General features: G+C 52.5%; 2 protein-coding genes across 5 annotated transcripts; one reads left to right on the top strand and one right to left on the bottom strand.

Annotated features, from left to right (window-relative positions):
• The first annotated feature begins 1,018 nt into the window (after positions 1 to 1,018).
• On the top strand, positions 1,019 to 51,390 carry KCNH2 (potassium voltage-gated channel subfamily H member 2). 4 transcript variants are annotated; one of them, XM_058179297.1, is made up of 15 exons: positions 1,019 to 1,267; positions 2,704 to 2,934; positions 27,927 to 28,091; positions 30,802 to 31,254; positions 31,966 to 32,183; positions 42,437 to 42,868; positions 44,729 to 45,116; positions 45,511 to 45,710; positions 46,217 to 46,469; positions 47,073 to 47,266; positions 47,376 to 47,475; positions 48,332 to 48,598; positions 48,871 to 49,072; positions 49,512 to 49,701; positions 49,970 to 51,390. In XM_058179297.1, exons 1-15 carry the CDS (start codon positions 1,192 to 1,194, stop codon positions 50,147 to 50,149), a joined length of 3,549 nt encoding a protein of 1,182 aa, XP_058035280.1. In that variant the 5' UTR covers positions 1,019 to 1,191; the 3' UTR covers positions 50,150 to 51,390. The 4 variants fall into 4 exon arrangements, with proteins under 4 accessions (XP_058035280.1, XP_058035281.1, XP_058035284.1 ...); XM_058179298.1 differs by having other exon boundaries at positions 31,969 to 32,183; XM_058179299.1 differs by lacking the exon at positions 1,019 to 1,267 and adding an exon at positions 1,333 to 1,434.
• Positions 51,391 to 54,489: 3,099 nt separating this feature from the next.
• AOC1 (amine oxidase copper containing 1) lies at positions 54,490 to 62,208 on the bottom strand. The gene is made up of 5 exons (XM_058179324.1): positions 62,187 to 62,208; positions 59,019 to 60,565; positions 56,530 to 56,818; positions 55,260 to 55,392; positions 54,490 to 55,178 (listed from the first exon to the last, which is right to left on the bottom strand). The coding sequence occupies exons 2-5, from the start codon at positions 60,553 to 60,555 to the stop codon at positions 54,900 to 54,902; spliced, it is 2,238 nt and encodes a 745-aa protein (XP_058035307.1). The 5' UTR covers positions 60,556 to 60,565; positions 62,187 to 62,208; the 3' UTR covers positions 54,490 to 54,899.
• Positions 62,209 to 69,645: the final 7,437 nt, after the last annotated feature.

Consider the following 69,645-nt stretch of genomic DNA (forward strand, 5'->3'; position numbering starts at 1 on the left):
TTCCCCTCTGTCTCCCCCGCCCAAGCTGGCAGTTTTTTCCAGCTGGCAAGAACAGCTTTGGCAAAATTTGGGGAGGGGGCCGCTTGGACCCAGACTCCTGGATGGAAAGCTGGAGGCGCTGTCGGTGCTCCCCCCATCCCCAGTAAGGGGGGAGGATCCGGGGAGGGGGCTCACCTTTACGAGTAGCCAGACCCCTTTGGGCAAAGAGCCTCCCCCCTTCCGAGCTGCTCCCAATGAGACCCCTTCCCCCCCCACCGAGGTGGGGGGGAACCAGAAGAGGCACTCTACCCCGGCTCAGGCATCGTCCATCTTCACCCTTGCCAGAAAGCCAAGACCCGCCTAGCAGCTGCCGACAGGTTCCGGGGCTCGGCTGAGCCAACAGCTGACGGACGCCCCCCACATACACTCCGCCCTCCCCCACGTTAAGGCTCGGGTGGCGGGGCGCTGCCATTGGCTGAGAGGTGTCCAGGCTCCGCCCCCGGTTCAGTTCATCACCCCCCCTTCCCCAACCGCCCCCCCCCACCGTCCCTTCCTTGCTCGCCAGCACCGCCGCCGTTCTGGACCGCCGGAGCTGCTGCTATCGGGGCCGTTCGAGACCCCGTACGGCGGGCGAGTCCCCGCTCGCAGCTAGGGAAGCCCAAGAAGAAGCGAACAACTGCGTACACCGCACCCCCGCCGCCGCCTCCCTTCATCCCTCCCTCCCTCTGCCTGGCTGCCCCTCCTCCCACCCTCCTTCCCTTCTCCATCCCTCCCCCTCCCTTCTCAAGCCCCATCGCTCCATCTCCTTTTCCTAAATAAGGTTCGGCTTCGCAGCCCGTCCCATCGCGGCAAGAGACCCCGGCTTGGGGGGGCTCCAGGGACTCCGGAGACCACCCTCCCAACTGGTCCGGCCCGGATTCCCACCGAGAAGAGCCAAGGGTGCCCCAGAGAGGCCCTGAGAAGCGGGAGAGGGAGGGGGCGCAGGGGAGGGGGCGCAGGGCCGGGCTGGAAGGGGGAAGGGAGTCTTGCCTTCCTTGCCTCGAAGTCCCTCGCCCGCCCCCCCACCCGAGAGGACGCCGCCTTGAGACTCCGGGGTCGCGAACTCCGTGAAGAGCCCCAGCGCTGGGCCGTCCGGGGGTCGCTGTTGTCGGGGGTCCTGGAGGCGCGGGGGGGCGGCGGGGGGCGGGCGACCCTCTCCCATGGGCTTACAGCATGCCGGTCCGGCGGGGGCACGTGGCCCCCCAGAACACCTTCCTGGACACCATCATCCGCAAATTTGAGGGCCAAAGTAAGTGGGGCCGGGCGAAGGAGTCGGTCTTGCCACGTAGGGTTGAGGAAGGGTCCCGGGAGCGGTGACGGCCCATGCCCCTCTCTCCGTCTTTTCCCCGTGGGGCCGCGGTCCACGGAGCCCGGGAGAAGGAGAAGAAGACGGAGGCCGAGCCGTCACCTGGGCAGGTGGGACCCTCTCAGGGCGCCGCCGGGTTCCGTCTTCCCGGCCGGCGCGAAACGGGGCGAGGGCGGCGGAGACCCAACCGGACCCGTTGAACGGCGGGGAGTCGGACCGGGGCTCCCGGGAAAGTCCGCACCAGCTCTTTTTCAAGGGGAGGGTGGGAAAGCGGTGGGGCGGGGATCCCGTCAGAGGCCGGGTTGGGTGGGTGCCTGACAGGTGAAGGCCGAGGGGGCGCCGGAGAGGAACGCCGGGCGTAGAGCAAGGGGGTTCGACTAGAAGACCTCCAAGGCCCCTTCTGTCATTCTCCTTCGAGGCGGGAGGGAGAATTGCGCCCCCCCCGAAGGCACTGCCAGCCTGGCGGAGGGTCACGGGCACTATTCCTTCCTCCCTCGGTGCCCCCTCCCCTCAGCTTCTGCGGTGATCCCTGGGATTCCCTCCGAGGGCGGGGGCGGGGGGGGAGGGGGTCTCAGGTCAGGCCGCTGCGGAGAGGGAGGGAGGGAGAAGGGTCAAGCAAGGAGGGGGGGAGACGACCACCAACACACACACACACACACACACACACACACACACACACGTGTATCTTCTCCCCACACATCTGGGAGTGGAAGGATCACAAGGGAAGGGGAAGGCTGAGCTCACCCTTAGACCCACTTTCATGGGAGGGACAGAACCAGACCAGCTTCCCTGCCCTTCCGGATTTGGGGGAGGGGGTTCAGTGCAGAACCCAGCCTAGCCCCCTCCGGGGACAGCCCCCCCACGCCCCACGGAGGGCTCAATCAGGACCGTGCAAAGGCCCTTATTGTGCCCAGCGGCCGGAGAGGAAACTTCCCAAAAGGGGCCTGGGGTCAGGATTTGAATCCAAGACCACGGCCCAGGCTTTAGCCTCAGCGAGACTCCTTGCTATCCCTCTATTGCTGCTCTGAGCAGAACAGCTGGTGACCCTCTGCCTCAGAGGTCATCTAGCCTAACCCCCTGCTCAACGAAGAGACCCCCCCCCCGTACGGAATCATCGAGTCACAGAGTTGGAAGGGACTTCAGAGGTCATCCAGTCCAACCCCCTGCTCGAGCGGGAGACCCTTACAAAATTACTGAACTAGAGAGTTATTTTGTAATGGTCTCCTGTGTGAGCATGGGGTTGGACTGGATGACCTCCAACGTCCCTTCCGACTCTTATTCTGTCGGGTCTTCTGTTCAAGGAAGAGGTTGAGAGAAAGGGGCCGCAGGGCTGAGGGTCCCACTGACCCCCACCCCTCCCCTCTTTTTTCCCCTGGCAGGCCGGAAGTTCATCATCGCCAACGCCCGTGTAGAGAACTGTGCCATCATCTACTGCAACGATGGGTTTTGTGATCTCTGTGGCTACACCCGGGCCGAGGTCATGCAGAAGCCATGCACCTGCGACTTCCTGTATGGGCCTCGAACCCAGACCAGCGCCACAGCTCAGATCACCCAGGCCCTGCTGGGCTCCGAGGAGCGGAAGGTGGAGATTTGCTTCTATCGGAAGGACGGTGAGCGCACTTGAGGCGGCTGGGCGGAAAAGGGGCACCATTGACCGTGGACGGTCTCAAGCTCTGGTCGAGATCCTTGATGGCGAACCTTATCTGTGGGCACGTGAGTGTTGCCCCCGCTCAGCTCCAGCCAGCTGAATTTTGGACCTTCTGGGCCCACCAGGAGTCAGGAAAAGGGCCATTTCTGGCCTCTAGGGGGCCTCTGAGGGGTGGGGAAGGCTGTTTTTGCCCTCCCCAGGCACAAAAGCTGGGGTCGTGCGCGGGGTCGTTTGCGCATGCGCAGGGTGTGGGGGAGCATTGAATTATGGGTGTTGGCACGCGCACACGTGATCCCCCGTGATCCCCCCACATTTAGCACACGATGGCAAAAAGGTTAACCATCACTGGACTAGATGACCTCTGTGATCCCTTCCGACTCTGGGATTCTGTAAGGGTCTCCTGCTTGACCGGGGGTTGGACTAGATGACCCCCAAGATCCCTTTAAACTGTGTATTTCTACAAGGGTCTCCTACATGGGCCAAGGGTTGGAGTAGGTAACCTCCAAGGACTAGATGACCTCCAGGGTGCCTTCCAACTCACTTATTCTATAAGGTTCTGCTTGAACAGGGAATTGGACTAGATGTCCTCTCGGCTCCCTTCCAACTCTGTTACAGGTAGTCCTCGATTTACAACTGTTCGTTTAATGACTGTTTCAAAGTGACAACGGCACTCAAAAACGTGACTTAGGACCATTTTCCCCACCTTTGCGGCATCTCCATGAAAGTGAATTGTGTCCCATTTTACGACCTGTTCTCGCCACCGTGGCTAAGTGAATTTGGTCAGCTAGCCAGCCTGTTGTTAAGCCAATCCAGCTTCCCCGTTGACTTTGCTCGCCCACCAGGGGATCGCCTGACCCGGGGATGCTGCGACCATTGTAAGTGCCGGTCAAGTGGCCACCTGTCTGAATTTCAACCCTGTGACGGCGGGTGATTGTAAGAGTGAAAAACGGTCGTGAGTCGAATTTTTCAGTGCTGTTGTAACTTGGAATGGTCACTAAGCGAAGCATCGTAAATTGGGGATGACCGATAAAGATTTCCATGGCTAAGGCTCCCCGGCTCCCCGAGACACCACAACTGTCATCAATACGAGTCAGTTGCGAGGATGAAAAACAGTTCTGAGTGTCGTCGTAATTTGGAACGGTCACTAAGCAAAGTATCATAAGACGAGGACTGCCTGTAAAGGGGAACCTTGAAGGGGGAAAATATAAATAATTTTTGTAAGTTTTGTGGTTGTTTCTTGTTTTTTTAGCCACATTGTTTTCATTTGTAAATAATTGAATTTTTCTTCTGTCAATCATACATTGTCAGAATGTGTCAAATGGCATTTTTGTGAAGGATACACAACCCCAGTTTTCCAACAAATTTTTTATTTGTTCAACCTTTTGCAAATGTGTCAAGGTTTCCAACAAGCTGACCCCAGAAGTTGCAATATATGCACAAAGTTGTGCGGAAAGCACAATTCTGGGGTGGGGGGAGTGTGGCCCTGCAAAGGATTTTGTGGGTTTTTTGACACAATCTGAAATTGTTGAATTCTCATCCTTGACATTTTTGGCTGGCATTACAAAAGCCAGTTGTGAAAGAAAAAAAATGTGTGTTTCTCACACACACACACACACACACACACACACGGACACACACGGACACACACACACACACACAAATGAACACAACTTGGCCTTTCATCCTGTCCCGCTTTTGGCCCAGTTTTGGTTGTGTGTCCGGTTTTGTGAATTAACACAATCGCACGAGATGATTGCGTTGTTTTTAACACTCTGTTGTGGTTCGTGTGTGTGTGTGTGTGTGTTTGTGGCTGGAGAAATTCAGCGACTGGGTTTATCTTTTCCAAGGGTCTAGCTTCTGATGCAGTCCTCGGTTTTACGATGGTTCATTTAGTGACGCTTGGAAGTGGTGGACTTAGGACCAGTTTGCAGAATTGCGCTGGGGGGGGGGTGGAATCCAAATCCATAGGCTTGGGGAGGGTTTCGTCCTTACGACGGTTGCTGGGTCCCGAGGTCATGTGATCTTTGCTTGTGACCGTCCAACGAGCGGTGGGGAAGAGCCAGTTCACTTGACAACCGGGTTAGTAAGGAATCGGCTTGCAGGATTTACTTAACGACGGGGGCGAGAAAGGTCGTGAAACAAGGCAAGACTCTCTTAACAAGTGGCTTGCTTTAGCAAGATATTTGGGGCTCCATTGTGCAGAATACAGAATCATAGAATGACACAGTTGGAAGGGACCTTGGAGGTCATCCAGTCCTACCCCCTGCTCAGGCAGGCGACCCTTACAGAATCACAGAGTTCGAAGCCTCCTCGGAAGTCATCTAGTCCACCCCCTCGCTCAAGTGAATTCCAGGTTAAACGAGCTTGATGCCGATGGAGCTCAATTACTTATTTTGGGGGAAACGGTTGTGCGTTCGGCACACAACTCCGCGCCTGGAGGGACATCCACTCAGAGTTGCGTGCAAACTTTGCCGCAGCCAAAGGGAAATATTTCAAATTCTCGGCCCCGGTGGAGGGGTACGGACGGTCTGTCCTCTAGTTGACGCAACAGCTGATGTGCACATGGGGGATGCATAACTCAAAAGGAGGAGTTGTTGCCGAAGGAGGCCACACAGCGGGTTGTGTAGTGCTGTTTGCTCTGTCCCTGTGTTTGCAATTAACCTTCGCCCTTTGCAAGAGGGATCTTTCCATGGGGAGGATTAAAATGGCTCTCTGGTTTGTTTCACTTTCCCAAGCAGGGGCCTTGCTTGGAGGGATTCCCCTTCCAGCCCCAATAGGAAAAGAGCTGGAAGTGGGACTTGGGTGGTCATCTAGCTCAATCCCCTGCTCAAGCAGGGGAAGAACAGAATCATGGGGTTGGAAGGGACCTTGCTTGTGTGAGCAGAGGAGTTGGACTAGATGACCTCCAAGACCCCTTCCAACTCTGTTACTGTTACTCTGCCCAAGCAGGAGAACCTATACCTTTCCAGACAAATGGATGCCAGTCTCTTCTTAAAAACTTCCAGTGATGGAGTACCCACAACTTCTGGTGGCAAGCAGTTCCACTGGTTAATTGTCTTCCCTGTTAGGAAGTTTCTCTTTAATTCCAGGTTGCTTCTCTCCTTGCTTAGCTTCCATCCGTTGCTTCTTGTGCTGCTTTCTGGTGCATTGGAGAATAGGTCGACCCCTCCAGTTCTTGGGGGCAGCCTGTTATCTTTTCCGCCCCCCTACTCCTTCTTTTCTCCAGGTTGCCAGGCCTTTAATCGCCATTTAGCTGCTCTTCTCTGCACTTGTTCCAAAGTCTCAACCACTTTGTTGTAATCTGGTGACCTAAATTAGTTGTCGTTTTCCAGGTGTGGCCTTATTAAGGCTTTACAAAGCAGTACTAACGCTTCACCGGATTTTGATTCTATGCCTCTGTTTAGACAACCGAGGGTTGTGTTAGCATTTTCGGCTGCTGCGGCAGATGGATGGCTCATATTTAAGGGATTGTCAGCGGAGAATAGAATAGAATAGAATTTTTTATTGGCCAAGTGTGATTGAGCACACAAGGAATTTGTCTTGGTGCATATTCCAAACCGGTAGCAGAAATTGTGGGTGGGCCATCTCACCCCCACCCTCCCCACCCTCCCCACCCTCACCCCGGCTCTATGCCGTCCTATTTATGCACATTTTTGCAGCCGGGCGCATGCACGGAACCCACGTGGGGGAGCAAAGCGCATGTGTGAAAGGGCGTGCACATGCGTGGACGTGCGCACTCACTTTTGCGAACTATTAGGGAAAGTAAGTGAATACCTCCCCCCCCCACCCGATTGTCAGCTAGGACTCCGAAGTCCATCTCCCAGCTCCTGTTTTTGACCTGGGTTTCACCTACTCAGTACTCATACCTTGGGGTTTTTCCCGCCTCAGTGTAAAACCTGGCTTTTCTCCCCGTTAAACGTGCTCGGTGCCCCCTCCTCCTCTTCCTGCAGGAATTAGGGGGAGACCTCCCAGTGATGCAGCCCTGGGGACATCCGTCTTCGGTTGCACCAACATGCACGTTCTGTGTGTTTCCCAATTTTCCATTTATAAATTTACACTCTAGCTTTTCTTTTCCTGGCTTGGAGGCTCCAAATGGCCTCCTCTGATCTCCAAATGGGCGTTCGGCACGTGCCAATATTCATGAGCACAGAATCATGGAAGCGACCTTGGAGGTCTTCTAGTCCAGCTCTTTATTCAAGCAGGAGATCCTATCAGAATCATAGAATAAAATAATTGGAAATACCCTTAGAGATCATCTAGTCCAACCCCCTGCTCAAGTGTCCAACCTTGGCATGTATCAAGCATTATGTGGTTAGGATTTGTTGGACTATACATTATCCGTACCGCCGTTTTCATCTTGCGCTTTTTTTAAATGGACTTAACTCCAGGAGGGGTGAGGGGTGGGATTCAGAGAAGCGTATTCCAGACGTTGAATACACCGGTTTATTTCTTGCATCGAAAATAAGCTAAAATGAAACCTGGATTATTTTCTCTGTGGCTCTCAAGGGGACCTTGGACCAGCTGTTTATTTATTTATATTCCGCCTTGATGATCTTTTATCGACTTTCATACTGCCTAGCTGCCTGTAAGAGGCGGGAGCATAAAGCGGAGGAATATCCTCTTGGAAGTCAACATAAATTCTTGGAAAACAAGCGAGAGTATAAATGGTTATTTTATATAGAAATTGCGATAATTGTAGCAAAGATTAGCATTTTCTCCGTGACTGTTCGTTACATGGTCAGCCAGATGTTCAGGCTGAGTTTGTCCTTTTTGTCCACTTCTGGAGTCCTTCCCAAAGACCAGGGATAGGCAGATGTTCCTCTTTAATGGTATTAAAGGGATTGTCGCGGGATGTCAGCTGTTCCCAATAAAGCAGCCTTTTTGCAATTGACTAATGGGGATTTGGTCAAGGCCGTTGGTTATTATGGTTTGTACAGATGTGCCAGCCAGATGTTCAAACTGGATTGGGCATTTTTCTCAAGCTATCAAGTCTAGTCTGTCTCCCTATGGAGGGAAATGTTGTGGTTTTGATGGCGTTAAAAATACCATCATGGGATTTCAGCCATTCTGGGCTGCCTGTTGCAACTGATCGCTGGTGAATTTGTCAATACCAACAGTGTTCCAGGCGGTGCTCCGGGTGTTTTGGGATCACACCCAAGGTGCCTGTTGCTATTGGGACTAACTTGGATCAGGAAACCTTTAATCCTCCCCGCCTTCTAACACAAACACACACACGCACACACACACACACAAACACACACACACACACACACACACACACACACACGTTATGTCCCCTGCATTGGTATGCAATTGTCCGCTGGCAGGCTGGCCCTCCTGGGGTCTTCAGCTGCCCCACAGCTCTCTCCAGCCTTCCACCTCCAGCTTCTATTTCGCAGGGCCTGCAACCTGTGAGCCGTGGCTGGTCAGTGCATGGCCCCAATCACGCAAGCCTCGTCACCAGCACTCATGCCTCACTCACACTCACGTGTCTGTGAACATTGCAGGGACTCAATTGCATGTACACGTGTGCTTGCCCTTCCCACAAAAATAATCCCCCTCTCCCCCCACTCCTCCCTCTCCAAGGAGCTAATCCAGAAAGTTTGGGGAACTCTGCATCAGAGTGCTGCTAACCCCCCTTCAATGTCCATCTGGCATTAGGTAGGATACCAGCCCCCCCACCTCTTTTCCCAGGAACATCTTAATTCCACCTGGCCAAATGAGAACAGGCTGATAGTTGTGTGTGTTGTGTTCGGGTCTCCTCATCTGAACACTATTTTTTTTTTTTATTTATTTGTTCAGACTTTTATACTGCCCTATCTCCCTAGGGACTCAGAGCGGTTTACAGCCATATAAAAATATAAATATATACAAAATAAAACAGTAAATTAAAAAACTTATTATACAAGGCCAAATATTAAAATAGAAATATAAACAATAAAACCCCATTAAAACCAGATTTAAAATTTTAAACGTTTAAAAATTTAAAAAATTCTAGTCCAGTCCTGCGCAAATAAATAGATGTGTCTTGTGTTCTTGCAGTCTGGTGTTTCACCTTCTCTCCATCTGCCCTACATGGTCACAGGGGCAATCCACCCCAGGGGTCCGGGAGATCAGGGGGCTGCAGCCCACTGTCAGGTGTGGCCTCTTCGGAACTGGGTCATGTGAGAAGCAGCCTGGCACATGCACTCACAACTTAATTTACAATCAAGATTATGTAGCCTGGTTGGGAGCTTCACATTGCAATAAACAAGGACATACATTTAATTTGGCAGCTAGATGACCTCCAAGGTCCTGGCCAATTCTGTGATTCTGTACTGGTCTCCTGCTTGAGCAGGGGGTTGGACTAGATGACCTCCAAGATCCCTTCCAACTGTGTCATTCTGCGATTCTGTAAGGATCTCCTGCTTGAGCAGGAGGTTGGACTAGATGACCTCTAAGGTCCCTTCCAACTGTGATTCTGTAAGGGTCTCCTGCTTGAGCAGGAAGGTTGGGCTAGATGACCTCTGAGGTACCTTCCAGCCCTGTACATCTCTCCAGATGAAGCAGAAGTCTGCCTGGAGAAATTCAGGGTGGCCTCTTGTTCCACACAAGATGGCGATGAGCTCCCATTCCTTTTCTAAGCTGTTCTTCACGGGACTCCAGCTGTTACCGGCTGTCGCGCCTGGGGCTGGGAGGGGGGCTGGGGGAGAGGCCTTCTTCCATTGGAGGGATGGAATTTCAGCCTGGATCCCGCTGGGACCCCAGGAAGATAAGCAACCAGACACGTGGGATGTGGGTCGGGGCCAGCTCTGTTTATCCTGCCTTCCAGAGGACTTCAGGGGGAGGGAGGGGGCTGCCTCCTGACCCCCCCACCCCCCGCCAGAAGGCCTTTCACAGAGCAGTGGCAGCAGACGGGGGCGGGGGGGAGGTGTTGCTCTCGCTGGGTGTGTCTGCAGGCTGCTCTGCCCTGTCTGGCCTTGGAGATGAGCTGTTGTGTTTCATCCAGCTGGTGCTGGCAAGGAGCCCTGCCTGCAGCCTCTCGCCTGGCTGCCCTGCCTGGCTGAGTTGTTTTGTCCATATTGCCTTATTTTATTTTATTTATTTTGTCACAACAGTGTATATATAAGCAGAAGCATGAAAATAACTATATAATATATATAAGCATAAGTATGTAATAACTACATTAATTGGATATAATGAAAGGAAACAATAGGACAAGAGCGGTAGGCACTCTTGTGCTCTTATGCACGCCCCTTATGGTCCTCTTAGGAATGGGGTGAGGTCAATAGTAGACAGTTTTTGGTTAAAGCTTTGGGGATTTTGAGAAGAGACCACAGAGTCAGGTAGTGTATTCCAAGTATTAACAACTCTGTTACTGAAGTCATATTTTCTGCAATCAAGATTGGAGTGGTTCACATTAAGTTTGAATCTATTGTTTGCTCTTGTATTGTTGTGATTGAAGCTCAAGTAGTCTTTAACAGGAAGGACATTGCAATAGATGATTCTATGAGTTAAACACAGGTCCTGTTGAAGGCGGTGGAGTTCTAAGTTTTCTAAACCTTGTTTGTGCTCTGCTCCTCTCCAGAATGGGTGGGGGGACTGCCCCTCCCCACTTCCTTCTTCATTTTCTCTGGCCACAGACTTGTGGCCAGATCCCCCCCTCTTGTCCTCCTCATCCCATAAATATTTGCCATCGGTAGGCTAGTTCCCCTTAGGGAGGGAGAGGACTTGGTTCGTGGTCTTGAAGTCTTCCGACTTCTAACTTACGACCACCATTGAGCCGCAAATTTCTGTTGCTAAGCAAGGCGGTTGTTAAGTGAGCTTTGGCCTGTTTTGCCACCTTCCATGCCATTGTTGTTCAGGGAATGGCTGTGACTGTTTATGCTAGTAAGATAGAATTGGATTTGTTTGTCCGAACGTCGCAAAAGGATATCGCGTGACCCCCAGGAAGCTACATCATAAATGTGGGTCCGTTCTCAAGCATCTAAATGGTAAATCACCTGACTGTGGGGATGTGTGACAGTCTTAAGTGTGAACTATGGTCCTTTGCATAGTGCCCTGTTAACGTCAAATGGTCACTAAAAGAGCTGTTGTAAGTCGAGGATTACGTGCAGACATCCTGCATTCTCTGCCTCTGGTCTCCCCCTGCTCTTCCGGATGCTTTTGGCTCAGATCTGTCTGGACTGGGGGGGGAGGGGGTGTCATCCTAACCCCACAGAATAGCACACCCTGAATTGCAGGATGAAGCTGGGGGTCTTTTGATGGTGCCTTGTAGGCCCCCCCCCCAACCTCTTCTGGGTTGGAGGATGTGGGCAAAGCAGGGATTTGAACCTGTATCCCTCATCTCGAACGTGTCCGTGTTAAGCAAAACTCTTGAGGACAGAATTGTGTGTTATGCTGACCCACAAATGACCATCTGTGGGGAGACCTCCGAGCTCTTCGGGTGAACTTTGGGGGTGGGCTCACACTTTCCTTCTGGAAAACTCGACTAAGACCTAAGAAGACCCTCCCCTTGTCGGCCCCCTCCCTCCTCCCACACCTATGTGGGTCAGCCAGGAGTTTAATCCATAATTTCATTTCGATCAGCACGCAGCGGTTGAAAAAAGAGACACAGTGGGGTCTGCCCTTGTGGCGGTCTCGCCTGGTTCCCATGGGGGATACCCAAAAATTTAGTTGTGGGGGGAAAGTCTGGCTCAGTGGCTGTACTGGAATCGCCTGTTCTGCCCGGGAACCGCCACAGCCAAAGGGCCACAACATCCAATACCGGCAGCCACGACAGGCCCTTTAACCCCCTCTATGGGTGTGGGACCTGGCTAGTGGGGTTTGCAGGGTGTGTGTGGGGGGGAGAAACCTCCCATTTCAGCCTGAAAAAGGGGGATCTGCATGTATGAAAAGACCCCCCCCCCATTAAGAGGCCCAGATATAACCTTGAACAGGACTCTCTCCGTGTCTGTCAAGGACTAACGTCCGATGGAAAGATGTTCCCACCCCCTCAACCGTAGCAGCCAGAACTAGAGGGTGGTCCTGGCCCAACTCCCCCCCCCCTCATATGACAGTGGCAGCCTTCTGACGGTATTTTTTGGGGGGGGGGATTGGTCATGTCCCTCCTGGTCCAGCTTCAGTGCTTCTCTTCTCTGGCTTTCGATGAAGGGTCCACAACCCCCAGCGGTGGCCCATTCGGAACCTGGCTGCAGAAGTGGCAGTCGAGCTCCTGCGCAGTTCTATTTGTGCAAGCAGCAAGTGTCTCATGCACGTCCGACCACCACTCACACGGAACCATCCCTTCTCTCTTCCCTACTGCCAGTCTACAAAGTCGGAAAGTTTGGGGGACCCACTGGTCAGGATCCAGTCTGGGATCAGCTTGGGGGGGGGTGTCGGAATTTCAGCAGGGCTGGCCAGCTCCCAAGGTGGAGGGGGGGTCTTCAGCTTCCATGCATGCCACCTGTGGGGGTGGGGGGGCATCCTCTCTTCTGGGAAGGCTCTGGTGTGGGCAGGACTCCTGTGGGTTGATCCCTTTGGAAATCCAGAGATCTGCTGGGGAGGGATCCTAACTGGAGAAAGGGCTCAGGGTGGAGCCGCAGCCAGTCCCCCTACCCACAGGGATGGGGGGCTTTCAAGGGATGGGGGTCAGCCGGCCGAGTGGAGGAGTCTGGGGGGGCTTGAGTGTGTGGACCCCTTTGTGTGTGTGTATCTGTCTCTCTCTTTCTCTCTCTCTCCCCCCCCCCATGGTCAATCAGCCATTTTGGAGGGCAGGGCAGGCGGGGCAAAGCCCTTCTCCAGGCCCCCCTCCCCCGCATCTAGGCGGGGCTGCCTCTCCTTGCCTCTTTGGGGGCAGAAGCCAGACGCTGTAGTACCTCCTCCCCATCCCAGGTGCCAGGTGGCCTTTCTCCCCACATCAGCGGCTTCCAGCCGGTAAACAAAGGCAGGAGCAACACACACACACACACACACCCCGCCTTCCCCTTTTAGGGGAATCCTTGCCCCTCCCCAGACAAGTCTGCAGCCTCAGGCTCCCCCCCTCACCTCCCCCCAGATAACACGGTTGCCATATGCAACGCATGGGCCCTGTTTTCTGAAGGGGGGGGAGACCAGTAAGGGTTTGCAGCTGCTGCAAAAGGTAACTGAGGCAGGGCCGTTTTGTGCCCCATAACTGCCCCCCCCAGTGGGGTCCAGCATGCTGGGGGGGGGGCATTTGGCTTCCTTCCTCTTTTCTGTCTGGAAAGGTGATGTCTGCTAATCTCCCAGGGCTGAGGGGCTGCCTGCCAGCGACCACAAGGAGCCCCACATTTCCATCATTAAGCAAGACCTTTGTGAAGTTTTCCTTGTTTTATGACCTTTCTTACCTCTGTCGCTAAGTGAATCCCAGCAGTGGATTCAGTTAGTTGCCTGGTTGCAAAATCAGTCTGGCTTCCCCCACGGACTTATGCTTGTCAGACGGTCGCAAAAGGAGATCATGTGATCCCGGGACTGTCAGTTGCCAAGTGCCCGAGTTTTGATCACGGGACCATGGTAACGCTGCAACAGTCGTAACTGCGAAACATAGTCCCAGATCTCTTTTTTTCAGTGCCGTTGTAACTTGGAACGGTCGCTAAGTGAACCATTGTAAGTCGAGGACTACCTCCTTTGACAGGTAGTCCTCCAGTTACGACCACAATTTGAAGTCAGCATTTCTGTGGCTTGAGCCGGACAGTTGTGAAAGGGATAGCGCTCCATTTTACGGTCTGGGTTTTTGTTTTTTGTTTTGCCTTGGTTGTTAAGTGAATCCTTGCCATCGTCCAGTGAATCGGGCAGACATTAAGCAAATCAGTCTTCCCTCTCAATTTTGCTTGACAAAGGGGATCGCCTGACCCCGTGGGGAATGCTGCGACCGTCATAAATACGAGTCGATTTCCAAGCGTCTGAATGTTCATTATACGACTCCAGGGACATGCAACGGGCCGTTGAGTGTGAAAAGCAGCGGATGGTTGTTCAACGAACAGTCGAACAGTCGTAAGCGAGGATCACTTTTACAAGTAGAAAATCCAGTCCCCGTTTTCTTGGGGGGTAGGCTGTGCTTTGGGGAGCAGCCGAGGGAGGAGGGAGGGAGGGAGGGAGGGAGGGAGGGGCATAGTCCGGCCCCCCCCAAAGGAAAACTTCTTGCAGATTCCCGGGAGTTGGGGGGGGGAGGTAGGCAGCACAGCTCATTAACTTGTTAGAGATACTCCTCCCCCCATGGGGAAGAATTGAGGGGTGGGGGTTGGGAAGGGAGGGGAGGGGGCTGGATGCATGCAAGAGAACTGAGAGAGTGAGAGAACAATAGCAAAGCGCCCCCGCCCGATGTTTGCAGTGGCACAAAGCAGCCCCCCCACCCTGAAAAAAGGCTCAGCTGTGAAAGAAGAGGAGTAGCATAGAGCTTTCGATCCCGCCAGGTCCCCCCCCAGTGGGTTTTCAGATAAGCCCCTCCCCGCCCCACATCTCCCTTGAGCTTAGCGTTGGTAGGGGGCTTTTTTGAGGAGAGGGGGCATGCAGTCCTGGCCCAATTGGAGCAGGGGGAGGGGATTTTTCCCTGCCAGGCTGGCATGGAGCTCTCTTGGGAGGGGGCCCAGAGATGCCAATAAACCCTCGACAGAAATGCCCCCTCCCCCTTTGCAGATTTGGGGGCACTTCGCGACTTATCACAACTAGATAATTGCTGCCTTTCCCGTTTATCGGAGGCTTGGCAACTGACTCACATTTATGACAGGGATCACATGATCCCTTTTTGTGACCATCTGATCAGAGAAAGACGAGGAGGGGAAAGCCGGGTTAACAACAGTGGGGCTCATTTATCCGCTGCAGGGATTCGCTTAATGATGGTGGCAAGAAAGCTCATTAGATGGGGCAAAGCTCACTTACCAAAGGTCTCACTTAATGTCGGCTGGCCCGCCTCCTCCCTCTCTTCTGGGAATGGCACAAAGGAGCCTGAGAGCTGAGGGACACATGCGCCCCCTGGTGCCCAGATGATGCATTGCGCCTGGAGAAGAATTGTGACTCTTCTCCTTTCTGGGAGGGATGGTGGGAGTTTATTTTTTTATTTTATTTGTCACGACAGTATATATAAGCATAAGCATGAAATAACTATACAATATATAAGTATATATATAAGCATAAGTATATAATAACTATATGAAATTGTATACAATCAAAGGGAACATTAGGACAGGAATGGTAGGCACGTTGGTGCTCTTATGCACACCCCTTACAGACCTCTTAGGAATGGGGTGAGGTCAGTAGTAGAGAGTTTTTGGTTAAAGCTTTGGGGATTTTGGGAAGAGACCACAGAGTCAGGTAGTGCATTCCAAGCATTAACAACTCTGTTACTGAAGTCATATTTTCTACAATCAAGATTGGGGTGGTTCACATTATGCTTAAATCTATTTTGTGCTCGTGTATTGATGCGATTGAAGCTGAAGTAGTCTTCAACAGGAAGGACGTTGTAACAGATGATTCTATGAGTTAAGCTCATGTCGAAGGCGGTGGAGTTCTAAATTTTCTAAACCCAGGATTTCAAGTCTGGTAGTGTTAAATTCGGGCAATAAAGAGGCAGGAGACCAGTGAGTGACAACAGCTCTTTAGTTTATAGTGAACCCAGCAAAAGACATCCGGCAAAACCCCTCTTTATATACAGTTCTGGCTGAGGCTTCAACCAATCAGCAACGTGCTTGTTCCCGCCCAAATTTCCCTCCAAAACTTTAAAGATACATTACACTCCTTCCCTCCCAGAACGCATTGTACCCATATTTACATAAAATTAGCATCTTATTTCTCTACGTAGTCACGCAGGTAGACAGGGCGTCTCCTAACTCTTTCGGACCTGCGCAATTCATTTTCTGGGAGTGAGTCGAGCTGGCCGGAGGGACTGTTAGTTCCTCCCAGCTCCTCCTCTGGGCCATCCGGCCCTGGATTATTGGCAGAGTCGTCCCTGCTGTCTTCAGGAGGAACCGGTTGGTGTCGCTGGACTTCATCGGACTCAGATAAGTCCCGCTCGCCCCGGGTTTGAGTCAGCTGTGAATTCAAACATTTGGTAGTCAGGGCCTGGCTGATTTGTTTCTGTTTTACTTGATATTCGTTTTCTTATTTGGTCTATGTGGCGTCTCCAAACCCGGCCATCCTCCATGTCTACTAGATATGATTTCGGCCCGGTTATTCCAAGAATTGTCCCTTTTAACCATGTTGGGCCCTCGCTATAGTTGTGCGCCCACACTGGGTCACCCACTGTCATTTCCCTAGTTTTACCGTGTGCCCCCTTGTACCCATCTGGGGTGTAGGTTGGGTTTAGTCGGTCTAACGGGCACCTGAGCTTCCTACCCATCAATAGTTCCGCCGGACTGCGGCCAGTTGTCACACAGGGGGTTCTATGTTGGACTGCTAAAAAGGTATCGATTTTTGTTTGCCAATCGCCTGGCCTTATCCTAGATAGCGCTTCTTTGGCGCTCCGAACGAAACGTTCTGCAAGTCCGTTCGTCGCCAGGTGGAAAGGCGCCGAGAGGACATGTCTGATGCCCTCCTCCGCCAAGTACCCCTCAAACTGGGTTGCCGTGAATTGCGGGCCGTTGTCGGAAACTAGGGTGTCGGGCAAACCATGGGTTACAAATAGGTGCCTCAGGACTGAGATAACTGCCTCTGCCATCGTGGTTCTCATGAGGATGATTTCTAACCATTTTGAGTAGGCATCTACTACAATTAAAAAGGTCTGCCCATGGAATGGCCCGGCAAAATCTATGTGAATCCTAGACCATGGCCCCTGGGGTTTCTCCCATTCTCTAATTGGGGCCGTAGGAGGTAGTGGCCTTGACTCTTGGCAGGATTGGCATTTCCCTACCCTGTCTCTAATTTCCTTGTCCATCAAGGGCCACCACACATAACTCCTCGCTAAACTCTTCATTCTCACGATCCCCGGGTGGCCCACATGCAAAAGTTCCAATACATTTTTTCGTAATTTCTCCGGGATAACCACCCTATCCCCCCATAACAGACACCCCCCTTGAACCGATAGTTCCTGTTTTTCACAAAGTCTTTGAACGCACCGCGCAGTAGCGGGCCATCCCCTTTGCACCCAACCAATTACAGTCCTTATTGTAATGTCCTTGTAAGATGCCCTAGACACTTCCTTGGATGTGACTGGGCCAGAGTCCAAAGAGTCAATTAGCAGGACGGGTGTCCCCGGGGTTGGGTCTTCGATAGTCTCTGGTAACGCGCATCTACTCAGGGCGTCTGCATGCCCCAGTTCTTTTCCAGGGCGGTGGAGCAATCTGTAAGAATATGCCGCCAGGAAGAGAGTCCATCGGGTCAGCCTGGGTGAAAGTGCAACGGGTGTTGGGCGGTCGCCCGCTAAGAGTCCCAGTAGGGGTCTATGGTCCGTACTATCTCGAAATCTCGTCCGAATACGTATTCGTGAAATTTCTTTACCCCTGAGACTATAGCCAATGCTTCCCTATCCAGCTGGCTGTAATTCCTTTCGGCCGAGGACATTGTTCGGGAGTAATACGATATAGGGGCTTTCGTTCCATTCGGTAACCTATGGCTGAGCACAGCCCCCACCCCGTAGGGAGATGCATCACAGACTAGTACTAATGGCAACGTACCATTGTATTGAATAAGGAGGCTATCACTGGACAAAAGGTTTTTTACCCCTTCAAATGCCTTAGTTTCCACTTTCCCCCAGGACCACACAGCTTTCTTTGCTAGTAATTTGTGTAGCGGTTCGGCTATTGTTGCCTTGTTCTTTAAGAATACCGCATAGAAGTTGACAAGACCTAAGAATGCCTGTAACTCCGTTTTATTTTTGGGAGCTGGGGCCTTCCTGATGGCCCGTACCTTGCTCTCAGTGGGGTGAATCCCTTCCCTGTCTATTCGGTAGCCCAGGAATTCTACGGATCCTACCCCGATTTGGCATTTGTTCAGCTTAACTTTAAGCCCGGCAGACCTGAAAATGCCCCAAACCTTCCTTAGTCTTACCCCCAGTTCCTCTAAATTTTCAGCTGATACCAATACATCGTTGAAATATGGTACCACCCCGGGTAGACCCTGCAATAGTCGCTCCATTAGGTTCTGAAATAACCCCGGAGCCACACTAACTCCGAACTGTAGCCGGGTGCATTTAAAAGCACCCCGGTGCGTGACAATTGTCTGCGCCTCGGCTGTGCTGCTATCTACGGGTAACTGCTGATAGGCTTGAGCCAAATCAAGTTTGGCGAAAACCTGCCATTGTCCTAACGAGTGCAGCAAGTGTTGCACTACTGGGATGGGGTATGCACTCTTCTGCAATGCTTTGTTGAGCGTTGCCTTGTAGTCAGCGCAAATCCGGACCGATCCGTCCGGTTTGACTGGGGTGACTATAGGTGTCTCCCATTTTGCATGGTCAACGGGCACTAGTATTCCCTGGCTTACTAGTTTGTCCAATTCCCGGTCAATCTTGGGCTTTAGGGCGAATGGAACCCTCCTAGCCTTTAACCTGATAGGGGCAACTTGTGGGTCTAGATTGAAAGAAATAGGGGTCCCCTCGTACTTGCCCAGGCAATCTTTGAAAACGTCCTCGAACTCCTTCAGCAGTTCACCCTTGAGGTCGACTTCATTTCTGAAGACCCCGGTCACTCCCATGCCCAAAGCTCGGAACCAGTCCAGTCCTAGCAAACTCGGTAAAGTTCCATCTACTATGGTGATTGGCAGGGTTTTCTTGAACTGTCCATACTTGACTTGGACTGACGTTACCCCTCGAACAGGGATTCGATTTCCTTGGTAGTCTTGCACTCTCAGCTTCTGGGTTTGTAGCTGGCGCTTCGCGATGGCTGGCAAGTCTCTCACGAGGGTGTCCCAGGACATAATTGTGATTGATGAGCCGGTGTCCACTTCCATTTTGCACAGCACCCCTTCAATGTATGTCTTGGTAAAAATCTTTTTTTCTAGTCGCGTCGATGTGAGGCCCACTCTCACAGTGGTCTGGTTTAACTTCGCGCCCTTTTTGAATGGACCAATCCCGGGCCGCTTCACTGTTCCCGCGCTCTGATTGGTCGGTTTGAATTTTTGGCGGGAAGGTTGGGGGGCTCGACAGGCCTGCACTATGTGACCTTTCTTTTCACACCACCGACAAATCGCGTCCTTAAACTTGCAGTGTTGTCGTTGGTGTTGGCCCCCGCAACTCACGCATTCGCTCCGGTCCCCTCTCTCCGGCCTCCCGGTGTGGAAAACCTCTTTCTCTTCCTCACCTTCCGACTCGGCCTGGACTTCCTCATTGTGGACCGGTGTTGTTTTCGCTCCGGCCCCTGGTGCGTTCGGCTTTTGCAAGGTTTCTGCCGCTTTGGCTATTGCCAAAGTCAGGTTGCTTTTAGACAGCAGCCGCCTTTGCAATCAGATGTCCCTGACCCCACAAATGAGTTGTTCGAGTAAGGAGTCCTCCAAATCTCTGTACTCACAGTGGTTCACGGCTTTTCTCAACGCCGCCATGTACACACTTATCGATTCGCCCTCACGCTGTACCCGCTGCCTCAACTCGAACCGTTGGACGAACTTTGAGGGTACCGGTGCGTAGTGCGCTCGAAGTGCCGTTTGTAGTGTTTGCCACGGTACCGACTGTACCGGCATTGGCTCTGAAAGTGACTCCGCGGTATCAAAAACCTCTGGACCGCAGTGGCTCAGGAAGTACGCTCGCTTCCTATTATCCGAAACCCCTTGTAGTTCGTTTGCTTCGAGGAAACACTCAAAACGAGCCATGTATGACCCCCATTTCTCCTTGGCTGGGTCGAATGGCGCTGGCGGCGTGTAGCTGGACATCGCTAACTATCCGCCCTCGAGACTGGCTGGGTTCGCGCCTTCTTTTGCTCCTTCAGCTCTTTTTCCGATCTCACTACCTCAATATCCCACCTTCGTCGCCAATGTTAAATTCGGGCAATAAAGAGGCAGGAGACCAGTGAGTGACAACAGCTCTTTAGTTTATAGTGAACCCAGCAAAAGACATCCGGCAAAACCCCTCTTTATATACAGTTCTGGCTGAGGCTTCAACCAATCAGCAACGTGCTTGTTCCCGCCCAAATTTCCCTCCAAAACTTTAAAGATACATTACAGGTAGCATAAGGTATTTTGTTGTAATCAGAGGAGTGGAGAACTCTTCTTGTAAAATATTTCTGGACACGCTCAATTGTATTAATGTCCGAAATGTGGTATGGGTTCCAGACAGGCGAGCTGTATTCAAGAATTGGTCTAGCAAATGTTTCATGTGCTCTGGTTAGTAATGTAGTGTTTCTGGAGAAGAAGCTACGAAAGATTAAGTTTACAACTCTTAAAGCCTTTTTTGCGATGTAGTTGCAGTGGGTTTTGGCATTTAGATCATTTGATATGAAAACTCCAAGGTCTTTAACAGGGTGGAGGGTCATCTATAAGGTAGTGTCCATAGAACTTGTATTTAGTGTTCAGATTCTTTTTTCCGATGTGTAAAACAGAGCATTTGTTGGTTGATGATGATAACAACAACAACAACAACAACAACACAACAACAAGGCAAATCGTTCCACTGATTAATTGTTCTAACTGTCAGGAAATTTCTCCTTAGTTCTAGGTTGCTTCTCTCCTTGATTAGTTTCCACCCATTGCTTCTTGTTCTACCCTCAGGTGCTTTGGAGAATAGTTTGACTCCCTCTTCTTTGTGGCAACCCCTGAGATATTGGAACACTGCTATCATGTCTCCCCTAGTCCTTCTTTTCATTAAAGTAGACATACCGAGTTCCTGCAACTGTTCTTCATATGTTTTAGCCTCCAGTCCCCTAATCATCTTTGTTGCTCTTCTCTGCACTCTTTCTAGAGTCTCAGCATCTTTTTTACATTGTGGTGACCAAGGCATTATAAAGTGGTATTAAAACTTCACGTGATCTTGATTCTATCCCTCTGTTTATGCAGCCCAGAACTGTGTTGGCTTTTTTAGCAGCTGCTGCACACTGCTGGCTCATATCTAAATGGTTGTCCACTAGGACTCCAAGATCCCTCTCACAGGTACTACTATTGAGCAAGGTACCACATATACTGTACCTGTGCATTTTGTTGTTCTTGCCTAAATGTAGAACCTTACTTTTTTCACTGTTGAATTTCATTTTGTTAGATAGCGCTGAATGTACAAGTCTGTCAAGATCTTTCTGTATCTTGAGCCTATCTTCTGGAGTGTTGGCTATTCCTGCCAGCTTGGTGTCATCTGCAAATTTGATGAGTTCCCCATCTATCCCCTCGTCCAAGTCATTGATGAAGATGTTGAAGAGTACTGGGCCTAAAACAGAGCCTTGGGGTACTCCACTGCATACTTCCCTCCATGTGGATGTAGTTCCATTGAGGACTACACGTTGAGTGCGGTTGGGCAGCCAGTTATGAATCCATCTGGTGGTGGAACTGTCTAACCCACATTTTTCTACTTTATCTAGTAGTAGGTTATGGTCTACTTTATCAAATGGTTGAGATTTGGAGTTGCCAAGTTTTTGACCATTCCGACACAAAGTCAAGGTCTTTTTGAAGGGTAGCTGTATTGTTGATAGTGTTAAATATTTTGACATCGTCAGCAAAGAGAACACAATTACTTATAATATGGTCACAGAGATCATTAATGTATAATATTAAGAGTATTGGTCCAAGAATGCTGCCTTGGGGAACGCCGCTATTGACAGGAATAGGATTTGATAGGGCACTGCCTATTTTGACCACTTGTCTGTTTGACAGGAACGCTGTTATCCAATTGTGGAGGGGTCCGGAGATGCCATAGGATTTTAGTTTTAGAAGAAGTTTGTCATGTACCACAGAGTCAAAAGCTTTACAGAAGTCTGTGTAAATTGCATCTATTGCTTTGCCCTGATCAAGATTTGTAGTCCATATGATTTTGCAGTGGAGAAGTTGTAAATTACAGGATAATTTTTTTTTGAAACCAAATTGTTTATTAGAGAGTAGGTTGTTTGTTTCTAGGTGGAGGGTAATGGATTAGTTGATGATTGATTCCATTACTTTGCAGGTGACGCAGCATAAAGAGATTGGTCTGTAATTTTCAACTAGGCTGGGGTCTCCTTTTCTGAAGACAGGGATGACCGTGGCTAGTGACCAAAGTTTGGGAAGGGAGCTGGTCGTGAAAGCTTTTTCAAAGATTATGCTTAGGGATTCTGCTAAGTTAGTGGAAAGCTTTTTTAAGAAGTATGCACATAGACCATCAGGTCCAATAGATAGAGATAGTTTCAGTTTGTGAAGGGCCTTTTCAACATTATCTTCTGTATTTGTGTTAAGTCATTGTACTCATTGTTGGTATGACTGGGGAATGATGGGTATGAGCCATTACTGTTAACAAAGACTGAGCCTAAGAATGTGTTAAAGAGGTTTGCTTTAACTGTTTCATCATTATATTCTTTGCCGTTAGATCCTTTTAGTGGTGGGATGGATCTCAAGTCTTTAAGTTTGTTGTTCAAAAAATTATAAAAAGCACGATTGGATTTTGTGCGCAGAAGGTCTTCTTGTTTGGTGTGGTAATTGGTGCATTCAATTTTTATTTGGTTATATTTTTGTAGTGGTTTCTGAAGTTGGTTACATAGCCAGTTTTGTTTCTTCGCCAGAGGGATTTCTTTTTGGATTGGAGCTTTTTTATTGATATATTTTTTATTGATATGTTATAGAATAGAATAGAATTTACTGGCCAAGTGTGATTGGACACCCAAGGAATTTGTCTTGGTGCATATGCTCTCAGTGTACACAAAAGAAAAGATACCTTCATCAAAGTACAACATTTACAGGACAAATGATGGTCATAGGGTACAATTTAACACTTAATGATACAACACTTAATGATAAGCATAGGGTACAAATAAGCAATCAGGAACAATCAATATAAATCACAAGGATTACCAGCAACAAAGTTACAGTCATACAGTCATAAGTGGAAAGAGATGGGTGATGGGAACGATGAGAAGATTAATAGTAGTGCAGATTTAGTAAACAGTTTGACAGTGTTGAGGGAATTATTTGTTTAGCAGAGTGATGACCTTCTGGGAAACAACTGTCCTTGTGTCTAGTTGTTCTGGTGTGCAGTGCTCTATAGCGTCGTTTTGAGGGTAGGAATTGAAACAGTTTATGTCCAGGATGTGAGGGATCTGTAAATATTTTCACGGCCCTCTTCTTGATTCGTGCAGTATACAGGTCCTTAATGGAAGGCAGGTTGGTAGCAATTATTTTTTCTGCAGTTCTAATTATCCTCTGAAGTCTGTGTCTTTCTTGCTGGGTTGCAGAACCGAACCAGAAAGTTATAGAGGTGCAAATGACAGACTCAATAATTCCTCTGTAGAATTGGATCAGCAGCTCCTTGGGCAGTTTGAGCTTCCTGAGTTGGCGCAGAAAGAACATTCTTTGTTGTCCTTTTTTAATGATGTTTTTGATGTTAGCTGTCCATTTGAGATCTTGCGATATGATAGAACCTAGAAATTTGAAGGTTTCTACTGTTGATACTGTGTTGTCAAGTATTGTGAGAGGTGGAAGTATGGAAGGTCTACCACCATTTCTACGGTTTTGAGTGTGTTCAGTTCCAGATTGTTTTGGTTGCACCACAAGGCTAGTCGTTCGACCTCTCGTCTATATGTGGATTCATCATTGTCTCGAATGAGACCAATCACTGTTGTGTCATCTGCGAACTTCAGTAGTTTAGAACTTCAGGCCTTCCATTAGGTGAGAATGTCCTGAGTGGAAGGAGAAGCAGCCACTCGGCTATTGACTCATATTTATGACAGTCGTAGTGTCCTGGGGTCACCTGAGCCCCCTTTGTGTCCTTCAGATGAGCAAAGTCAATGGGGAAAGCTGGATTCGCTTAACGACTGGTGTGTTGCTCAGTTCACAATGGCAGGGATTCTCTTAACGACCCCCATGGGAATAGTCATAAAATGGAGCAAAAACCTCACTTCACCAATGCCTCGCTTACCAACGGATGTGTGGGGCTCACTTGTGGTCGCAGGTCAAGGACTGCTGGTAGAGAGGCCAGGTGTTTCTGGACATGGGGTTGGGGCCAGCCTAGGGAGAGGGAGCAGAATGACAAGAGTTGCAAGGGACCTCAGAGGTCATCTAGTCAACTCCCTACTCAAGCAGGAGACCTTTATAAATCACAGAGTTGGATAGGACCTTGGAGGTCATCTAGTCTAACCCCTGCTCAAACAGGAGAGCCTAGATCAGGGGTCAGCAACCTTAAACACTCAAAGAGCCATTTGGACCCGTTTCCCAAAGAAAAGAAAACTCTGGGAGCCACAAAACCCTTCCCCTGCCTGACTATTTCCTGAGTGGCCATAAAACTAGCGTATGTAATTGAATTAAACATTCTGTTTTCTTCTGAAACTTTTCTTTTCTTGGATTTATCCGTGGTTGGCTTACCGGGGGCGTGAAAAGCTCAATAAATCATGTGCCAGCAGGTGTCGCACATTGGTGGTTGTGATGCATATTTTGAGTGGCAGGGAGTCGCAGCAGAGGGATGAAAGAGCTGCATGCAGTTCCAGAGCAGCAGGTTGTTGATCCCTGCTGTAAATCATTTCAGACAGGCAGCTGCCCAGTCTCTTCTTCAAAACCTCCAGTGCCACAACATCTGGTGGCAAGCAGTTCCACTGGTTAATTGTCCCCACTTTTAGGAAATTCCACCTTAATTCCAGGTTGCTTCTCTCCTGGGTTGGTTTCCATCAGTGGTTGCTTCTTGTCCTGCCTTCTTCTGGGGCTTTGGAATACACAGGTGAAACTCAAAAAGCTAGAATATCATACAAAAGTTCATTTATTTCAGTAATGCAACTTAAAAGGTGAAACTAATATATGAGATAGACTCATACATGCAAAGCAAGATAGTTCACGCCTTCATTTGTCATAATTTTGATGATTATGGCTGACAGCTCATGAAAACCCCAAATTCACAATCTTAGAAAATTAGAATATTACATGAAATCAATAAAACAAGGATTGTACATAGAACAACATTGGACCTCTGAAAAGTATAAGCATGCTTATGTACTCAGTACTTGGTTTGGGCCCCTTTTGCATCAATTACTGCCTCAATGTGGCGTGGCATGGATGCTATCAGCCTGTGGCACTGCTGAGGTATTATGGAAGACCAGGATGCTTCAATAGTGGCCTTCAGCTCTTCTGCATTGTTCGGTCTCATGTCTCTCATCTTTCTCTTGGCAATGCCCCATAGATTCTCTATGGGGTTCAGGTCAGGCGAGTTTGCTGGCCAATCAAGCACAGTAATCCCATGGGCATTGAACCAGGTTTTGGTACTTTCGGCAGTGTGGGCAGGTGCCAAGTCCTGCTGGAAAATGAAGTCAGCATCCCCATAAAGCTTGTCTGTGGAAGGAAGCATGAAGTGCTCCAAAATCTCCTGGTAGACGGCTGTGTTGACCCTGGACTTAATGAAGCACAGTGGACCAACACCAGCAGCCTGTGGAAACTTCACACTGGACTTCAAGCATCTTGCAGTGTGTGCCTCTCCATTCTTCCTCCAGACTCTGGGTCCTTGGTTTCCAAATGAGATGCAGAAGTTGCTCTCATCAGAAAAGAGGACTTTGGACCATTGAGCAACAGACCAGTTCTTTTTTTCTTTAGCCCAGGTAAGACGCTTCTGAGGTTTGTTGTTCAGGAGCGGCTTGACAAGAGGAATATGACATTTGAAGCTCATGTCCAGGATCCGTCTGTGTGTGGTGGTTCTTAATGCACTGACTCCAGCCTCAGTCCACTCCTTGTGAAAGTCCCCAACACTTTTGAATGGCCTTTTCCTGATAATCCTCTCCAGGCTGCGGTCATCCCTGCTGCTTCTGCACCTTTTTCTTCCACACTTTTCCCTTCCACATAACTTTCTATTAATGTGCTTTGATACAGCACTTTAGGAACACCCAACTTTAATGTTTTAATTCGGCCATATATCTAATAAGTTTTTTAATTCATTGTTTTATTTGTATATTCTTGTCGTTTTTATCTTGGCTGTAAACCACCTTCAGCAGAAGGGCGGTATAAAAATTCAATTAATAATAATAATAATAACAACAACAACAACAACAACAACTTCTTTTGCAATTACCTTTTGAGGCTTTCCCTCCCTATGGAGGGTGTCAATGATGGTTTTCTGCACAACTGTCAGGTCAGCAGTCTTTCCCATGATTGTGATTCCTACTGAACCAGACTGGGAGACCATTTAAAGGCTCAGGAACCCTTTGCAGGTGTTATGGCTTAATTAGCTGATTAGAGTGGGACACTTTGAGCCTAGAATATTGAACCTTTTCACAATATTCTAATTTTCTGAGATTGTGAATTTGGGGTTTTCATGAGCTGTCAGCCATAATCATCAAAATTATGACAAATCAAGGCTTGAACTATCTCGCTTTGCATGTAATGAGTCTATCTCATATATTAGTTTCACTTTTTAAGTTGCATTACTGAAATAAATGAACTTTTGCACGATATTCTAATTTTTTGAGTTTCACCTGTAAGTGGAACCCCTCTTCTTTGGGGGCAGCCCCCCAAATATTGAAACACTGCTATCATGGGTCCCCCTCCCCAATAATGGTTATTATTGTCCTTCCTGCTTCTTCATATGTTTTCACCTCCACTCCGGTGCTCTGGTGGTGCCGAAGCTCAGTTCCACCGCTGAACCGGCATTGCAGGTCAAGCTGCCCTCCTTTTCTGCCTTTGCTGGTTGCCATGGTATGGCGGTGGCGGCAGCAGCTGGCCAGGGCCATATTGGGGCATAAAAATCCTCTGGCAAATTCCCCAAACTCTCTTGGAAAGGGAGAAGAAGGAGGCTTTGATGACTTTGCCGGGTCAGCAAAACAGCCCATCTCCGCTACGGTGGGCAGTACCTGGCCTCACCTTGGGGTGCAGAGAGAGAAACTCTTCTCCCTCAGCAGCGAGAAACCAGTCGTGCCAGGGCTGATGCGGTGTCGCCTTGGCACATATGAACTCTGCCTGTGCCCAGGGGTGCCCTGGTCCTCTTACAAGGGGAGGGCTGCCTGGTAGGGGGAGGGGAGGAAGGGAAAAGGGGGACGGCTCTGGGGAGGGCCCAAAGCTGCTCCAACGCTAGAGGTCTTGAGCCAGCCAGCCAGCCAGTGGCTCAACCTTCCTGAGGACTAGGAACTTAACACTTGGAAAGGGAGAAGAAGGAGGCTTTGATGACTGGAGGCTTGGTTGAATTTGGGGGTGGGGTGAAGGTTGCTGGGGGTGGTGTTCTTCCTGGCATTCTGAGCATTGGGGCTTGGGGGGGCTCTGTTGCCCCGAATGTGAGCTTTTGGGGGAAATCGGGCCAGATCCTGGGAGTGGGAAGACAGGCTTGGCCCGGGTGGGGCTCAGGGTCACCAGCGGCGACCCCACAGATCCGAGGGTGATGGGCTGGCCCTGCTGCTTATTGGTGGCGGCTCCCTAAACACACAGTGCCTGCCACCCAAAGAGTGGGGCCCGCACCTGGCCCTTCGTTGGTGGCCACTGCCCCCACCCCCCAGAATCTTCAGGATGGCAGGTGAAGCTTCATGCCAGCGACCGGACACAACCTCCGTCCAGGGATGAGAGGGGCAAGAGCTTGGGAAGAGCCTGACTTCCCCAAACTCCATGGAGGTCATCTCCAGGTGTGGGAGCCTCCCCCTCCCCCGCCATGCAGGACGTTGGGTTACCCCTCCTGTTTGTTCTGTTCTATTCTATTCTATCTTATTTATTCATTAAGCTGCCCATCTGTAGAGGAATTTCAGAGAAACAGCCCAGGGCTGTTGCCACAGGGGGCACCTGCAGGGCATTGGGGCTGTCCAAGCCCGCCCCCCACTTTTGAATGATCTCTGGAGGTGGCCGAAGGACCAAACCTCTCCTCGGAGTTGGGGGCGTCCTTGCCAGCAACAGGCTGGCCAGTGGGGGGAGAGGGGAGAAGGGAGGAGGCTCTTGGGCCCTGGGGATAGTGAGACCCTCTTCTCTTCTGACCTCCCCCCTCCCCCCTTTTTTTGGCAGGCAGCTGCTTTCTGTGCCTGGTGGATGTGGTCCCGGTGAAGAATGAGGACGGAGCCGTCATCATGTTCATCCTCAACTTCGAGGTGGTGGTGGATCGGGCCCTACTGACCAGCTCGGCCAAGAACACCAACCACTGGGTGTCTCCAGCTGCCTGGTTGCCCACAGGTAGGGGGGAGAGCTCTGTCTGCAGGGGCAGTTGGGCGAGTGGTTGCCCTTGGAAACCGTGTCCATGTGTCCAGCTGGTCTTAAAACGAGACCGTGATGCTTATCTAGTTGCCATGTTACTTTGGGGCTGCCAGGAAGAGTAAAACAGTAACGACCACAATGGGGAATAAAATACAGGTAATCTTTAACTTAATGACCGCAATGGGGAATAGAATACAGGTAACCATCCCTTTCCCCCTCCCGTGGCATTGCCACCACCCGGTCCATGCACCAGAAAAGTTGGGGATCGCTTGTTTAGATGGATACATCCTAATTCAGATGGAGGTGCAAGAAGCAATCAGGGTTAGCCCTTCTTTGGTCTGGTCGACTTTCTGGAGCTGCCCCCACCTGTCTCTTCTCCAGCGCCCTTGGAACGGCCCTCAAAACTGCCAAAAGCGGGGATGGCAAAGCCAGCGGAGAGCGTCTCTACTCTCATCTGTTAGAACGACCCCACTGGGGAGAGGACAGGCAAGATTGGGAAGGGGAGGAGGACAGCCTGGTTTGGATGCGGGGGGTGGGGGTGGGGGTGGGGGTGGGGAAGAGTGCTACAAAAGCCCAAAATCCGGAGGAAGCAGTCCTTACCAACCACAACGTCCAGTGTGAAGAGACCTTAAAAATGAGAGCTAATGCGAACTAATGTAAATCCGGGCAGGCGTCCCAACCACGAGAAGGCTTTCTGAGCCCCCTCCCTCTTCCTTCCAACCACAAGTTCTCGGTCGTGCTCTGGAAAACTAAGCGGAAGACCTTTTAGATGGTGATTCTGGGATGGGGGCAGCAGAGGAGGAGGAAGGGGGGGTGGGGTTGGTCCCTGGCGGGGACTCTGGGGTCCCCTCGGGTCAGGTTGCTCCCGACAGCTTGGCCAAGAGCCAAGGCAGAGGGAGGGGGTGGAGGAGGAGCAGAACAGCGTGGGAGGATAGATGGGGGAGGACAGGCAGAGGTGACTGTCTCCTTCCTGCAGGAACAGCCTGTCCCGTCGCTTCTCTGCAGGGACGACTGCACAATTTTGGCTATAAAAGCAGCTCTTCGTATGTACGAGCCCAAAAGGGGGCATTATGTGAAGGTGCCAGGAGGGGAGAGGTTTCCTCTTATTGGTGGGTCCTGCTTTCCCCAAAGAGCTCAGGATGAGGGCTGCCTTTGAACCCTCCATCACCCTCTGGGCCAGGACATAAGGAGGGCTGCTGACCAGGGGCAGGTTTCAAAAGCTACCGGTTCGCTCGTGGGTGATCGTGCACTTGTGCGTGCACACAACACTTCTGAACATGTGCAGAAGAATCCGGGCGGGTGGGCGGAGCCTTCCGCTGCCGCTGCCGCTTCATCCAAACTGGGGTGAACTGGTAGCAACCCATCAATGCTGCTGACCCCTGGTGGCCAAAGCGTCCATATCCTCTATGCCAGGGGTGTTAAACTTAAGGTCTGGGGGCCAGATCCGGCCCGCAGGGTGCTTAGACCTGGCCCATGGGGCCATCCTGGAAATGGCAAAGGGTTGGCCCGTGGTGCCTCTGCGCGAGCCTCCCGAGCTACGTTTTCAGGCAGGGGCCTGCAGGAGGCCATCACAGCCAAAAACGGAGCCTCGGCAAGTCATGTTGAGCTGGCCACAGCCACCCTGGCCATGGTCACCTTTGCTGCCCCCCCGGCCCCCCTCCTGAGATCAAACACAATCCTGATGGGGCCCTCAATGAAATCAAGTTTGATACCCCTGCCCTATGCTCCTCCTGTGGGGAGGGGTCTTTCCTTAGACGAGGCCCCCGAAGGCAAAAGAGACAAATGTGCAGAGAAAAGAGGCACGAGACAGATAGCCCCTGACTAATAACCACAAGCAAAGGCAAATGGGCGCCAAAGAGCGAGTCCTCAACTTACAACAGCTGTCGAGGCCCACATTTCCATTGCTAAGTGAGACATTTCCTCAAACGAGTTCCTGGCCATGGTTGTTAAATGAATGACTGGTTCGCTGAGTGAATCGGCCTCCCCGGTGACTTTGCTACTCAGAAAAAAGGGACGACGTGACCCCGGGACATGGTGACCGTAATAAGCTGCCAAAAATCAGAATGTTGATCATGTGACTGTTGGGGGTGTTTGCAATGGTGGCAAGTCTGAAAAATGGTCCTAAGTTATTTTTTTCAGTGACATTGTAGCTTTCAACCGTCATTAAATCAACTGTTGTAAGTTGAGGACTACATAAATATGTGAATTGGTTTGTTCTTTAGAAGGACTTATTTCCTTATACAGATAGTCCTCGATTTATGACGGCAATTGAGTCCCAAATTTCCATTGCTGAGTAAGATACTTGTTCAGTGAGTGTTGCCTCCATTCACGACCTCCCTCGCCACAGCTGTTAAGTGAATTCCTTCCGTTTTCCCCACTGACTTTGCTCATCAAAAGGGGATCGTGTGATCCTGGGGAAGCTGCGACCCTCATAAATACAAGTCAGTTGCCAAGTGTCTGAATTTCGATCCCGCAGCCACGGGGATCCTAAGAGGGAATGACGGTCCAAAGCTCCTTTTTAGATGCGCTGCTGTAACGTCAAATGGTCGCGAAACAAACCGTTTGTAAGTCGACCTGTAATAGAGTTGGAAGGGACCTCAGAGGTCTTTTAGTCTGACCTGCAGTTGGGTTCTTTGCCCAACCATCTCGACCACACCGCTCAAATCTGCATCCCGGTTCCGCCTTCTAGGTCGTGGCAAATCCTTCCGGCTGAAGCTGCCGGCACTGCTGGCCCTGGCTGGGAGTAAGCAGTCCCTGCCGCGAGACGATCCAGATGAAGCCGTGGTGGTGGACCTGTCCAAGCCGAGCAGTGAGTCCATGGCTCTGGATGAGGTTACCTCCTCCCTGGACCACGCCTGCCTGGGCTGCGAGGAAGAGGAGGAGCCAGAGCCGGAGGATCGGCGTGCCTTGATGGAGCGCCGGGGGGATGGCGGTATGGACCCCCCGGTCACGCAGTCCTCGCCCCGGACGGACAAGGCCACCCTCCTCCACCTTGAGGCTTCCTTTTCCAACTGCAGCCTGACCCGCAGCCGCTCGCGCGAGAGCTTCTACAGCGTGCGCCGGGCATCTTCGGTAGATGACATTGAAGCCATGAAAGGCGAAGGGGAGAAAGGCTGGGCCCACAGCCGGCACGCCAGCACAGGTGAGTCTCCGTGCGGGTGCCGGGAGACAGGGTGCCAGGGGTGCCAATGGATGTGCCATCCGGTCCAGAGGAGAAGTGGGTGGGCGGGGAGGCACCGCTGCTGCGTTAGAAGGGACCTTGGAGGTCTTCTACCCTCTGTTCAAGCAGGGGACCCTTACAGAATGACAGAGTTGGACCTCAGAGGTCATCTAGTCCATCCCACTGCCAAAGCAGGAGACTTTATGCCATTCAGAATAAGAGAATAACAGGGTTGGAAGGGACCCTAGAGGTCATTTAGTCCAACCCCCTCGTCAAACAAGATGCCATTCAGAATAATAAAGTTGGATGGGTCCTTGGAGGTCAACCTCCTGTTCCAGCAGGAAACCCTTTGCCATTCCAGACAAATGGTGGTCCTGTCTTTTCTTCCCGTTGGAGCACCCACAACTCCAGTGGGGCAGAGAAGAGGACCTCTCCCCTTCTTGGCAGAGAGATTTGGGGATGTCTCGTCAATGGAAAGCTCTCCTGAACACACACCCCAAATGGGGGTGGGGGTGGGATGTTGTTGAACGAGTTGGAGTTCCAACTTTGTAAGGGCAAGTTTGGTGCCCTTGGCCAGCCAGACTGATGAAGAGAACACAGGCCCAGGCCCAGGCTCAGGCTCGGGGTGTCCTTGCGTGGGCGGGAGGGAGATGAATCCCCCCACTCTTTCACTGACAGCTTGGGGTTTCCCAGCAGGGGCTGTGAACAACGCGCGGAGTCACCTTCTCAACTCCACCTCCGATTCGGACCTCATGCGTTACCGGGCGATAAGCAAGATACCTCAAATCACCCTCAACTTTGTGGACTTCAAAGCCGAGGCCTTCCTGACCTCGCCCTCCAGTGAGAAGGAGATCATTGCTCCCAGCAAGCTGAAGGACCGCACCCACAATGTCACTGAGAAGGTCACCCAGGTGAGAGCCGGTCGCGTGTCTCTGGTTGTGCAGGAAACCTGATGGAGGGACAATTGGAGGGTCCTTCTGTCTCTTGCGGCGATGTGCTTGGCACCTCGGTGGTCGCATGGCGGAGAGACGCATGCCTCGGTGGGCGCTTGTCAAGAAGGGCTGCAAGGCGGCTGCCAGGGTGTCTCTCACGAGGGGAGGGAGGTGGCCTTGTTCAGGAGGACTTTCTTGGTGTGTCTGCTTGGATTGGTCAGAATGGAGTCAGGAGGGACCTTGGAGATCTTCTAGTCCAGGGGTAGTCAACCTTTTTATACCTATCGCCCACTTTTGTATCTCTGTTAGTAATAAAATTTTCTAACCGCCCACCAGTTCCACAGTAATGCACTGTGTATCGTCATCTGCGCATGCCTCTCGCGCATCGTGGATTGGGTTTAGGAGGGGCGCCGGCTACCAGCTCTGCTTGTCTGTAACAGCTGGGTGGTGTGGGGGGAGATGCGCGAGCTATTCTGGGACGAGGCTCTTTTGTTTGCGGGCGCACTGTAGCACCATTTAGTTTCACGTAGGGAATGTGAACTAAACTTATGTGCGGGCAATACAAATGTATATTTTCAGAAATTTAAATTGTCACAGGGAATTTTATGAAAACCTAATGAAAATGTTTTTAAATAATGCTATGAATTTTTTTAAAAAATCAATTAAATTTTAAAAAAGGAAAGTGCTGCAGTATTTGACAAAATCCCTACCGCCCTCCATGGAAGCTGGACCGGCCACTAGTGGGCGGCAGGGACCAGGTTGACTCCCACTGTTCTAGTCCAACCCTAATGTGGCTGAGAGGGGAACAAACATGTCCAGGCAGCCAGGGGGGGGGTAGCGGAGAGGAACTGGGGGGGGGGTTGGCTTGCAATTGAAGATGGAGCAATTGGAGGAGGGGTGTCAGAGGATGGGGAGGGGTCTTCTGTGCTTGAGTTCTGCCAGACAGTCTGTCTTCAGGATGGCAGAAGTGCCAAGAACACCAAACGTAGGAATCAGTCATTTGGCTCCAGCCACTGCTTTGTGTGTGTGTGGGGGGTTCTGCCTAGCAACTCCAGGGGCACCCACTCCCCAGTAAGTGGCTTCTATCAGGCTTGGAGGTGAACAGGGGTGCACAGAATGGCCCCTCCATGCTTGTGGCAGACACTGGCCTTGCTTGACCGATGCCCTCACCCAGGGAAGAGCATTCTCCCCTCCCCACAGCCCTGCAGTGAGTGAAAGAGAGATACAGAGAGAGAGAAAGACAGAGGGAGAAACAGAAAGGAGGAAAGTGGGAGAGGGGAGACAGAAAAAGAATGAGAGAGAGATGGAGAGAGAGCAAAAGAAAGAGAGGGGAAGAGATTGAGAGGGAGAAAGAAGGAGAGGGAGAGAAACCGGGAGAAAGGAAGAAAGAGAGGGCAAAAGAGAGAGAGGGAGTGAGAGGGAGAAAGAGAGAGTGAAAGAGATAGGGAGGGAGGGAGAGGGAGGGAGAAAGAGAGAGAAAGTGGGAGATGGGAGAAGACAGATACAGAAAAAGAGAATGAGAGAGAGGGAGAGGGAGAGAAAGAGAGGGAGAAAGAAAGAGGGAGGGAGGGAGAAGGAGGGAGAAAGAAGGAGAGGGAGAGAAAGAGGGACTGGGAGAATGAGGGAGAGAGAGAGGGAGGGAGGGAGGGAGGGAGGGAGAAAGAGAAAGAGAGAAAGTGGGAGAGAAGTCCAAGAAGCTTCTTAAAAGCTGGAAGCTGAAAGCTGGAGCTGGACTGCCATCTGTCAAAAATAATGTAGGGCTGCTTGGGTGGGGGGTGGACTAGATGACCAGAAGTTCCCTTTCAACTCTGTTAGTCTGTAGCTGTCGCTGTATCTGAGAGAGGGAAAGAGAGGGAGAAATAGAGAACATGAAAGAGACACAGAGAGACACAGAGAAAGAGAGAGAGAGAATGAGAGAGAGAGAGAGAGAGAGATCTGGTAGGAGATTCCAGTTTTAGGACTGGCCTTGTCTCCTGTTCTTCCTTCGGGGTGCTTTTGGGTCATCTCTGGTTACTCCCCAGTGTCCAGCTCTGCCTAAACTGCCTAGGGCTGCACCGCACAAGAAGGTGGGAGGCAGCCAACAGGTTTGCCAAATAAATCCATCTGTCTCAAGTGAAAGGGGGGCTGGGTTTTGGGGTGGGGTGCAGGTGAACTGACTTGACTTCGGCTGAGATGGCATCGGTCGCTCGCATCTTCCTGTGATTTCAGAGTGAGGGTCTTTTTCCCAGTGGTTGTGGAGCCTGGGAAGTGGCATTTTTGTTTCTGAAAAGGGTGTGTGTGTCTCCACTCAGGACCCCTGGGACCAAAAGGGCAGAGCTTTGAAGCCTTGGTGGCTGCGGGACAGGTGCCCAGAGAGTGGTGGAGGGCAACGTAGAAGGAGACCCTGAGGGGGCATTGCCCACCTTGGGACCTTTCTTCCAGAGCCATGAGGGAGGGAGGGCTCTTCTTTCAGCCCTTCCGGTTGAGATGCATCACAAGGACTCCCCCAGAATTGGGGGGGTAAGTGGGGGACAGCCGCATAAATTGTGGCTGACTGGCAAGGCTGCTGCAGAACGGCGTTGCTTGTTTCAAGGTGACCCGGGCTTCGGCAGGCACCCCCATCCATCTCCCCTTACCCAAGACTCTGCTGCTGCATTGCAGGGGCCTGGGAAAAAGACCCCCCCCCCAAATGTAGAGCTGCTGACTCCTGATTTCCCCAGGGACTGTGCTGGGGAGCAGGATGGGGGGGGGGGCTTGTCCGCAGCCAGCTCTCCCGTCTCGGTTGCTCCCGGTTTGTCCCATCTGTCAAGAGTTCTGTGGGAAAGTAAGGGGAGGGGCCCAGAGGAGCCAGGAGGTGGGGGGTGCCTGCTAGGGCGGAGCAGAGGGAGGGAGGAGGGAAGGAGCTGGCAGCTGTTCCCTCTGCCAGCCTCCAAAGAATCCAGGGTCCTGCCAGATGAAGCTGCCTGGAGTCCTCCGGCTGCTGTTTGGGCCGCCCCCACTTCCCCATCCCGGCCACAATGCCCCGGCTGGGCCCCGGCTGTGGACTTTCCAAACCCCCCCTCTGAGCAGCCAGCCCCTTCCCTCCGGCCAGGATGCCTCCCGGCAGAGACAGGCAGCCGATACAACCAGAAGACAAGGACTCCCGTGTGCGTCGGGCCGTCCGCATCTCCAGCTTGGTGGCTCAGGAGGTACCGGGGAAGAGGAAGGGGGCGGGAGAGCAGGGGCACAGAGAGAAGTCTGGGCAAGAAAGCACTTTGGGTATGGTCAGAGGCTCTGTTGCTTTGGAGTCTCCCTGCAGAGTGGGGCATTGGGCGGCTGTTAGAGGGAGCCCCTCAGGTGGGAGGGGTCACCAACACCCACCCACAGATACATACACGCAATCACACCTTCATGAGCTCTGCTAAGCCCTGCTAAGCCCCTCCCCACAAGGAGACCCTCAAACTGGGCCGAGCAAAGGGAGGGCTCTTCAGAAGACACACACCTGTCCTCACTCCTGTGGCCCCCTCCCCAGAAATGTCTTTGGGACCCCCAAATAGGGACGGAGGGGGGGTGAGTTTGCTGCGCTGACTTCCCGCCTTTTCTCCAATGGGGGGCTGGGTGGGGGTCTGAAGATTGAGAAGGGGAGCGCTTTCCCTGTTGAATTATGTACCACAGTCTCTTGCCCCCTTCTTGCTTGGAGGGTCCTCAAAGACCACCCCTCCAGACAGGCTGGGCTGTGACTAGCTAACTGGATGCTCCACTGGATGGGGGAGGGTCCTCGCCCCTTCCTCATTTCCGAACTATTCAGAATATATCTTTGTGTGCCAGGCTCCTCTGCCAGTGGTGCCAGATGTAGACATGCGGGGGGGGCTCTTTCTTTCCTGCAACCCCCCCCCCGACCCCCCTTCCAGTCCTTAAATCCCAATTGGGTGGGATCCTCTCAGACCCTCCCCCACAAAACCCCAAGGAGCATCTTCTCTGTAGTCCCACCGGCCGTTGGAGATGAGATTGCCAATCCTAGAGAAGCCAATCTGGGGGTGTCCCCCCCTCTTCTCCCTCAACAGGTACATGGTTTAGACTAGAGGATCTTGGGGGGACACCCCCCCCCAGGGCTTGGTTGTCCCTCGTGCTTCTCTCCACTGATCAAGATGGGCGTCGTAGCCGTCCATGCCCCCTATTTTTTTAAAAAATCCACCCTTCTTTTCCATTGGCGCCCCAACTTTTGTCCAGAGAATCAAAAATGGCCCAAATTTCCACCCACAAATGCCCCAAAAAGTTGAAGAATTAACTTCTGGAATTCAAGGTGGTATGGCAACCCTCTCTAGCAAATAGATCATTTCCATACCAGTTGTTGGCAGGAGAGTGTGTGTTTGGGGTGTTTGTTTTTGTTTGCTTTGGTGAACAAAAGTGGGGCTCCTCCCCTCTTTTCTTCCTGCCCCCCCTTCCCCCAAATCTGGAGTGGGGCTTCCGTGCATCGTTGGGCCTCCCCTCATCCATAAAACAGGCAGCAGAATCGTTGTTGTATAAAAACTTTATTAGGAATCTGGAACCGATCAATTAAAGTGTCTTTCATTCAAAAGTGTCAATTAAGGCGGGTTGGAGGAGGATGGGGCAGTAGCGAGGTGGTGATCCAGTGGACTGGCATGGAAGATCGCCCACCCCTGGATCAAGTGGTGGCCTTGCCCCTCCGAAGGACTGGGACGGAAATTTTAGCAGAGAATAACCGGAAGTCGAGACTTCAGCTGTTGAAGTCTCAGCTTCAGGTTATTCTCTGCTAAGTGAAAAGTTTCTTATATCGCTGCGTGTTCCCCCCCCCTCCCCTGGGTCTGCCTCATCAGGTGGGGTGGCAACCTCCACTGTTCCATTTTCCTGGGGCTGGAAGGCCTTGGATTGAAGGCTTTTTCCTTGGGGCAGAGAGCAATTTCCAGGGGGTTGAGAGGCCTGTATCACAGGGATCTCCAACTTGACTTGTAGAGTTCAACTCCCAAAATTCCCCACCCAGTGTCTTCCTTTCTCCCCATCCCCTCCCCGCTCCTGGCATGTTTTCCACCCGCAGCCCATCCGGCACCAAAATAACCACGCCAAGCAGCTGGGAATTCTGGGAGTTGAAGTCCACAAGTCTGAAATTGGCCCCTACCTTAAAGGGATCAGATAGTGGACACCCCCCCAACCAGTTTAAAATGTGAAGAGACCCCCCCCAACCTTACTGTTGTTGCTGCTGTAAAAATTGAGATGACCACCCTCCCCCTCCGCAGGCCCCCCTCCGGGGCTCATAGGCTAGAAGATGCTCTTCCCACCCACCTACCCCGTCCCTGGGCAATGCCAGCTGTGCCCTGCCCCTCCCAGCTCCCCCTTGAGAGCTGGAGGGGTGGGGCGGGAAGGAGACCCCGGGGGCGGGGGGGCAGGCAGGGCTGGATTCCTCCCCTGCTCCCCAGGAAGGGGAAAGTGCAAACCTCCGGTGCTCATGTGGCCCCTTTGTTTGGCCCGGCTGCCCATTTTCTCTCCCTCCAGCCCTAGAGCCTCCAGGAGCCGCTTGGGGTCCCACGGGGAGACCTGAGGGTCTCTGCGAACCTCCTGCCTGTGGGACAGGATATAGGGGCATGGGGGTGCTGCCGGGCAGGGACTGGGGAGGGGAGGGGCTGGTCCCGCTGTAGCTCATAGGGCAGAGGGGAGGTCCCCCCCACCCCTCTCCCTCCTAAATTTGGCATAGACAGTCTGACCAGGGGGCCAGTTGGGCATGTTAGGGGTTCAGGAAGAGAGCCACCTTTGGGATCTGCAGATTTTCCACCCTTCTTAACGGGCACAGACAAGAACTGGATCAAATCACTGGACACTGAACACACACAAATGACTTGAGTCCTCTGGGTGGGTCCTTCAGTCCCAAACCAATGTCCAGAGATTCTGGTGTTGGTCCAGTTGCTGCGGGTGGCTCTAAGCACAAAGGGTTGAAAGAACTCTCTTTTTGGCGGGGAGGGCGGGTGGAGAGCTTATCCCTCTGCCTGGTTTTCCAAGCCTGCAGGTCCCAAAGTGGGGCTGCCCCCCCTTTCCCCTTTCGCCCCCTGGCCCGGGGGAAGAGTTTGCTTTCCCATGTACGCAGGCGCCGCCAGCACACACACAAACACACACGCTATCCATTTCCAGCAAAGAGAGCATTTTTGTCCCAATTTGGTGCACAGCGCAACGGGTGGCTAATTTTAGCTCCCGGGCCAAACCGTGTGGTCAGTTCCAAGCAAACCGCCCTGGGCCCACTTCTTCCTCCTCCACCCCTCCACCCCACAGGCTATCCACCCCCTTCCAGCAGAAAAAGGGCCACACTTTAAAGAGGTAGCTGGTTCAGATGGAGACCCCCGTGCCCCTCTTCTGGGGAAGGAGGCTCAGCCAAGCAATGGGCTGTTCTGTTTTTTGGGGGGAGGGGCTTTTCTACCTCTTCTTCAGCACCCAAAGCTCTGTTCCCGCCTCCTCCCCAGTTTCTTTACCCCCCCCTCCTCATTCCGCTCAGCTCAGTGTTTGGGAATCCAGCCTATTTTGTGGCTATGCCTGGCAGGGGCGGGCTCCCTCCCTGGCATCTGACTGGGTGCCGGACTTGCTGCATTTGACAAGCATTGGCAGCATTGCGGGCATCTGGCCTGGCATGGAAGAGGCCTTGCTCTCTCGTGCCCCTCATCCCTGATCGGAGGTTGCCCCCGGGGGGGGGGGAAGCAAACCAGCTTTGCAGAGTAGCCACCATGGAGCAGGGAACTCCTCCAACATGAAGCGGCTGGAATTGAGCTCCCTGGCATGCTGGCTCTCCACCCCTAGCTTGTTTCCCATCCCCAGCCCGTCTGGCGCGCCAAGCCAGAGTGGCTACGCTGCCTTTCACCCCACCACCCACCTCCCTCTGCTGCTTTCCCAGGGAAGGGAAGCTGCCCCCGCCCTGGAGTAGCTCTCAGGGTCTGCTGGACCATAGCCCAGGTGGCACCCCAGCAGTCCCTCCATCTGCCTGGCTGGGGTGGGGTGGGGGCTGCCTCTCTGGAGAGCAGGGCAGGCTGGGTAAGATTCCTGCCCCAATAATTTATGCGCTCCCCACTTCCCCGCCAGCTGCTTCTGCTGGCAGCCACATGGCTGATGGTGCCCGGGGTCCATGACAATCAGCTGGGAGGAAGCCCCCCACCCGATCTGGGACTCGCTGGGAGGATGCTGGCATCCTTCCTGCAGTTGCTTCAGACTGGTCTTTGCCCCCATCCACCCCTTCTGAGCCCCCCAACCCCCCCCAAAAAAAGTTGAGTCTTTTCCTCTGGGGCAGCTGCTTGGGCCAGGATGGGGATGCCCCCCCAGGCCAGACGCTGGCAGAAAAACATGGAGAAGGTACACTGGGGTGGACTGGGGAGGGGGCTTCGTCAATCTTCCCAGAGATGATTATGTGGTAAGCTCCCCTCACCACAAACAAGCAGTGGAGTGATCAGGGCTCCCCAGGAGAGGCAGGGTGGGGATGCAAGACTTCTGGACGTGCCCAGAGGCACTCTTGATTGGGCACTTCTTCAAGTGCACCCTTCTCCCAGGCTTGCCTCCATAGAACAACATAGAACCCACAACAACAGGGTCTTCTGGTGAGCTGAAACGTCCTCCTCACTGGTCAAAATCGGGGTCCACAACCCTGGGCCTGCAGCACACTACTGGAGCGTGACCTATTTGGAACAGGGCTGCGTAAGCGGGGAACTGGCACAGACTTCCACAAATCCAGCTGTGTATATGTGTGTGCGTGCACACCGGCCTGCTGCTCCCACAACCCCTGGCCCGCCACCCGGGCGGCCTGGTTCCCTCTCCTGCTCTGCTGTCAAACCGCAAAGGTTGGGGACGACTGGACTAGATGATCACTCAGTGGCTAAGATGCTGAGCTTGTCAGTCAGAAAGATTGGCAATTCAGCAGTTCGAATCCCTAGTACAGGTCTCCTGCGGGAGCAGGGGGTTGGACTAGATGACCTCTGAGGTCCCTTCCAATTCTGTTATTGTTACGGTTCCCTTCCACCTGCCGTTCAAGAGGGGCACGGCTGGCAGTTGAGGCTGAAGAAAGGGACTTCTGGGGGGGGGGGGTGCGGGGGCCTGGACTGGAATGGGGTGGGGTGGGTTCTGTGGAGTGAACCATGGGGATTGAACTGTTGGCCAATTATAGGGGCACAAAATTTCTGGAACCGGCAGGTGGGAAGAGTTCTCTGCATGTGCTCAGGGGGATCATTGCTTCAGGGCGCACCAAGATGTTCTTCCGGCTTGCCTTGGACAAATGTACAGACGGAGGCCAGGGGAAGGGAGGGGAGTCCTTAGGGAGGGTCCCTGGCTTTTGGCTTGTCTCCAAAAACCAGGCCTAAAACTGGTGGCCATCGGGAAGCCTCTAGCAGAGGAGCTGGGTAGCACCAGAAAGTCCGGCTAGGCCAGGGGTGTCAAACTCAAGGCCCGCGGGCTGCTTAGATCTGTCCTGCAAGACCGCCCTGGAAAGAGCAAAGGACTGGCCCAGGGTGCCTTTCCGCAGCCCTCTACCAGCAAAAATGGAGCCGGGGGGGGGGGAGGCCACACACACACACACACCAGGGGTGGGTTCTAATTTTTTTACTACCGGTTCTGTGGGTGTGACTTATTTTTTGGGCGTGGCTTGATGGTCATGTGATTGGCGTGGCCAATAACAATAAATAATAAAAATAATAAACATATACAAAACAATAAGAGGTACCAAAAACCAACTTTCACAGTTTACACACACACAACACAACACAAGACTGACTCACACACACACACACAAAATGCCACATAGTGTTTTGTGAAATTTTGTGTGTTTGTGTAGTTAGAGTGAAACACTACAGAAACACACCAAATCTCAGAAAGCTGCACAAATATTTTATTTTATTATTTTATTTAATTTATATTTTTTAGATCAGGGGTCTCCAACCTTAGTAACTTTAAGGTTTGTGGACTTCAACTCCAGAGTTCCTCAGCTAGGAAAGCTGGCTGAGGAACTCTGGGAGTTTAAGTCACAAGCCCAGAACCTCTTAATGGATTTTTCTACAAGCTCTTCGGCCTTTTTTAAAGGTTCTGGTGATCAGGCAATTCAGCTGGGATCGCCAGAGGAGCCTTTTAAAACCTTTTGTTTAAAATCTTTTGTTTCCCTTTGTCTTTGGCCAAGGGAACCAGTTTGGTGGCGTGGCCAGCTGGGCATCATTACCGGTTCTGCAAACTTGGCCAGATTTTTGCCAGCGGTTCTTGAGAACCGGTCAGAACCGGTAGCAACCCACCACTGCCACACACACACCGATTTCTGTTTTTGTTGGCAGAGGGCCGAAAATGGAGCCTCGATGAATGACGTGGGGCTGCCTATGCCCACCCTGGTCCTCCAAGGTCAAACACAACCCTGATGAAATTGAGTTTGGCACTCCTGGGTGTCAGTGTTCTAGAAAACCCCTCCCCAAGTAAAAACTCCAAAGTAGGCATCTTTCAAAGTTCTTTTACTAGGACAGGTAAACTGGCCAAGCAGGGATAAAAATGCTGCGCATGAACCTGGATGTTTGGAGGCTGCAGACTCCTCGGGGGGGGGGGGGGCTGCCTTCTCTGCCTTGCCATGCTGGGGATTCCCTGACCAGGGTGGGGATTCGGAGCCTGTCCTGACCCTGTTGTGTGGGGAGGTGGGGCAAGAGTGCAGGAATCAGACAGCAAAGTGTCTTTGCCTCAGGTGGCTCTAAGCAAGCCCCAGACATTTCCTGGCTCAAGGAAAAACTGGGCAGTCGGGGGTCAGAGGGCAAGGAGAGACGTGCTTTAAGGGGGGTGGACTTCAACTCCCAGAATCCCCCAGCCACCATGCTTTAAGAGAGGGGGGGACTCCAATTCCCAGATGTGACTGAGTGACGGCTGGGCCATTAAACGCACTTGGGTGGCTGTTGCTCTGTGCACCTCTGGACTGGAGGGGGAGAGAACAAGTGGTCCTCAGTGCCCCCTCCCCTTCAAAAGGTAGTCAGACTTGTGTGAAGTGGTGAGCACAATTTGCCCTATGCAAATGGGGCCTTGGCCTAAATCTCTGGAGCACAATTACTTTTTTCAGGAGGGAGGAGGCACTGAACATGGAGGGGATGGGCTAGTTGTTCCATTTAACGTGTGTGTGGCTTGCGGCTGTTGCGGCTGTTGTGAGAGGGAGAGCACATCCAGAAAGGGGAGCTAGTGCAGAGTTGAGGGTGGCTAGAACGGGCCGGAGTTCGGAGGGCGTAGCTTAGAGTTGCTCACCTTGCCTTCTGTCATCCCCCCCGCCCCCAAATCAGGTGCTGTCGCTGGGCGCCGATGTCCTCCCCGAATACAAGCTGCAGGCCCCCCGCATCCATAAGTGGACCATTCTGCACTACAGCCCCTTCAAGGCGGTCTGGGATTGGCTGATCCTGTTGTTGGTCATCTATACGGCCATCTTCACCCCGTACTCAGCGGCCTTCCTGCTGAACAACAAGGAGGGGCGGGACCACCTCCAAGTAGCCTGCAGCTACTCCTGCAGCCCCCTCAATGTGGTGGACCTGATCGTCGACATCATGTTCATCATCGACATCTTGATCAACTTCCGCACCACCTACGTCAATACCAACGAGGAGGTGGTCAGCCACCCAGCCAAGATCGCCATCCACTACTTCAAGGGCTGGTTCCTGATCGACATGGTGGCGGCCATCCCCTTTGACCTGCTCATCTTTGGCTCCGGCTCGGAGGAGGTATTGCGGCTGGCCAGCAGGAGATGAGATGACCCTATGGTGGGAATGGCTCTGCCTGCTTGGGGTGGCGGGGGGGGGCAGTCTTTGGGGGTGGGCCACATTTGCCCCTTCTTACTATAGGTAGTCCTTGATGTACGACTGCAATGGAGTTCCAAATTTGTGTCGCTAAATGAAATGTTGGCGCATTTGGTCCCATTTTGCGACCTTCCTTGCCACCGTTGTTAAGTGAATTGCGCTTCCCCGCTGAGTTTGCCCACCAGACGGTCACAACAGGGGATCCTGTGACCCCCTCCCAGGACGCTGCAACTGTCATCAACAAGAGTCTGCTCTCGAGCGCCTGGATTTGGATCACATTACCACAGGAAAACCACAATGGTCGTCAGTGTGAACTTTTTCGGTGCCATGGTAACTTTGAATGGTTGCTAAATGAACTGTTGTACATTGAGGACTAGCCGTACTGTGTTAGGTTCAGGAAAAATTGGGGAAGTCTTTGTTTTTTTAAAGTTATTTTATGATCTGCGGGTACCAGGACAGGGAGTGCTTTCGATTTTCAGGGACTTTAAAGGACAAAGGGAGGAATGTCCTTTCGCCCTCCGAGCATGCCCGCTGCAAGTTGGAGGCTCTGATTTTGGCAGTGCCAGATGTTCACGTTTTGTCTTCCTGGCAGCTGAAGGTTGGCGGGCTCTGACTTCCCAATGCAAGTGGTTTTATATGGATCCAGCCGAAATGCATCTATTGGAGGACTGCCTGCAATGAGAAGCAGGAGCTGAAGCTGGCAAGCAAGAGGGAGGAGGGTGGCCGGTTAGCACGGCTGGCCGTCTGGACAGCTCTGGCTCTTCCCCCAAGGCTGGCATCGCTGCCTCTAGCCCAACTGGGCAGCCCCTTTCAGGGTTTCCTCGGCTGTGGGGAGAAACTAGGCCTGCACGGAGGAAACCGCACTGGCAGAGAGGGGTCATGGTGCCCTTGGGCAGCCTCTATGGGGCATCTGGGTGCTCCACAGGGAAAATGCCACTTGCATGGCCCCCCTCCCAGTGATGAAATCTACTTACCTTCCCTACCGGTTCGGAAGTGCGCATGTGCCATCATCACACCCGATTATTGACCTTCTGCGCATGCGCAGAGGGTCAGAAATGTTTACTTCCTGGTTAAAACCAGGAAGAAACAACATCCGGGTGGGTGGGCAGAGCCTCGCGCTGCTGCCACTACCAGTTCACACGAGCCGGACAGAACCGGCAGGATTTCACAACTGCCCTCTCACCTTCTGGCCAGCAGTGGGCCTCTGATTTTTTTTGCCATGGGGGTGACAAAACCCACTGTTGGCTGATTGGAGGGAGGTGAGGCCTTTAGTTGACAGGTGGGAGAAGCTGACGTTAGGCCTGGGGAACAGCTGCCTTGGTTGAGTCATGCCCCCGGCAGAACTGGGAGAACCACAGATGCCAGGGCCCCTGTCCTGTCGCTCAGAGCAGGTTCCCCTACTGAAGGCATAGCTTTGCAGTCGGTGCGTGTGGGTCCCCAACCCCCGGGCCCAGGCCCATTCCCGGGCCTTATTCCAAACCAGTCTGCAGAAGTGGCGGGTACACGCCCACGTATCCCCATTTACACGAGCAGTAGCCGAGTGCATACAAATGTGCCAGGGGCATATGCATGGGCTACCACTCAGCCCAAACCATCTCCTCTTTGGGGGACTGTGCTCTTTGAAACCTCCGAGAGTTCACACTGAGAATGACAGTCAGCTTACCGCCAAAACGTTGCGGGGTGGAAACAGCCTGCAAAAAGGGGTCCAGGGACACTGTGGGTGACCCCGGCTGAGAGTGGGGTTCTGGGAGATTCACACTCTCCCCACTGCTTCTGCCCACACAGACCACTACCCTGATTGGGCTGCTGAAGACAGCGCGGCTGCTGCGCCTGGTGCGCGTGGCCCGCAAGCTGGACCGCTACTCGGAATACGGCGCGGCGGTGCTCTTCCTGCTGATGTGCACCTTCGCCTTGATCGCGCACTGGCTGGCCTGCATCTGGTACGCCATCGGAAACATGGAGGGCAAGACCATCGGCTGGCTGCACTCGCTGGGCGGGCAGATCGGCAAGCCCTTCAATGACAGCACGCCGCACCTTGGCCCCAGCATCAAGGACAAGTACATCACCGCTCTCTACTTCACCTTCAGCAGCCTCACCAGTGTTGGCTTCGGCAACGTGTCGCCCAACACAAACCCCGAAAAGATTTTCTCCATCTGCGTCATGCTGATCGGCTGTGAGTGTGGCCCGCCCGTGGGGGAGGGGCGCCCAGTTGGAGAGGCAGAAGGGAAAGCAACATTCCCTTGGATCGGTATCCTGGGGGCATTGGCCCCTCACAAAGGGTGGGTGCTCTCTGTGCATGCTCAGAGAAACTCTTCTCAGCATGCAGGATGAGCTGGAACTGAATGACTACAAAGCACAGCCTTCCCATGGCACCAGACGGCATGCTGAGTATCACCCCTTGGATTGGGAGGGGGGAGTTTCTACCCAGATTTGCCATGTACTGGGGAACTGAGGCACGCCTGGAAATGGACCGTTGGGTGAGGCAGAACCCTTTCTGGGTGCAAGAATCTTGAGTCCAGGCACTGGGAGTAATAGCAGCTGACGGATGATGCCTTCCTTCTTGCCAGCACTGATGTATGCCAGCATCTTTGGGAATGTGTCGGCCATCATCCAGCGGCTGTATTCTGGCACCGCACGTTACCACACCCAGATGCTGCGGGTGCGAGAGTTCATCCGCTTCCACCAAATCCCCAACCCCTTACGCCAGCGCCTAGAAGAATATTTCCAACATGCCTGGTCTTACACCAACGGCATCGACATGAATGCGGTGAGTTTGAGTAATCCCTCTGCCCCCCCTCCCAAGAGCCTGGCTGGCCCCTTCATCTGGGAGATGGGGGGGGGGTCCAGTGTCCCCCTAATGGGAGCCTGGTGATTGAAGTGCTTGTGTCACTGGGATCTCCCATGTTAGAACCCCCTAGGAATATAGAACAGGAGTCCACAACTTCTGGGCCACGGGCCACTACTGGGCCTCAAAACGTTCAAAATAGGCCACATAAGTAGTTGAGAGTGTATGTACATCCCCACTTATGTGGGTGGCAGGTGAGTAGGTGCGCACAGTCTCCATTTGCACAATCAGCAAGTGCTTCTTCCTGCCGCTCGCACTGAAACATCCCTGCACCCCCTCCCACTGGAAAGCTGGAAAAGTCTAGTGTAGAATAAAGCCCCAACTTGTCCCAACCTTTCTTGTGTCTTATCTGTGCTTGTGGGCAGGTGCTTCTCAGGATGGGGAGCCCCTAGGGCTCTGATTCAAACTCTGCCCCCTCCCCCCTGCAGGTGCTGAAGGGATTCCCCGAGTGCCTGCAAGCCGACATCTGCCTGCACCTGAACCGCACCCTGCTGCAGAACTGCCGTCCCTTCCGGGGCGCCAGTAAGGGCTGCCTGCGCGCCTTGGCCATGAAGTTCAAGACCACCCATGCCCCGCCCGGGGACACCCTGGTGCATGCAGGGGACGTCCTCACTGCCCTCTACTTCATCTCCCGTGGCTCCATCGAGATCCTCCGGGGGGACGTGGTGGTGGCCATCCTAGGTGAGGAAGGGGTTGCCCCCCCATCCTTGTTCTGCCTCTGGTCTTACAGAAAGGACACCCCTCCCTTTCCAGTGGCCCTAGAATGCCCCTTGGAAGGTAGCAGGGCCTAATTAATCCTTGGCATACAAACATTTGTTTAATGACCATTCAACACAGAGAAAAGTGACTTATGACAATTTTTCACACAACCGTTGTACTGTGTTTCTCCAAAAATAAAACCTGGTCTTTTTTTCTTTTGGGCCCCAAAATAAGCACTAGGTCTTATTTTGGGGGGATGTCTTACCCACTTACATTAGAAATGCCGCAGCCAGGCCTCCCATGCCCCAACACCTGTTGCGCCATTGCCCGACTTCCTTTGGGTGCATTGCGCACACAAGCAGCGGGGCTTGTGTGATGTGCCATGAGCCATCTGACATGAATGGCAACACCAGTGCAACATGCCACGCAACTGACCCCCAAGCATTCCCTCCTGTATCCCCCTCCCCACAATTCAGGGCAGTCTGTCGCTGTAGTGAAGCACGAAGCAAGCATAAGGTGGCAGCTGACATGGACCTTTTGGCTGGTGTCCCACCATCCTTGTGCCTTCTCTGTCTTCCTCCCCAGGGAAGAATGATATTTTTGGGGAGCCGCTCAACCTCTATGCGCGGCCCGGCAAGTCCAACGCGGACGTGCGAGCCCTGACATACTGCGACCTGCACAAGATCCACCGAGAAGATCTCCTGGAGGTGCTGGACATGTACCCGGAGTTCTCCGACCATTTCTGGTCCAACCTGGAGATCACGTTCAACCTGCGAGATGTGAGTGCTTTGCGAGGGGCTCCCCAGCCTGGGCTAGGGATCCCTTCAGGGCTCTCCAGACCCATCCTTCCCGCTGAGCCTCAAATAAAAGCTCGGCTTGGCCTTGCAGACGAACATGATCCCGGGTTCGCCAGGCAGTGATGAGATGAACGAGGGCTTCAACCGGCTACGGCGGCGCAAACTCTCCTTCCGACGGCGCACTGAGAAAGGTGTGTGTTGGCCAGAGGGGGCCACCACCCCCATTGTTCCCCTCCCTTGAAGTTTGCTGCTCCCTCCAAGGACCCTCAGCCGCTCTTTCCCCACATCAGAGCCTTGAAGAGATTCAAGGACGCCATCCTGGCTTCGTCTGCCAATCTACCATCCCAATGGAGCCAAGGGTTGAAGGGCCAGGAGCAGACAAAGATGTCCTAGGGGAAGGGTCTGTGAGGGAGGAACCACACACCTATGGCCACAGCAGATTGTCTCTTTTAGTGGCTGCCCTTTGGGGGGGGGGCTGATCTTCTGGTTGAGAGACCGGCAGCTGGAACTGCCAACCGAAAGAGTGGGCACCATTGCCCACCTAGCAAAGAAGGTTGAGTCTCCCTCCTCCCTCTCTCCTTCCCACCGTCCCTCTGGGGACCAGAAGGTCCTAGACCAGGAGTCTCAAACTCAAGGTCCATAGGCCGGATCTGGCCAGTTGGGTGCTTAAATCTGGCCTGTGGAGCCAGCCTGGAAATAGGAAAGGACTCAGGTGCAGTGCCTCTGGCAGCCAAAACAGCCCGCGCAGTCCCCCCGTGCCCCATTTTTGGCCTGGACAGTCTCCTGGACCACTCTACTGGCCAAAAAGGGGTATGGGGGTGCAGCAGGGTGCTGCAGGAGGCCATCCAGGCCAAAAATGGGGTGTGGGGAGCCACACAACCCACACACAACCCGTGCCCCATTTCAGCTGGCAGGGTGCTGCAGGAGGCATCCATCCCATCTCTCCCCCCACACCCCCGGCTACCCTGCCCTAGACCCACCAGCCCAAAGACTCAGCCTGTAACACACCTGCACCTCTAAAGTACTTTTGTCCTCCATGTTCTGCAGATGAGCACCTGGGGGAATCAAGGTCCCAGCCCAAGGCTCTGCACCTGGGCCAGAACTGTCAGGCACCCGCCGCCCCCAGGTGGGAGCCCTGCCTCAACAGTTCAGCCACATCCAGTCCCACCTCCAGTGACGAGGAGGAGACCCCTGTCCCCATCTCCAGGGTCACGGAGTTATCGCCTTTCCACACAACTATGGGGCCCCTGGCCGTGCCTCCCTCCGCAGCCCACCCTGAGGAGCAGAGCAGCGACTCCTGCAACCCACTCTCCGGTAAGGCCTCTCGGGGGCGCTCATCGCCCACATTGTCAATTGGGGAGGAGAACAGAAGGAGGAGGGGGATCTTGGCCTCACACATCACATGGAACCTCCCTCCCTTTTTCCGCTGCAGGAGGGCTGTGCTGTTTTCTTCTCCCAGCCTGCAAGCAGCCATAGCAGCAGTCTCCCTCTTTGTGGCCAGGGGGCAGGGAGGGGGCTGGCCTGCCCATCTCGCAGTGACCCCTGGGGCTGACACCCCTCCTCTTTCCTGTGTCCCCCCCCCCCAGGAGCCTTTTCAGGCGTGTCAAATATCTTCAGCTTCTGGAGCGAGAGCCGAGAACGGCAATACCAGGAGCTGCCCCGCTGCCCCACTCCTGCCCACCCCACCCTCAACCTCCACCTGGCTGGCAACAGCAGCCTTCCCTCCAGCAGGCGGCATCGTGCTGAGCTGGAAGGCCGTCTGGACCTGCTCCAGAAGCAGCTCAACAGGTAGATTAGATTGACACGGTGTGTCTGTGTGAGATTGTGCCCTGCAAACTCAGCAGAATTGTTCCTGGGCATTTGCTGGCAAAGGGAAGTGGGGGGTTGAAGGATACTCCTCCCCCCCCCCCAGGCCGAGGACCTTTGTGGTGAAGGGGTGTCCTCTTCACTTTTTCAAGCCCCCAGCTCCTTCTGGAAAAACAGGGATTCCCCCTCCCCCGAAGAACTGGCTAGGGGAGGGGGAAACAACGGAGAATCCTTCATGTCTGGAGGAAGCCAAATCAGATGGGTGCCACAAGGAAGGTGCCACTGTTCTGGCATGGAGCATGTGTGTATGTGGGTCCCTTCCTTGCACAAAGACACTGCAGATGGATATGGAGGTATGTGTGTCACATGGACAGACGTACATGTAAGAGATGTACCCCCTCCCTCTTGTCATTTCTCCCAGGCTGGAAAACCGCCTGACCACGGATGTGGCCTCCATCTTGCAGCTGCTACAGCGCCAAGCTATTCTGGTGCCTCCTGCCTATAGCACTGTCTCCTCTCCGCAGCCCCCACCAAACACTGATCCCTCCTCGGGGGAGCACCCCCTGGTTCTCCCCCCCATCCTGGCCCAGTCGCTCTGCACCCAGACACAGGTGAGTGTCTCCCCCACCTCAGAGTGCTGAACACTGTCCCCAGAGCTGCAGCACCTCAACTTCTGGGCCCCCCAAACCCATGCAGGACCCTCGCCTGATGCTCCAGGATCTCAGCTTCCAGATGGACATGAATCTGTCGGATGGATCAGGTGCATGTGGCATCAGCCATTGCCTTTGTGGGTGCTGCCCCTCCCTTCCCTTTCAAGGGTGCTTGGACCCCCATTCTTCCAGCCCACTTACAGCTGATCTTTCTCTCATCCCTTCCCAGATGCCTCATTTTCCGGCTCCCCGAGTGGACGCCACCGAATCCAGTGATGAGGTGGTATTGCTGGTGGAGCCACCCTGCATGGCCCCGCGGCGCCTTTCGCTCCCGGGACAGCTGGCCAATGCGGGGGGCCCAGACTTGCCTCCTGATTTGCACAGACACTGCTCGGACCCCGGCAGTTAATGGATTCTGGACCTAGGCCCAGACGAGGGTCTCTTCACGACGGGGAGCAGACAGTGGACAAGGATTGCCAGGAGCCCGCGCAGCCCACCTGAGGGGTGGCTGCCTGGCATGGCCGAGCAGGGCTAGCCACTCTCCCACAATGACGTTAGCTGGCCTAACAGATGGGCAGATCCCGGAAGATGTCCGGGGGACTGGTGGGAGGGCTGCAGGAACTGTGGATGACGATGTCGTGCAGGACACGAGGATGACGTAAGCAGAGCCGACGGGACACTGAACTTTGTAGTGTACCATTCTTCATGGGTTCCGGGGTTTCCATCAACCCGGGTGGCTGAGCTGGGAGTCCAGGAGGAAAAGGACGCTCCTCGGGAGGCCCACCTGAGGTGGGCAGTGGGACACCTCCCCGTTTCCTTCTGGGGAGTCTTTGTGATACTTGAAGGAGGGCCCACATACCCCGCTTTCTTTTTTGAGAGACCGTCTCCCCTCCAGGACTTTCATAATCCCCCCTTGCTTCACCAAAGCGATTTTTCTGTTGTGAGGGGAGGCTCCAGCTGAGCAATAATTCAGAGCCCCTTGAGTCCACGGAGAGGGGGAGCCGTTGGGGATTGGAGCAGCCCATGTGGGAGAGCGAAGATCGTGAGGATTGTGGATGGGCAGGTGTGGGTCATTTACTGCTGGATCACTCCAGGAGTGGTATTCACTTATCTTCGCTATCAGTTCGCCCGAACTGGATAGAACCAGCTGAATGCCACCACTGGCTCACTTCCCCCCCCCTTCACTTAGAATCCAGGCTGTGTTCACAGCCCCTCCCCATTCCAGGTGGGGCTGCAGGCAGGGCATCTCTCCCCATCTCTGTAAGGGGGTGCATTCTCTGCATGCGTGCACCCTACTTTCTCAGCCACTCCCAAACGTTCCCACTGATGGAAAAACAGGGTGCAAGGGGACACGGTGGAGAATGGGGAGGTTCCCATGTCCCACCGAATAGGTACCCCCCTTCCCCCTTAAAGCAGCAGCCACCTGGATGCAACCGCCTTCCTGTCCCTCCCCACTTCCTGGCCTCATTTGGTAGCGGGAGGGTAGGTTCCATCAAAGGGGAGCCGACATCTCCCCGCCCCCACCCTGCAGGTCTCCAGATGCCCCCACCTTCCCCGCTTGCCCCACATACCTGAATGACGCACGCAACATTTCCCCCCTCCCCTGCATGCTGTCCTCGGCAGTAGCAACAGATGCCCAATAAATATGGAGTGGATAACTTAAGACCCCTCCCACAGATCTGGTTTCTTTTGGGGGCTGTTTGAGAGGGAGGACTGTGTGGGTCAGCCTAGGGGTTGCAAACATTGCCTGGAAAAGAGGAGATCTAGCTGAAGAGTCCAGGCAGTCTCGACTTATGACCACACTCGAGGCCCAAATTTCTGTTGTTAAGCAAGACATGGGTTCAGTGCGGGCCCGTTTTTGCGACCGGTCTTGCCACCATTGTTAAGTGAATCACCGCAGGTCTTAGGTTAGTCACATAGTGGTCCGGTGAATGTGGCTTCCACGTTGATAGTCAGAAGTTCACAAAAGGGGATCGCTTGACCCCGGGAGACTGTGACCATCATAAATAGGAGTCGATTGCCAAGCATCTGAATTTGGATCATGTGACCCTGGGGATACTGCAACAGTTGTAGGTGTGAAAACCTGTTATAAGTTCCTTTCTTTCGGTGCCATTGTAACTTTGAACGGTCACTAAAGGAACTGTTGTAAGTTGAGGACTATCTGTATTTCTTGCCGGGAGGAGGAAGCGGGGAGGACAAGGCATCCAGGAGAGGCAACCAATTCTGCCCCACTTTCTGTACCAACCTTAAGGGCATGTTACGTTGGGAAATGACACCACAACCGATCGGACTACACAGAACTACCTGGTTTCTTGAGTGTTAACAGCCCCTCCCCATTCCAGGTGGGGCTGCAGGCAGGGCATCTCTCCCCATCTCTGTAAGGGGGTGCATTCTCTGCATGCGTGCACCCTACTTTCTCAGCCACTCCCAAACGTTCCCACTGATGGAAAAACAGGGTGCAAGGGGACACGGTGGAGAATGGGGAGGTTCCCATGTCCCACCGAATAGGTACCCCCCTTCCCCCTTAAAGCAGCAGCCACCTGGATGCAACCGCCTTCCTGTCCCTCCCCACTTCCTGGCCTCATTTGGTAGCGGGAGGGTAGGTTCCATCAAAGGGGAGCCGACATCTCCCCGCCCCCCCCCTGCAGGTCTCCAGATGCCCCCACCTTCCCCGCTTGCCCCACATACCTGAATGACGCACGCAACATTTCCCCCCTCCCCTGCATGCTGTCCTCGGCAGTAGCAACAGATGCCCAATAAATATGGAGTGGATAACTTAAGACCCCCTCCCCACAGATCTGGTTTCTTTTTGGGGGGCTGTTTGAGAGGGGAGGACTGTGTGGGTCAGCCTAGGGGTTGCAAACATTGCCTGGAAAAGAGGAGATCTAGCTGAAGAGTCCAGGCAGTCCTCGACTTATGACCACACTCGAGGCCCAAATTTCTGTTGTTAAGCAAGACATGGGTTCAGTGCGGGCCCGTTTTTGCGACCGGTCTTGCCACCATTGTTAAGTGAATCACCGCAGGTCTTAGGTTAGTCACATAGTGGTCCGGTGAATGTGGCTTCCACGTTGATAGTCAGAAGTTCACAAAAGGGGATCGCTTGACCCCGGGAGACTGTGACCATCATAAATAGGAGTCGATTGCCAAGCATCTGAATTTGGATCATGTGACCCTGGGGATACTGCAACAGTTGTAGGTGTGAAAACCTGTTATAAGTTCCTTTCTTTCGGTGCCATTGTAACTTTGAACGGTCACTAAAGGAACTGTTGTAAGTTGAGGACTATCTGTATTTCTTGCCGGGAGGAGGAAGCGGGGAGGACAAGGCATCCAGGAGAGGCAACCAATTCTGCCCCACTTTCTGTACCAACCTTAAGGGCATGTTACGTTGGGAAATGACACCACAACCGATCGGACTACACAGAACTACCTGGTTTCTTGAGTGTTAACAGCCCCTCCCCAAAAGGACCCAGTCAGCCGAGCTCCACATCTACAGAAAGTCATCAGTTTACAACAGTTCATTTAGTGACCAAACTTACAGCGGCCTTGAAAAAAAGAGACCGAGGATCATCTTTCACTCTTTAGCATCCCCGCGGTCACGTTTGACACTTGACCCTGACTCATATTTACAACGGGCGCAGTGTCTCAAGGTCGCGCGATTCTTTTAGGTGACCTTCTGACCAGCAAAGCCCGATTCGCTTAACAACCATGTGGCTAATTTAACAACCATGCCGAGTCACTTAAATGTGGCCGAAAAGATTGTAAAATGAGGCAAAACACAACGTTTCTGACTTGAGTGTTTAAATTTTGGGGCCCAATTGCAGTTATAAGTTGAGGACCTGGAGTGGGGGTACTTGATTCAGTTGACAGAGAACACAACAAACTGATTATCCAAGGAACAGCAGGTGGTTGCAATGCTTCAGAGTTGACAACGGCCGTGGAAACAGTGGGTTTTGACCATTGTAGCACTCCCCACGGTCATGTGATGAAAAAATCCGGACACTTGGCCACTGGCCAGAGGTGGGTTTCACATAATTTTACCACCAGTTTGCCGTGCACCAAAAATGTGAGAGCATCGCATGCACGGAGCCTTCTGCACATGTACTGTGCTCGTATGCGGGGCTTGCATGTGTGCGGCTAAGAAAACATGGCTAAATAGGATGGCAGAGTGCTGGGGGTGGGTGGGTGGGGGGTGGGCAGCCACCCAAAAGTCATCACTACCGGTTCACCCAAACCTGTCTGAACCAGCTGAATACCACCTCTGCCACTGGTTCATATTTATGACACAGTCCCAGGGTCCCAACTGTCTGACGAGCAACATCAAGGGGGAAGCCCAATTTGCTTTGCCACTGTGTTAGTAACCAAACAGCGGCTGGGATTGGCTTCATATCTGTGACGAGGAAGGTTGTAAAACGGGGTGAAACCACCGTCTCAGTTAGCAACAAAAACTGAATTGTCATAAGCCAGAGGACTACCTATAAGGGTTGGTTTGGGCGCTTGGGGACAGTGCGTTGCAGAGTAACTTCCCTGGCAGGGCTACCGAGGGGTGTTGTGGCTACGCAGGCCACATTGGTAGGGGAGTGGCTGTTGACTGGCGCTATGGGCGGGGCCTTCAGTGGCACATGGGTCGTGGGGGAGTTTTGGGGCTCAATGTTCTTGGCCCTCCTTCATCACAGGCTGCCTTTCAAGAGTGTGTTTTGTGTGTGGCATCATTTGTAAATAACTGCATTTTGAAAGGTTATCTCAATTTATTTTCATGACAGCCCTGCTGGGTAGGGCAGAGGTTTCCCCTGGCCCACAGAAGGAGCCCTGCTCTGGGGAAGTGCAACTACAGGGATGAAATACCTGGAACCCTCAAGTTCCAAGACTCACCCTTTGTGGCCTTGAGTTCAAATTTTGCCCCTTGCTGTGGAGTCAGTAATGGACCAGGAGGGGGAGCAAGCGAGGCAGAATTGCCAGCACCTGCTGGCAGTCGAGTGACAGCCAGTCCAAGAAAGGATCTGACAGAACACCAAATGGTGGGGGGGAGGCAGCATGGCCGGGTTCTTCCTCAGTCTTTCTGCCCGCAGACCTGCCTGGCCACGGGGTCGTTAGATGAGGTCCTTTGGGGCGTGTTTCAAACCGGCAACGGCAGCGTTCCACAGTCAGAAGTCCTGGATGAACTAGATGGGGCTGTAGGTGCCATTGTAGCTGAAGGGCTCCTTCGTCACGCAGTGTCCGGGGCTCTCTGGAGTCCAGCGCTGAATCTGCACCCCATTCCCACTCCCAGCCTCTTTGGGACGCACGATGATCGTGCGACGGGATGCCACCGAAGGGTCTTCGTCGAAGAAGTTGAAGGGACGCAGTAAGAAACCCACTACATTTCCGGGTGTGGCTGTGTTAGGGATGTCCTCTGAGTGGGGGATGTGGAGGAACCCCACTGTCACCCAGGCTACCAGGTCCTGTTGGAAAGTAGTCTCCGGTTAGTAACGCATGCAGACACACACAAAACACACACAAACACACACCATTCTCTCTCCAACCTGCTTGTCGATGCTCTCGTCATTCCGAAGGAAGTTTTCAAAGCTCACGCTGGGGTGCCACGGGTCGTTCTGGATGTACAAGCTGCTGCTGACGCCTTCATTTTCGTGGTGTTGAGTCACAGCCATGTGGTACCTGCCGAGAGCATGTCCTTCCTCAACCTCCAGGTGTGGTTGGGGTGACCCTGCCCCACTTGTCTAGACGAAATGCCCATGTCTGATGTCCCTGATTCCCTCCGTCTGTCTCTGCGTCACAGCACGTCACCATTGTGTTGACATCTCCATACTGGATGCAGGACATCCAGCAACCTGGAGCCCTCTGTGATCCTGTTCTGCGTCTCTGCTACAGCACCCCCTCTCCATTCCCTGATGCTGCCTTTGAGCCTCCCCACAAGAACTGGGGGATGCTGCCTTGGTTGTCTCCCTAAATCCAGCTCTGCTTTTTACGCTCACGCTGCCCTCCAACCCAGCCTTGTATCCAAAGTGCCTGCAGTTACTGCCTCCCCATTTTTTTTCGCTAACCCCCTTGGAATGAATGCTACAGGGCAGAGACCCCTTATTCTTGTACTCTAAAACTGACCCTATTGAAATAAGACCCCGAAGCCCAGCCCTGTTCAGCCCCACTCCAACCTCTCTCTCTATTGCATGAAGCCCTCTGTTGTAGCCTGCTGGGTGCCAGCCTCTCCAGCAGCTGAATCAGAGGAGGATACATGGGAGTCAGGGTCAGCATCAAAGCAACCTGAGAGCTCCGAGGGGGGAGAGGGAATGGAGCTGGCAGAGAGAGAGAGAGACAGAGGCAGAGGTGGAACCTGGGCCACTGTCACCCTTAGATGGACAGTCAACAGCCCACAGGTGTGTAGGTGGATGATGAGGAAGAGGAGGAACAGCTGGGTCCAGTGCCTGACATGGATATGCAGAAGGCAGAGGAGAGGAGAGTAGTGGAAATCTATGGACCGATCCTTGGGACGGAAGAGCACCACTGCTAGGGAAGCCCCACCCTAGCTCTGGGGATAAAAGGCAGGGGAGGGCAGAGATGAATAGATGTGGCAGACAATTATTCATCTTCCAGCTGGCCGGACTTGTTAGCCAGTGTTGAGAGAGAAACTTTTTGCCAGGCTGCTGGCACGCCTAATAAAGGAATCTTTGAATTAACTTTAGTGGGTTTTGAGAGCTGGGTCAGAACACATTCCTTTGGGAAGACTCGGGGATGGCAGTCAAGAAAGGCCATGGTCCCTTCACCACTGGGGTTGCATCCTGCCCCATCCCAGCTCACCTGCTCCAGGGGACACCGTTCTCTTCCTTCCAGTTACGAGGTAGGACGAGGCCGGCGTGGGAGTTGAGCTGGATGCGGTAGCTGCGTGGGTGGTCCCAGCGGTTCTTCTGGCTGGGGTTAGAGATCAGGAAGTAGCGAGGGAGGGGCTTGCCAATGGGGAACGTGGCCTGGCGCTCGCGGAGGCGTGGCTCCCGCTTCAAGCGTGGCTGCACCAGCCGGTGGCTCGGTTGCCAGGGGAGCGATATGTTCTCGAAGGCGATGTCCACTGTCTCGAAGCTGTTGGCGGTCCCTGCGAAGGAGGCCAAGACCAGAATGTTTTCCATCAGTCTTCCATGACAGCTGGGAGTGAGGGCCCCATCGATGGGCGCGTTATTTGGAACCCTGACATTCATCTTGCATGGGAGGAGATGAAAAACATTCGCTTCTATTGAATAGTGTCCTGCGGCAGCCAAAAAAGTTAACACAATCCTGGGTTGTATAAACAGAGGCTCAGACTCAAAACCGTGGGAAGGATTAGTACCACTTTTGTAAAGCCTTAATAAGGCCAACCCTGGAATAACTGCATCCAGTTTGGGTCCCCACGTTACAAAAAAAAAGATGTTGGGACTTTGGAAAAAATTCAAAGGAGTGCAATTAAGACAATTAAAGGCCTGGAGACAAAAACATACAAAGAATGGTTGCAGGGTTTGGGTAGTCTAGAGAAAAGAAGAACTGGGGGGGGGGGAAATGATAGTCTTCCAGGATTTGAGGGTCTGCCCCAAAGAAGAGGGGATCCATTTATTTTCCAAAGCACCAGAAAACAAGACAAGAAACAATAGATAAAAAAACTAATCAAGGAGAGAAACAACCTGAAATTTAGGAGAAACTTGTGAGGACAACAGTGAGGACAATTAACCAATAGAACTACTTGCCACCAGAGGTTGTGAGTGTTCCATCACTGGAGGTTTATTTTTTAAAAAAAAAAAAAAACTTGCCAACAATCTATTTAAAATGGTATGTCTCCTACTTGAGCATGGGTTTGGACTAGAAGACCTCCAAGATCCCTTCCAGCTCTATTCTTATTGATTGATTGATCGATCGATCGATCGCCAAGAAGCAGAAGGAACTCCTGATCATTTGAGGTTTGAAGAGGGAACCGGGAAGACGTGACCAAACCCCCTGGAGTCTAGTGATGGAGATTGTAGTCACAGGCAGGAGAAAGAGCCTGTCCCCCCAAAGAATGAGTTTTGGCTCAGAATTGGCTGTTGTGTGACCCCGTTTACAGGGATGACTCTGTAAAGGTAGCTAGAGGTGAACCCCAGAATTCTTGGATGTAAAGACGGGTCTGACTTGGGCAGGGGTGGGAAGCTGCCGGTTTAACAACCGGTTTGGTGATCACACATACAAATACTAACCTTCTGTATTATCACTTGGGAGTAACACAGCTGAGGCGCGGCAATCCGCTCTGCCCTGTCAATCAGCTGAGAAGATAAAGGTAAGTAAAGCGCAGGGGCAGGCGGGCGGGCGAACCTGATCATTGGAGCGAACCGGTTCACCCAAACCAGTCCGAACCGGTAGAATCCCAACCCTGGATTTGGGCCTTAGACCCAGCCCATGCTACATTCTTCCTCAGAGGAAGTCAGGGCCTTGGAGAGGACAACATTAAAATGGCACACTCCTCACCACAGAAGAAGAGAGGACAATCTTGTAGAAGGGACTTCTTGGAGATGGGCACCATTTAAAAGAAGAGCTTTAGAAGTTACTTCAAGGAAAGCTATTCCTGGAGACTATTTTGCTTCCACAGAGTGGTGCAGTGACCTAGAGGTGGAGGTCTCACCTCACAATCAGGAGGCTGTGAATTCAATCCTAGGTAGAGGCAAATATTTCTGGGCACAATGAGGATATATCTGCCAAACAAAACTCTGCATTGGTGACAGGAAGGGCATCCGGCCATTCAAACACTCTGCTAGCTCCGTTCAATTGCCCTGACTCCATCCCGCAAGGGATGATGGCAGAGGTGTCAAACTCAAGGCCTGGGGGCCAGATCCGGCCCACGATGTGGTTAGAGCGGGCCCGCGAGGCTGTTCTGGAAATAGTAAAGGACCATCCCCCAGTACCTCAGGTCGGCTGGGCACTGATCTAAAACTTGGTGGAGGCCATCTGGACCCGAACATGGTCAGGCTTAGATTAGCGGGGCCACCCTGGAATCAGCGAGGGGCCCTTGGAGACAATGGATCTGTGTAGCCCCACCCAGGTCTCCACAGGCACCCCACTGACATGAGCAATGTCGAGCTGGCCACAATTACCTCAGCCCCCTAGGGTCAACCCCAATCCTGATGCGGCCCTCAATAAAATTGAGTTTCACACCCCTGGATTATGATGATGATTTTGTTTCCATGGACATGGCCGACTGGACGAAAAGCTTCTGTCCATAAAAGTTTGGCCATTACGGTGGAGTTTTGAACCCAGGGGTCCCCATCACTCCATCTGCTGTGGCAGAGAGAACTCACCTGCAACATCTAGATCAATCTTGTAGTGTACCAAGTGGGTGTGGATGTTGCCCAGCAAGTGTGTATGGAGACGAGTGCCGTAGTGGATCCCCTCTGGTGTGTAGAAGGAGGCATGGACATAGCCTGTGGCGTGAACCTTGGTCTCCAGCACACCGTTCGGGAAGAGCAGGAAGTCCCAAATGTAGTCATAGTTGTAGACGGTGGAAGTGGTCCGGATCACCAGGGCATGACCCTCCAGGCCTGCATAGAAGGTGGAACCTCCTTGGAAGTTGTTGTCGAAGTGGCGGCGCAGGGGCACACCCGTAGGCAGCTCAAAGATACAGATGGCACGGGGGTAGCGGACTGGCGCATCAGCATCATAGTGGTGGTAGGCGTCAATGAAGGTGGCCGTTTCTGGACAGTCGATGCCGGGAGCCAGTTCATGAGTGACGCTTCCCATGCCCCATCCGACATCAATGTACTTGGTCTGCATGGCGGCTGGGGAGTTCCCTCCATAGAAGGCAATGGCCTCCTGTACGCTCATCTCGTAGGCAATGCGCTCCCCATTGAACCGCACGTCGAAAAGCTGCAGGCCAGTCGATGTGCGTAGCCGGAAGGCCAGGCTCCATCCGCTGTATTCTACAAGATTGCCGTGCACGGAGTAGCGGCATCCCTGCGGTTCACATACTTTGGTGCCATGCATGTTGGTCGGGGGCCCGGCATTGAACTGTCCACGTGGCACAAAGCTGGAGAAGAGGGTTTGGTCTGGATGGGAAACCAGCTTAACGATGGGCACCTTGCCCTGCGCATATTGCTGGGCCAGTTCCCTTGGAGTGCCAAAATACTGACCATTGTACCACACAGTCTCGATGGACCACTGGACGGGGTCCAGCTCCCGGTGATTGATCAGGACTTCCAACCCAACGGGATGCAGGAAGAAGCCCTCAATGGCACGCTGAACAATGATCCACGTCCGCCGTTCCCCAGAGGCGAGGCCACGTGGGGCGATGTCGGTGAAGGTCAGGCATTGGTCATGGCAGTCCTTGAGGCCGAAACCTGAAACATCCTTCAAGAACTGGTTCAGCGGGGCCAGTAATTCAGCCAGCTTGTCGAAGACCAGCTTGTACTCCAGTTGGGTCATGGGTCTGGTAGTAAAGTCCACCGGCTGGCCAGAAGGGCGATAGAATGTCGGCACGGGCAGCGGCCCCACAATGTACTCTGTGATGTTGGGCTTGGTGCCGGCACCAAAGAAGACCACAGCTCGGGCGCGTCGACGCGGGGGCCACGTGCTGGAAGCGAGGTGGCACAAGGCCTGGTTTTTCTTCGGGGGGAGCATTTCGATCAGGAAGAGGCTGTTCTTGGCAAGGGACCCCCCCTTGCTCGGTTGGAGTCCCAGTTCGGGACGACTCATCAGGAATGTCCGGACGGCCCGAAGCTCCGCAGGGCTCAAGTCGGAAAAAATGGAGGCCTTCTCTTTGCTCATGGGGGGCAGCGCATCCCGACTGGCCTGGACGAAAAGACAGAGCATGCCCACCATGCAAGCCACCGGCGTCAACATCGCGATGGGCCTGTTGGAGGAAGGAGAGGCATGTGGCAGGGACTTACGCATGGCAGAGAGACGTGGCCACCACTAAGCGTTTCTTCTCTCCCAGCTGCAAACTGCCTGCGGTCGGCTCTGATGAACCTCAAATGCTGGGGGGGGGTTTTTTGACAACTTTCTGGAGAACTCAGTTGATGGAGCCAAGGGGTTGGGGAGGGGAAAATGAGGAGAGGGGAGAGAGGGAGGGAAGGAAGAAAGGAAGGGGGGAGGAGGAGGAAGGAAGGAAGAGGAAGGAAAGCATGCAGAGGCAGGCATGTAGGCAAGAAGGAGAGGGAAGGAGGGAGGGAGGGAAGGATGGAAGGAGGGAGGGGGGGAGGGGGGAAGTGATGGAAGGAAGGGAAGAAAAGAAAAGGGGAGGGAGGGAGGAAGGAAGGAAGGAAGGAGAAGTGGGAGGCAAGCAGGGAGGGAGGGGAGGGAAGGAAGGAAGGAAAGAAAGGAAGAAAAGAAGGAAGAAAGATGAAGGGAGGCAGGCAGGAAGGAGAGGGAAGGAGGGAAAGGAAAGGAGGGAGAAAGAAGGAAGCAAGTAGGAGGAGGAAAGGAAAATGAAAGGAAGGGAAGGAGGGAGAGAGGGAAGGAAGGAAGGAAGGAGGGAAGAAAGGAAGGAGGGAAGGAAGGAAGGAAGGTGCTAGGAAGCCATCCGTTTCATGGCTTAAAATGGTCCATGTTTTCACTGCTCTGCCATGGGGAGCCAGGCATCCTGGCATAGTTTTTGGCCAAGCTCTCAGCTCTTACCCAAGGCAGTGGGAATGGGGGGGGGGAGATTGCAAAACAAGCCGAGGGTGGAGGAATGGAATGGATCAGGAATGGTGAGGGGGTGCAATGGGGATTATGTCCCCTGGGACAGTTCACTGTAGCGCCCCCCCAATGTGTCTTTGGGGTCTGTATCAGTGGAGAGGGGGCATCTTTCTGATCCCTCAACCAGTTCAATTGCAGGCAAGGCCTCCCCATCCCCCATCCCCCACTGCAGACCCCTAGAGCCACCAAAGGCTTTCCACTGAGCCTCCTCCAACCCTGCCAATTATCCAAGGGGCTGAGACTCCCTCCCCTTTAAACAATAGGTGTGCATGTGGGGGGGGGGAGACAGTGGGCTGGGAGCACTGGGAGGGGGAGTAGGTGGCCCGCCCTGAGTGTCCTCCCCTTCTCCCTGAATCTCTTCCTTCTCTCCCTCCCTCTGGAAGGCAGAACAGGCACCCTCCTCCCTGACCTCTCATCCTGGGGAGAGAAGCCCCCCTCCTCACAATGTCCCCAACCAGCATCTCTCAGAGAACCTCACCTGCACTCCCTCCCCAGGCACCTATCTACCTACCTCCTTCCTTCCTTCCTTCCTTCCTTCCTTCCTTCCTTCCTTCCTTCCTTCCTTCCTTCCTTCCTTCCTTCCTTCCTTCCCTTTTTAAAAAATAATATTTATTAAATTTCCAAACGTTAAAATATACAGTACAAAAAGAAACGTAATACACAGAAAATATATAAACAAAAATCTCTATCTTATCCTTTCTTCCTTTCTTACTTACTTACTCCCCCCTGCTCTTCCTCTCTCCCTCCCTCCCTCCCTTCCCCAAGGCTGCCCCCCTCCCCCGAGCGCCACTCACTTCTGGGCCGCCTGGGCTGTGTCTTGGGACGCGGCGCTTGCTTCCACCAGCCCTTCCCGCGGGGCTGCCCCTACTTATCTGTCTCCCCTGGCCGGGAGGGCGGCAGGTAGAAGGGGCAGGTCCTGGCAGGGCAGAGCCGTTGGCTGCCCTAGGGCACGGGGACAGGGGGGGACGGGAGGGGGCAGTGCCTGATGGGTGCCAGTCTAGGCAGGGGGGCCGGTGAGGCCCACCTTAAGTCCACAAACAGCCCGAGGGACTCTTTACTCAGGTGAGCAAAGTCCCTTCCGAGGGAAGGATTTCTCAACACGGCGCAAGGTGCTGCCCTCCACCTAGCGGGAGGAGGAGGGGGGAGGAGGGAGGGGGAGGGAGGGACGGGCAGCGTGCTCCCCTTTCCCTCTCCCGTTGCAGTGGGGCGAGCAGGAGTTTGCAGGGGTCCACGAGAAGGGGGGGCGCTTTCCTCCCACCCCTTCTCAGGTGAGGGCTTAGGAAAAAAAGTCGGAATAGTTTGGTCCATAGCCGGGCAGCCAGATCACGATTCAGAACAAGACGGGTTTCCAGAGGGATCGCTGGCTCCCAACCAGCTTTGGACGAGGGTTGGCTGAGTTTGGCCGATTCAAAGGGGTTGGGAGACGATGACGACGACGGGACGGGGGACCGGGGCCGTTCAGGACAGCCTGTTCCCTCCAGGGCCGTCACACTCGAGTCCCTGCCAGAGAAGGAGGAGGAAGAAGGAAGGAAGAAGAGCAGGAAGGAGGGGAGGAAGGAGGACGAAAGAAAAAGGGAGGAGGAAGGGGAAAGGAAGGCAGGGAGAAGAAGGGAGGGAGGAGGAGGAAGGAAGAAGGGAGGGAGGGAGGAAAGATCTATCTGTCTATCTATTATCCATCCATCCATCCTCTGTCTATACCTACCTACCTATTTATCTACCTATATCATTCTCTTTCCCTCTTTCTCTCTCCAAACATGGTTGTGGATAATAGGGCCACTGGCCTCCCCTTCCCCAGGCTCTGAGCCTTCAGGACAGCTTGTTCCCTCTGCCAACCCCTCCCTCCCGCCCTGCTCTCTGGCCCCATTTTACAGCCCAGCTGAGATCGAATGTCAGATGGGGGGGGGAGAGGGCTTGGCAGCACATGGGTTGGGCGTCCTACATCTCTGATGGTGAACCTATGGCACGTGTGCCACAGGTGGAGCGCAGAGTCGTCTCTGCGGGCAGGCCCACCGTCACTCCAGCTCAGCTCCACCACGAATGCCTGCGCGTTCCCCTCCAACCAGTTGGTCTTCGGGTCTTCGGGTCTCTGCCATGCATGTGCAGGGGTGCATGCAAGGGACGGGGGTGGGGCGCATACGCAGGGATGCTCCCATTGCATTCTGGGGGTTTCCATGTGCATGCAGCCCCTGCACCGCATTTTGAGCCCGGAAGGCCTCCTGCATCAACCGGGGAGCCAAACTGGGGGGGGGGCAGGGGGCTGGGGCACATGCACAGTGGAGACATGCACATGTGTGGGGTGGGGCGCGTGCACGGGGGGCACTTGCATTGCATTTGGGGGGTTTGGGCACCCATGTGTGCATTCACACGCAGACACATGCACTTTGGGCACTTGGCACCAAAAAGATTAACCATCACTAGATGGTTACCTACATTTATTTATTCCTCCCATTTGAAAAGCGACTCTGGGCAACCTGCAGCGGTAAATAGGGATAGTCCTCGATTTATGATGATAATCCAGCCCCAGCTTTCTGTCACTAAGCACAACATTTGTTACGTGAATTTTGCCCCATCTCACAAACTTTTCTAGCCACCATTGTTAGTGGAAGCCCTTTGGTTATTAAATCAATCACCCGATCATTAAACAAATCCGGCTTGCCCCACCCCACTCCATGACTGCTCATCGGAAGGATGGATGGATGAATGGAAGAAAGGAAGGAGAGGAAGGAAGGAAGGAGGAAAGGATAAATGGAAGGAACAAAGGAGGAAGGAAGGAAGGAAGATGGATGGATGGATTGGTGGGTGGACGGATAGATAGGTAGGTAGGTAGGTAGGTAGGTAGGTAGATAGATAGATAGATAGATAGATAGATAGATAGATAGATAGATAGATAGATAGATAGATAGATAGATAATTTTATTTCTATAGCCTCCCATCTCTGCAAGCCACTGGACAGCTCACCATTCCCAAACAGGCAATTAAACTCTTTTTTAAAAAAACATTTGAAAAGGACGTTTACACAAGCCATGGGACCATTCAGTGGCCCTTAGTCAACTGGCTGCTTTTTATCTGGTGGATTTGGCTTCAAAAGTTTGTGCCAGAGCCTCAATCTGGAACCCGTGCAGTAGGATGATATTTTTCCCCTTTTATTAAGGGGAAAGAACATGCCCTGGCACAAGGAGAAAACCCACTGAACCGGGGGAACTCGGGGTGGGTGAAGCCATGATAAAAAAAAATTTCCTTCCGGCACATGGAACAAGATTGAGTTCTGCGTCCATTTTTTGGCAGAGCGAAGGGACAGAATGCAGATTAAATTCAGATATAATAAGGAAAAAGCTGAATAAGAAACAGGGTGAAATCAAAGTTGCTGGACATGGTGTTAGCCACAAAAGGGGGGAATTTGTGGGCCCACTCATGCTTTGACTGCAGCTATAGGCAGGAGGTTGGACTATATGACCTCCGAGGTCCCTTCCAACTCTTTCATTCTGATTCTGCAAGGATCTCCTCCTTGAGCAGGGGGTTGGACTAGTTGACTTCAAAGGTACCTCCCAGCCCTCTTATTCTATGTTTCTGCAAGGATCTTCTGCTCCAGCAGGGGGTTGGACTACATTACCTCTGAGGTACCTTCCAACTCAATTCTGATCCAAATGCCTCCTCTCCTTAACTGGTCATCTTCTTGTCAGGGGGGGTTGGCCTAGATGACCTCCGAGGTGCCTTTCAGCTCTAGATCCTATTCTCTGGACTTCTCCCTAGGGATCCCAGTTACCTCCTAAAGGCCAGTGTGCCCGGCTGCCTCAGGAAGAGTTATAGATTAACCGAGAAAAACAGAATGTACAATTAAGAAGGAGAGATAAAACCACGGGAGAAAGTCAGATTTGGACCAGGGAGGTCCGATCGGAAAGATAGATAGATCCGGATCAATGGTAGGTTACATGGGGCAGATCGGTCGCCTTTCGCATGCGGTTCCTGGCCTGGAAAGTCCCTGAATGGAGCCATGACGGGAGGGGATTTTGCCAGCTTTGATTTGGCAATCGATGAAAATCAATCACCCAATGAAAATTGATCGATTGATGCCAGGGTTCCCAGTCCCCCCCCCCAAGGGATCCCGAAGAGCCGAAAAACAGATTCCTAGACACTTTGGGGTTGGGAGGGGGGAGATCAGAGGGGCCCTATCCACCAGCAGGTTTGGGGGAACGTCAGGCCTGAAACCAAGGGAGATGAGAGCCGTCTTCCAATCTTGGTGGGGGGCTGCCCCAGAGAAGAATGTAGATAAATAAAATAATTGTATTGCATTAAAAGATTTAATTTAATAAAAGAAAATTTAAATTAGATTTTTAAAAAATGAATAAAAGAATTTATTTCCCAAAGCACCCAAAGGCAGGACAAGAAACCACAGATGGAAACTAAGCAAGGAGAGAAGCAACCTGGAATTAAGGAGAAACTTCCTAATAGGGAGGACAATAAACCAGTGGAACTGCTTGCCACCAGAAGTTGTGGCTTGCTCCATCAGTGGAGGTTTTAAAGAGATTGGACAGTCACTTGTCCGGGATGGTCTTGCTAGGGTCTCCCGCTCTAGCAGGGGGTTGAAGTAGATAACCTCTGAGGTCCCTTCCAACTCTGTCATTCCCTAATAACAAATAAGGCCTTTGTGGGACTTCTGTAATGCTTGAGTTGCTTCATCTTGGATGAAATTGCAAATTTGGGTCCAAGGTCCCTGGGGGCAGAATTTTTATCAGATGCCGCCCGTCAAATTTGTTCTGCACCTCGTACACAACCTTGCTGACACACTTGGTTGTGGCTTCTTTGGTGTGCTTTCTGGAATTGAAATCGGAATCTGGTAAGCCATTCATGACCAGAGCCAAATCGACAGCCGGCCTAGTTCCCTTTTCGCTGACGGCTCACTTTGGTGTGCATGGCATCTAATCTGGTCTTTCTGCCCGGCCCCATCTGTCTGCAGAGGGTGAGGCTTGGAAGCCGTTGTATGAGCCCCACGATGCTCTCTGGCTTCGCTCCATACACCAAGGACTAGATTTTGGTTGTAGTATACCACTCTCCTTTCTCTCTGTGTGTGCGTGTGCTGTACAGTGAAAAGAGCTGAGCGCTCTTGAGCTGGTTAGTTTTCTTGCAGACGTTTCGTGACCCAACGAGAGAATGTCATCAGAGGAGGAGAAGGGGAGGTGACCGTGGGATCCTTGATGCTCTTTGAGCTTGGCTGTTTTCTTGCAGGACACTCTTACAGAATCAGAGTTGGAAGGGACCTTGGAGGCCATCTAGTCCAACCCCTTGCTCAAGCCAGAGACCCTTACAGAATCACAGAGTTGGAAGGGACCTCAGAAGTCTTCTAGTCCAGCCTCCTGCTCTAGTAGGAAACCCTATGTTATTTCAGATAGGTGGCTGTCCAGTCTCTCCTTCAAAACCTCCAGTGATGGCGCACCCTCAATTTCTGGTGGCCAGCTGTTCCACTGGTTAATTGTTGTCCCTGTTAGGAAGTTTCTCCTTAATTAGTCCGGCTTCCGGCCTGAGTACAGCACTGAGACGGCATTGGTCGCGTTGGTGGATGATCTCTGGAGGGCCCGGGACAGAGGTTGTTCTTCTGTCCTGGTCCTATTAGATCTTTCAGTGGCTTTTGATACCATCGACCATGGTATCTTGCTGCGGCAGCTAGAGAGGCTGGGAGTGGGGGGCACCGTTTTTCGGTGGTTCTCCTCCTTCCTCTCTGACCGGTTGCAGACGGTGTTGGCAGGGGAGCAGAGATCGACTGCGAGGCACCTCTTGTGTGGGGTGCCCCAGGGGTCGGTTCTCTCGCCTCTCCTGTTCAATATCTATATGAAACCGCTGGGCGAGATCATCCGTGGTTTTGGGGTGCGGTGTCATCTGTATGCTGATGATACGCGGCTGTACATTTCCACCCCTAACCATCCCAGTGAAGCCATTGAGGTGATGTCCCGTTGTCTGGAGGCCGTGCGGGTCTGGATGGGGAAAAACAGGCTCCGACTCAACCCTGCCAAGACTGAGCGGATGCCGGCGTCCCGATATAATCAGCTGAGCCCATCGCTGTCTGTGGGGGACGAGTCATTGGCCCCCACAGAGAAGGTCCGCAATCTGGGCGTCCTTCTGGATGCACGACTGTCATTGGAAGAGCATTTGACGGCCGTCGCCAGGGGAGCTTTTTATCAGGTCCGCCTGATACACCAGTTGCATCCCTTCTTACACCGGGATTCCTTGTGCACAGTCACTCACGCCCTCCTCACTTCCCGTCTGGACTACTGCAATGCTCTCTACATGGGGCTTCCCTTGAAGAGCACCCGAAGACTCCAATTGGTTCAGAATGCAGCCGCGCGGGTGATAGAGGGAGCGACTCGTTGCTCCCATATAACACCTCTCCTGCGCAGGCTGCACTGGCTTCTGGTGGTCTTTCGGGTGCAATTCAAGGTGTTAATTACCACCTTTAAATCACTCCATGGCATAGGACCTGGTTACTTACGGGACCGCCTGCTGCTACTGGCGACCTTCCATCGACCAGGGCGCTCCCATAGGAAGGGTGCCGTCGGCCAGTCAATGTCGGCTGGCGGCACCCAAGGGGAGGGCCTTCTCTGTGGGGGCACCAACCCTCTGGAACAAGCTACCACCAGGTATCCGCCAACTCCCTGATCTTCGGACCTTTCGATGCGAGCTGAAAACATTTCTGTTTAATCGTGCAGGACTGGCCTAATGGGGTTTTAATAATGGGTTTTATTGGTTTTAAGTCTTCAACCAACTCTAAATTTTCCTTTTAAACTGGTTTTAAAAATTGTACTAATTGTTTTTACTTTGGCTGTAAACCGTCCTGAATCCTTTGGGAGAAGGGCGATATAGAAATTGAAACAATAAATAAATAAATAAATAAATAAATAAATAAATAAATAAATAAATAATTCCAGGTTGCTTCTCTTCTTGCTTAGTTTCCATCCATTGTTTCTTGTCCTGCCTTCATATACTCTTTGGAGAATAGGCTGGCCCCACCTTCTCTTTGGGGCAGCCCCCCCAAATATTGAAACACTGCTACCATGTCCTGTCCCATCCCCCTGTCCTTCTTTTTATTTAGAGAGATATCCCCGATTCTGGCAACCGTTCTTAGAAGTCAACCAGGATGAGACCTGCCTGATACTTATAACAACAACAATAACAACAACAACAACAAAAACAACAACAACAACGAGTTGGTAGGGACCTTGGAGGTCTTCTACTCCAACCCCCTGCCCAGGCAGGAAACCCTACCCCATTTCAGACAAATAGCTATCCAACATTTTCTTTAAAATTTCCAGTGTTGGAGCATTCACAACTTCTGCAGGCAAGTTGTTCCACTGATAAATTGTTCTCGGAGACCCCTGTCCAACTCTACCCACATTGGCCCCCAAGTCCCACCCCCAAGGATGCAAGCTAGCTTGGGAAGTCAAAACCGTATACTTTTAAAATTGGGAAAGGGACGAGACAGGGATGTCCCTTGTCCCCATTACTTTTTTTTTTAACTGTAGAAATTCTTTTGAATAAAATACGTGGTTCCGATCGAATAAAGGGAATTAGAGTTAAACATCAAGATTACAGATTAAGAGCTTTTGCAGATGACATGGTTGTTATTGTATCTCAACCAATATACTCAGTAACTGGTTTAAAAGATATAATTGGTCAGTATGGCAAAGTATCTGGATTTAAGGTGAATCAGCAAAAGACAAAGATGATAACTAAAAATATGAATATACAACAAAAAGAAGAGTTAGAAAGAACTACAGGTTTTGAAATTGTTAAAAAGGTTAAATATCTAGGAATATATATTACAGCTTCAAATGTTAAATTATACAAAAATAATTATGAGGTATTGTGGCAGAAGGTATGGAAAGAAATGGAGAGTTGGAAGAAGTTACAACTATCTTTGTTGGGAAGAATAGCGGCTATAAAAATGAATGTTTTGCCCAGGTTTTTATTTTTGTTTCAAATGATACCGGTGCTTAAGAATGATATTAAATTTATTTTATTTATTTTATTTATTAAACTTATATACCGCACCATCTCCCATAGGACTCAGGGCGGTTCACAGGCATATTAAAACAATATAAAACAATATAATAAATAAACATTTAAAACCCAGATTAAAACTAAATATTATCAAAGCCTGATCACTAAAACAATAAGAACCAATAAAACCCCCATTAAAATTTGGTTAAAACATTTTGTTCTTAGGCTAGTCCCGCACGCTGAAATAATAGAGTCTTCAGTTCA

Source organism: Ahaetulla prasina, chromosome 4 (genome assembly GCF_028640845.1).
Source record: "Ahaetulla prasina isolate Xishuangbanna chromosome 4, ASM2864084v1, whole genome shotgun sequence".
Lineage (NCBI taxonomy): Eukaryota > Metazoa > Chordata > Lepidosauria > Squamata > Colubridae > Ahaetulla > Ahaetulla prasina.

Coding starts and splice junctions, on each gene's coding strand:
- KCNH2 (XM_058179297.1), top strand. CDS start 1,192: ATGCCGGTCCGGCGGGGGCACGTGGCCCCCCAGAACACCTTCCTGGAC. Junction 2,935..27,926: donor TTGCTTCTATCGGAAGGACG/GTGAGCGCACTT, acceptor TTTTTTTGGCAG/GCAGCTGCTTTCTGTGCCTG. Junction 28,092..30,801: donor AGCTGCCTGGTTGCCCACAG/GTAGGGGGGAGA, acceptor TCCGCCTTCTAG/GTCGTGGCAAATCCTTCCGG.
- AOC1 (XM_058179324.1), bottom strand. CDS start 60,555: ATGTTGACGCCGGTGGCTTGCATGGTGGGCATGCTCTGTCTTTTCGTC. Junction 55,393..56,529: donor AACGGTGTCCCCTGGAGCAG/GTGAGCTGGGAT, acceptor TGCTCTCGGCAG/GTACCACATGGCTGTGACTC. Junction 55,179..55,259: donor ACGAGAGCATCGACAAGCAG/GTTGGAGAGAGA, acceptor ACTTTCCAACAG/GACCTGGTAGCCTGGGTGAC.